Source organism: Ruditapes philippinarum, unplaced genomic scaffold, assembly GCF_026571515.1.
Source record: "Ruditapes philippinarum isolate M1 unplaced genomic scaffold, ASM2657151v2 ctg723_1_1_1_1, whole genome shotgun sequence".
In the NCBI taxonomy this organism is placed as follows: domain Eukaryota; kingdom Metazoa; phylum Mollusca; class Bivalvia; order Venerida; family Veneridae; genus Ruditapes; species Ruditapes philippinarum.
In genome coordinates, this window is record NW_026866929.1 from 556660 (window position 1) to 627274 (window position 70615).

General features: G+C 31.4%; 2 protein-coding genes and 1 long non-coding RNA gene across 4 annotated transcripts in view; 1 reads left to right on the forward strand and 2 right to left on the reverse strand.

Annotated features, from left to right (window-relative positions):
- Positions 1–10666, reverse strand: part of LOC132734236 (uncharacterized) — a 16025-nt gene extending 5359 nt beyond the window's left edge. The window contains exons 1-14 of the mRNA XM_060720940.1: positions 10642–10666; positions 9845–9992; positions 9280–9343; positions 8150–8255; positions 7586–7680; positions 5826–5952; positions 5240–5362; positions 4312–4430; positions 3651–3766; positions 2859–2980; positions 2303–2429; positions 1566–1702; positions 1106–1243; positions 146–331 (exon numbers count right to left, since the gene is read on the reverse strand). Coding sequence (XP_060576923.1) covers positions 146–331; positions 1106–1243; positions 1566–1702; positions 2303–2429; positions 2859–2980; positions 3651–3766; positions 4312–4430; positions 5240–5362; positions 5826–5952; positions 7586–7680; positions 8150–8255; positions 9280–9343; positions 9845–9992; positions 10642–10666 — 1633 coding nt within the window. The remainder of the gene's footprint in view (positions 1–145; positions 332–1105; positions 1244–1565; positions 1703–2302; positions 2430–2858; positions 2981–3650; positions 3767–4311; positions 4431–5239; positions 5363–5825; positions 5953–7585; positions 7681–8149; positions 8256–9279; positions 9344–9844; positions 9993–10641) is intronic.
- Positions 10667–11339: 673 nt separating this feature from the next.
- LOC132734252 (uncharacterized) lies at positions 11340–15072 on the reverse strand. The gene is made up of 3 exons (XR_009626288.1): positions 14924–15072; positions 12099–12296; positions 11340–11505 (listed from the first exon to the last, which is right to left on the reverse strand). It is a non-coding gene; the product is annotated as an uncharacterized LOC132734252 (long non-coding RNA).
- Positions 15073–18026: 2954 nt separating this feature from the next.
- LOC132734228 (endophilin-A3-like) lies at positions 18027–60610 on the forward strand. Of its 2 annotated transcripts, XM_060720931.1 has the most exons (11): positions 18027–18172; positions 20208–20276; positions 25475–25547; positions 28234–28377; positions 39277–39410; positions 39808–39874; positions 47798–47815; positions 52783–52883; positions 54371–54474; positions 55224–55360; positions 58880–60610. In XM_060720931.1, the coding sequence occupies exons 1-11, from the start codon at positions 18128–18130 to the stop codon at positions 59080–59082; spliced, it is 1095 nt and encodes a 364-aa protein (XP_060576914.1). In that variant the 5' UTR covers positions 18027–18127; the 3' UTR covers positions 59083–60610. The 2 variants fall into 2 exon arrangements, with proteins under 2 accessions (XP_060576914.1, XP_060576915.1); XM_060720932.1 differs by lacking the exon at positions 47798–47815.
- Positions 60611–70615: the final 10005 nt, after the last annotated feature.

Below are 70615 nucleotides of genomic sequence, written 5' to 3' on the forward strand. Positions count from 1 at the left end.
ATGACAGCATGCTTATAAGATGCAGAAACTCATAATTTCAAATATATATTCGAAGAAATATGTAAAATACAGTTCAATAAACATTTTAATGGCATTCAATTTTACGTTAATTGAATTTTAAAATGGGTATTCATTGAAAACGTACCATCGCATACATAGCCCAGGTAGGTCCAAGAACCCTGTGCAGTGCATGTTCTTTCACCCTTTCCGGTACCGTCCGCTTTGTTGCACTTATAAATCGCTTTATCCCCAGCTCTGAAGACGGTTTTGTTGGATACAAGCACTCCGTCTGTCACAGTCTTGTCCGGGGATGGGCATGTCACATTCGAAACTACAGGTATGAAACAAATATTAAAGGGTATAACAATCATCTATATCTAATGAAATGTTTTTGTAAAATTTAAAAACAGTAAAATTAAGTTGTTGTCATACTATTATGGCTATAATACTTTTTATATAGAATGTTTCTCTTGAATATTGTTTATGTAAAATAAAATGTACGGTATAAAATTATGTTGCTATTTTAAGTCGAGTTTTAACTGTGTAGCAATAATTTCGTGCATGTGTCATTCGCTCTTTAGCAAATATATATAAACATGCATTATTTCTTTCATAAAGTTATTTTTAAATTATTCTTTTTCAATATCCAAACAATGGTTTTGTAAACTACTCGAAGGAGATATATAGTCCGATTTAAGTTGAAGTCAATCGAGAGAAGTCAAAACAAAATAATTGAAAATTGAGAAACATTGTCTCTCGTGTATATTATTACCGAATAAGTCGGTATCTCTAATTTCGATGATCCGATGGAACATCATTTTATATATACTGAAAAACTGGTATCTTCCGAAAGCAATGAAACTAAAAGACCAATATGAACACTAACACGAGTACACTTTACTCTTGATTGCCATACTTCATTCTATTGTTTCAATGGATTTTGTCTTCATTCCATCCAATCAAAATCAAATAAACAACAGCAGGTTTTTGATCAATTTGATTAAAATCAGCTCTTAAATGTAAGAAAAAGTAGATCTGAACTTTAATCAGTTATGCAAATGTGTACAGAAATATTCAAACAATGAATAATATTAATGAAACAAACCTGCTGGGACCTCCTCTGTGACATTACACAGTCCACACGACGCTCTACATCCTCTCGTGGCCTCCGGGTCATTGGAACAGAACCGCTGGTCGTTCTCTAGCTGTATCTTACAATCGTCAAAGATATCATAACAATTCCCTGTCAAAGATAAGGATATAAAACAGGAGTATGTCTAATAAATATAAAACACACAGATCCAATAAAGTGTTTCAATTTGATATCATAATGCCCCTCTCTTAGCTAAAGAAGCTCCTTGTTTATTTGAAAGCAGGAATAGTTAAGCCAGCCCTTTGATAAATACGAAACATAATGTACTGAACAAGAAGGAACGCAAACTTTAAACTATCAGGTCACATCGTTTTATGTTTATAGATAGATGAAAAATTACAGAAAATTATTTGGAAGTATATTAAATCGTCTAGTTAAAATTATGACATTAAAGTGACATAGTTCATCTTACGTAAATGGCAGACGTCACAGTAAGACCTTGCACATGTGTCCGCGTTTATATAACACCAAGGTTCGGTGCCGTGACCAGGATTTCTACAGTAATTTCCCTCCAAATCCATCCATGTAACACTTAAAAACAAAAAAAAACTTTAAATAAGATAGAAAAATAAAGAATAAAGGTCAAAACACATATCAAAATAAATCAAATAAAGTAGAAATAATTATTACCAAATGTAAAATTAAAATTGATGAAAGTGGTAAAGAAAAAAGATTGTTCAGTTTTTGTCCGATGTTTCGTTCTTAAATAAATAAATATGTCGTCATATCATAGTTTTGAATATCGGAATAATACCGTTAACATTTAATAAATATAGATGATGTTTGTCTATATCATATTGTTGTCACATTTTTTGAGTATAACTCATTTTGAATATGCTTAGAATTAAGCCATGGATAGGCCTGTCACATACATCATTTATGCCGTAAATAGACAAACACTCGGCGAAAAAACTCATAATAATCATATTCTTCAATAACTGACGGTATTTATTCTATATCCTGAGATCTTAAGCTCACAGAAGTGATCAACAGATTCCATGAATTTATTAAACAAACCTTGTGCATTGAAATATAAATGTTTTGTTATTGTAAGAAAACAAGTAGCGAATTGTATTATCGTAAGGTATAACAGCCCTTCTCATGTCCCTTTATTTTTCCATATAGAGAACATTTACACGATTTACTTACTTAAATGTATTGAATGTACAGTTAGTCACCCTATCCCAGGGAATGCAAGTTTCAAAATTACGTGCATAATTCACTTTCCCCTGATAACTAGCATCTTTACCGCTGTCCGAATAACATAAATCGTCATCTGTGTAAAACATTTGTAAAGCTTATAACTACATATGTGTTTTAATTTCAAAAAAGAATAATATGTACAAAGTTCAAAACATAATTCGTATCACAACGCTCATTGATACATGATGTCATGAACCCTTAATGATGCAAATGTATATTTAATCAAACTTCAAACGAGATATAAGCAATTATAGTTTCAAAAACATTGCATGAACGTTGTTTGAACCTTATGCCATCTACTTTAAACTTATAATGTTATACTTGTATTTCATATCATCAAAGAAATACTTCATAAACGTAATTCATGTAGACTTGTAATCACCCATCCGTACTATTCGCAGTAAATTTTGAGTAAAACATGATAACAAAATTCATCAAAAAACACTAATGCCTAGATATTGACATGACAATATGCATTCACAATGAATATAGAGAAACAAACCTTTTATAAGGCGTAATCTGGCAGCAAATTTACCGTGACTCCCATCATTACTGCCGACCAGGGTAATAGATATGAATTCTTCGTGACTGACTATTGTTCTACTAAATTTATCGCCGCAGTATCTATAATTAGAAGAAATATCGCATGATTGTTATGCAGCATAGAAAGATGTGATTGAGGATGAATATCATTTTTATACTGGACAAAGATACAATTCTTACATCATAAATGTAGTGGTAATTAAGTATAATGACGGATTAACAGAAGAGCAATGAAACAGTGCACATATATTTTAAATTGATAAATATCTATTCATCAATATCGACTAAATGTAGAACTATTCTGGAAAATGGTATAAATGAAAAGGGCTTACACTCCATATGCAAATTATCATGGTTTAAAATAAGTAGACAGTCAGGCAAATGAAAGCAACTATTGATTCATATTTCAGAAACATATCACAATATTTGTTTTCTTATGAAAGAACAAAAATTATAAATATGAAAAATCACTTAAAGAATCAGCAATAAATCAATTAAAAGTATGTAATAATTAAATACATAAAATTATGTATGATTCAAAACTGAAGGAATGTATAAATTCATTTTCTAACTTTCAATAAATTTCTCTACATAAAGAAATAGTCTTTTAAGTACCCGCATAAAAGGAAAATAGTGTCAAATTTTAGAAATAATGATTAAAAACAAGGTTTTTGTTTCCCTGATCGATCTGTATACAATACTTTTATCTTTGAGTTAATTTCAAAAGGAATCTGATATTTTATAAACACACCTTACACCCGGTTGTCCTGGCATTACAAATCGTATCTCGACATATGTTGAACATGACGTGCTGTATGGTATATCAAAATGATCAAAATCTAATGCAATCCTGCTTTTAGCTGGACCCTGAAAATACCAGTTTACAATTTTGAGGGTTTTTTTCCTAATACAACAATATTGTGTAATTTTCAGCATTTTAAGTACGTGAATATTTGTTGTATCACTTTACTCTTCATTACGTTAATTACAAAAAAATAATGTCAAATTGCATCCATACGATATAAATATAATATCCGTTTTTCATTCATTTGTTACATTAAAAGAAATATTAAAATTCATTTGTTACACAAACTATATCAATTTTGATTCATTAATTGCACAAATAATGACAATTATGATGAACTGGTTACACAAACAATATCAATTTTGATAGATTCGTTTACAAAAACAATATAAATTTATATTCATTTGATGCACAAGTAATGGCGATGTTAGTACATTAGTTTTCTAATGGTTTTTCAAACAATATATCAATTTTGATTCATTCATCACACAAATGATTACAATTAAAAAATTTTGATAAACTTAAAAAATAATCATTCTTCATCTATTTGTTATTATGTACTACTTTTGAATCGGTCATTGGCAAATTATAGAAATTTTGAGAATACCTTAATGAACCAAAATGAAGCAGACGTTCCTCTGTAAACATCCGGGTATCCTGGTGACGTTATGTTAATACGACTATTAGAGTCTGAGAGGTATATAACACTTCCGGTGAGGCCATTTTCTAGAAACAAAATACTAAATTATAATATAATTAAATATGTATTGTGTTCATTTACCAATTTGTGATTAAATTTACGACAAGAAAACATAATAAATGTATGTTAAGGTACAAGTCAGACACTCGTACTCATGTTTTTATACCTAATTTAGATGTACTGATTTATAATAATTATCATTATCATATTTAACATACGAAGTGTAATTACTTTAACCTATAACCTCCTGAATTTGAGAGCTTTGAATATGATTAAGTCTATTCAAGGTTTAAGAAATTTCAGTAAATAGATTTTAATCTGCCAACAGTCAAGAACCTAAAAATACGAACACGCAGACTGGCCTGGATCTGTACTGGTTCATAATTCCCTTCGGTTTCAGCAGGGTAATGGTTCAGACAATATCTTTAAGTTCGACATATGTTTGAAAACACGCATATGTGATATATTACCAAGTTTGGCACACATTTGAAAACTTTTACCCGATATACTGTATGTGAATTATTACTAAGTTCGGCACATGTTTGAAAACATGCATATGTAAATTATTACTAAGTTCGGCACATGTTTGAAAACATGTATACGTGATATATTACCAAGTTCGGCACATATTGAAAAAATGTATATATTTGATATATTAACAAGTTCGGCACATATTTAAAAACATGTATATGTGATATATTACCAAGTTCGGCACATATTTAAAAACATGTATATGTGATATATTACCAAGTTCGGCACATATTTGAAAACATGTATATGTGATATATTATCAAGTTCGGCACATATTTGAAAGCATGTATATGTGATATATTACCAAGTTCGGCACAGTTTGTTTTGTAATCTAAACCGTCTGGACAGCGACATCTACATGTTCCGTTAACATAAGACAGGTAACCTCCATTGTCGCACGTGAAACTAAAGTCTGGACATTTATCCGCTGGAAAAAAATAAAGTAAATATATGGTAAAACGTTATCAATATATACTACGAGATTTCGGTAAATTTCATATATTCCATTTTATATATTTCTTATCGGAGTCTATGAACAATAATAAAAACAAGACTAGTCAACCAAACGAAATAAATAATACCGTAACTGTTAGAGACGAAAATCATTACTATTTTATAGCATCTATTATCAAGGACATCATTGATATAAATATCTAATTCTTATGTACTTTTATAACATCACAATTCAATATAACTTTATTTCTTTTCAGAAAGTGAATCATGTTGAATTCTGCTAATTTTAAAGGCGGTGATGTGGTGGGGTTGGGAGCGCACTATGCCTTGCCTACCCACTACCACCAATGTAAACGACTTTCATCATTTTTTCGTGTTCTGAAATCTTTTAAATTCTGATTTTTACTTTTTTATTTGGAATGTCCTGCTTCATGTACCTTTCATGTTATATAACTGTTGTGCCTCGTAAAACATATAGAAGACTGTGACATCTTTCTGTTGCACTAAATACTGGATCTCTGGGTCTAAAACAGTTATTGTGTCCTTCATATTCTTGCTAAATGCCTGAAATAAAGAATGAAGTGCAAATGTTGTGATATCAAAGCTTAAAAAGCCTTTTTAGACCTTTTAACGACGCGGTCCGTTAAGATAAGAAAAATCGACAGGAAATAAAAAAAATTTGGGAGCATGGGCAATGTGCGTACGACAAAAGAGCATCGCATAAAATTATATAAAATAGCTTTTAATTTAAGAAACGCAAAATGTTTCCTTATAGCTTTGTGGCCAAAATTTCCATACAAAGACATTGAAAAGATGTTTTCCCTTGATATTGAGATAATTGCTGTAAAAAAAGTGTGGAAATTAGCAAGAAAATAGGTCAACTTGATTGTTGTTGGAAACGTTCATATAAAAACTAAAGAGATTTTTATAACATATGAAATCGAGGTTAATTATCATTCTGAAAAAGGTCAAAATACGTGATAATGCATGTTCGTGAACATGTTTATAGGTTTCATTTTACCTGATTTTATCCTTTATCCGATATGGCTGCAATGCCAAACAGAAAATTCATAATATGAGCCGTGTCATGACAAAACCAACGTAATGGGTTTGCGACCAGCAGGGATCCAGACCAGTCTGCGCATCCGCGCAGTCTGATCAGGATCCATGCTGTTCGCTTACAAACTCTATTACAAGTAGAGAAACTGATAGCGAACAGCATGGATCCTGGTAAGACTGCGCGGATGCGCAGGCTGGTCTGGATCCATGCTGGTCGCAAACCCATTATGTTGGTTTTGTCGTGACGCGGCTCATATGTTTAAATAATTTACCAAAATCTTGAGAAGATTAAGAACATTTCATACAGATGGGTAGTGAAATAGCACACATTTTATCCTATTTATCGTGACACATATTAATACAGACCACACTATTTGTCACTTCAAAAAATTAGTTCCAAAGATTGATGAAAATGATTAAATGGCCTTTTGGTCGTGCGTTTCTGTAAATGATATGAAATATGACTTCTTATGTGCAATATAGGCGTTAGACAAGGGGAAAATTTATCTTCGCTGCTGTTCTCACTCCATTTAAATGATCTATATGATTTTCACAACTCTAGTAACTTTGTTAATGGTATAACCTGTAACTAACATGGTCATAATAACTCAATTCTTTTATATCTAAAACTTTTTGAGTTTTAATAATGCCACTAGAAAACCTTAATTCACATTTACCGGTTATTTATCAAAATAAACTTTTAAACTTATGGTTAATCTTTAAGATTGCATCAAATTGTTTTCTTTCGGGTTGTTTGTTGTTTTTGTTGTTTTTGCTCTACGCAGAATGCGTATGAGCGAAATACTACATCCGGTTCTCGGGTTAAAAGGTCTATTAAACTTTCGAGCAGTTGGAGCAGTTAAAGGGACACCACTGGGGATTTTTTTTTTTCATGTACTGGAAGATTTTTGTAACATTTGATGCAGGTCTGATCCAATAACTTGGGTGTAGATTTCTGATCATTCCATTTGGCCGGTTTTTTCGTTGATTTCTAACACAGCACATTGGAGAAGGAGTGGAGTTAGCATTGTATTTCAAAGCATTTTATCTATGCTAATTTGAATGTCAAGTTCATGTTATATTACAAGCACCGGAGTTTACTACATGATTCAATAAAAAGAAACTATAATCAACATACCCATGTGTTGTATCCCATCACTGAGCTCATGTCGTAATATCCGAAATTACGGACACCTTTTTCTTTTGTTATTTTCTCAAAGTTTGGCTCCATCCCTGGAAATGAGAGTCAATAGTTTAATTTAACTTATATCTACATGCAGACAGCATTACGTTTGTCGTTCGAAAATGTTGAATATTACCTGTTGTGCACACATGATAATTATTTGAAAATTGAAAAATGAGACAAATTTTAAAACGTGCATAAAATAAGAGATAAAAAATAGCTTTTCACCTCATTGTGCAAGAACATTAATAAAGAATAATATGAATATTTACATAATTGTTTGTAAATAGAGCTCACAGCCAATGAATAATAATATTATTAAATACGTATATTATTTGTATTAATCTAAATCTAATCGGACAGACTGAGGTTTTAGGTCGTACTTTGTTTTAAGCTGAAATGTTACTTTATAGTAACGGTTTCTAGGAGAACGTCCAGTAAAAATAAAAGATCAAACAAATTTTAGATAGTTCGGATATGTTGTTTTTATCGATGTAATAAATAACGTGACTATTTTACCATCCATAATGTTTTGATAGTTGACTCGAATATAATCATCGCGCAATGGGTTAGAAATCTCATGTATGAAGCCAATCGCATGTCCGAGTTCATGAATGCAGCGATCCTGGTGTGGAAAAAAACACAGCTGCATAACCATACATGTATATACAGTATTTTTCTTCAAAGAAAGGTATTTATCTACCTTAACACATTAACAATGTTGATAGTCTTAACATTATCACAAGTTACCTTGTTTCAGGCTGTTCATAGAGATTGCTGTAGGTTATTCTTGATATGTTCGTGATGTTGGCAGCCTAACATATTCGTGATACATTTGTTGGTTTTAAATGAACGAGGTCTAGTTCTTTGCCTTTTGATACTATAAAATTAGTAACTTGAAAATTGAGTACCGCTTAAGACGGGGCTGGGGGACGTGAGGAATGTTGCACTTTTTCATAATCCCTGGTATACAGACTCAATCAAACCGAGTCTGCAATTTTCATGTAATTTTGTTGTGATTAATGCTTCCAAAGGATCACGCTTTGTCCAGATTTTAGAAAGGGTTAAAATTAAACAAAACGACTATTAATATGGAAATGTTTATCATTTATTTCAAATTAACGGTTACAATCTCTGTGTAAAACAATGTTCATGCCTAGGTCAATTTCAATATAATTGGAATTCGAAAAGCTACACCAATACGTTCGAAAGCTGCGTTTTTATGCTTAAGCAAATACGATCTACGAAATCTTCGAAATTTTGGTTTTCCGTTTGATACCATCGTATCAACGCAGCCAACGCCGTTACGGTATTTGTTTCATTACGGCAACAATGTTACTTCCCCTCTGTATTAGCCTGAATATATTTGAGCCTCGTCATGACAAAACCAACATAGTGCGTTTGCGACAAGCATGGATCCAGACCAGCCTGCGCATCCGCGCAGTCTGATCAGGATCCATGCTGTTCGCTATCAGTTTCTCTACTTGTGATAGGGTTTGTAAGCGTCAACAGCATGGATCCTGATCAGACTGCGCGGATGCGCAGGCTGGTCTGGATCCATGCTGGTCGCAAATGCACTATGTTGGTTTTGTCATGACGCGGCTCATTTGGTTTAATACATTTTTTTACCTAAAATATAAAAAACTTACATATTTGCAGCAGGAAATTTTCTGTCCTTTTAGAACGACGTTATTACCGGAGTATGACCAACACCTGTAATATTGCCGTACAGAACATAGTAATGGTATTTTCTATTTTGGAGATAATTAGTATATACTAATAAATTGTACTATGAATATCTAGCGTATTCGGGTGAAAACACTAATTAAGTGTTGAGAAAAGGCTTTGTTTTCACGGATGTGCATTCTTGCCAGTATCGCATTCATTTGACTTCTTAATTTTAGAATTTCTAACAACGAAAGCTGTTTATTTCAACATGTTCTTAAATTTCTTGAAATTCAACAAGTTAAATAAGATTATAATATAACTAGCATTATAATTTAAACTGGTTTCATATAGTTTAAACTCATAACAAATAGTTTCCATCGTCAATCCTATGATCGACGGATATGTATATACATGTATTGTGTTTGTTGTCTTAAAGTTCTTTTTCTTGTAAATGAATCGTGTGGGAGAATAGAAATAGATTGTTTTTGTCCGTTATATAAATCGTTGAGAAAACAAAAATGAAGAGCAATGACTTAAAGTACTAACGCCGTGTTGTATTCCACAAATATCAGGTAGTTTGAGTGGCCAAGATCATAATGTTCAGCACTGTTGTTCCATGGCACAAACCGGAAGTGGGTCCAATACTCATAAAGTCCAAAGATTTCCTCTTTTATGTGCTTGCGGGTTGCTTCAGCTGAAATGAACGTGTTATGTCGAAAATTTTATTCTTTTTTCATAGTTTATAAAATGTAAGGTGTTTGGAAATGAAACAAACTTGATATCAATGTAGCATATTAAAATGGGGGTTCGAAAATTTTTTTATTGTGCTGAATTAAACATTGAGTGGTGTCGCTTTCAGAAATTATTTGGAAATAATTTGAAATCGTTGGGATTGTATTTCTAAACCCAAAAAGATCTGATTTTAGTTTTTCTCAGAATTTTTTTTATCAAAAATAAATTATAGAGATGTAATTTATTTTGAGGAAATTTTTTGGAAAATAAAATTTTTTTTCCCCAAATCAAAATTTTATTTAAAAAGAAAAAAAAGTTTTTTTATTTCGAATTTTTTTTAACAGTAACTTTGGTTATTTAACTTATAGACTTTGATTTTCCGTAAAAATGAGTCATAAAACAAAGGTATACAGACTTGGCCCATAATTTTTTGGGTCTTTACAAATCTTTTATTCAGCTTTGACTTTTTGGTTTTCTGAAAGAAAAAAAAATTGCTTTTTCTGAAACCCAAAACGATGTGCATACTTGTTTTGTGAAAAAAGATTTGCACTGTGTTGATTTAAAACTCAAAAAAGTTAAAGGGGATTTAGTAACGGACACCCATACATTACGAAGTGGGGCGGCTTTTTCACTCATGTTTTTTTTATCCCCCCATAAAGTAAAAATATTCCTCTTTTTTTTGTATATAAAATTTTTCAGACTGACTGTGTGCGTGCTGGCCCATTTTTTTCTGGTGGTAAAAGTTTCATCTTTAGCGGTTAAAAGGGTTTTTTTAGGTGAGGGACTTTAAAAAATTTTTCAGTTTAATTCCCAATTTAGTCATTAGTCTTGACCCAAAAATTTTGTAAAAATTTTTGATCACTCGTCATCCCTTTTTCCGAATAATTACTCTAATAATGAAAAAAGGGCCCAAAAGAAAAATGTTTCAAATTTACCCCGAAGTGCAAACTACATTGCAATTCTTTTCAAAAAAAATTCTTAAAAAATCTTAAAAGGGCTTCTGATTACATGATATATGTAAAAAAAAATCCCAAGTTGTTTTATATGCTTTTTAACTCATTGAGTTCCTTTGGTAAGGTAAGCTTCCCCAATGATTTTTTCTCTATATTTATTTTTTTTCATTTTTATGCATTTTGAAATTTTTTCTTTTAATTTAACACCAGTTAAAGTGACCCAGCAATAATCAGCAAAATATAATTCCGTATTTTAGAATTTCTATAAAAAAATGTGATAAATGGCACTATAATGCATAAGAAAGATCCCAAATTTATTTTTTTGAATTTCACCGTTACATGATAAGTTATTTTCGATTTTACGTCATCAGGAGGTGTGTTTAACTCTGGAGCAAGAGCCTCAGTTTGGTTTTCTACAGTAACTAGTTCTTCCTGCCATTGTCTCAAATCCACAATCCCATGATGCATTACTAATGACAATCTTTTAGGCCATCCATTGCCTTCTAATGGGGGACCTTCACTCTAAAGCGTTTATAAACAAACGGTCTTTTCAAAAACGGTACAATTTAAAATACTATATAGCCATTTGAAAAAAAAGCATAAAATTTCTAAGGTTAGAAATTAAAAATGGAATTCGAATTGCTGAATCGAATCTTTCGACGTATATTTCGAATTTGAAATATTTTGCAGCAAAAATATATAAAAGCTAATATTGTTAATGAACTTCTTTATTCATTGTGATTTTTGTACATTAAAAAAGCAAAGAGTATAAACTGCTTTATATCATTACATGCTATAAATTAATGTCATATCATTACGATGAATACAATGATTACTATAGAATTTAATATATATAAATACTTACATCCTTTTTAGAGAACATTATAAGGGATGGGTCACATTTTGAATTCGTTTGGCACACACTGTGCACAGTATTCAGACAATACTGAGTCAAAGGTTCTAGACTTTTAAAAATGCTTTGTAGAAATCTTTTATTATTACTAGATATATTAGTAAAATATTTGGTAAACGTTTTTGTACTTTACATTTGCATAATTATCGTATGGTAAGTTAACTTAGTTTGAAACATAAAGCTTACCTCGTGCATAACTTACCAGAACAAACACGTGTTGTAGAGATGTTAGAATACAACAAATTAGTTGCAATTTATTGTTTTTCATCACCATGGCAATAAGTCGACGAGAGTTGACGTCTCAATGCCTTGATCTTGTATAATAGGCCTGAATTTCCCCTGTCGTTTGGTAAGCCAATGCGAATACTCTCAAAATTTGTTGCTGTATAAGTTGTTCTCACTGCAGACGAGAATACTTCACGGTTAAATTCTTTAATCTTGGTAAAAATCCGAAAACTTCACTTCATTTTGTGTGTAATATTTATTTATTTATTCATTCTTTCAAATTCATTTTTTTTATTAATTCATTCATTCGTTCGTTCATATTTCTTCTTGTCTTCTGGTTCAGTCAACTAACATCATAGAATATTACGAGTTATGAAAAAAATGTTGAAATAATATTCCTATCACATTCATACTACTTTGATATCATTTACTTTAAATGCAATTTCTAATTGTAAACATACAATAGTTTCAATATAACACTTTTATTTATATAGCATATTTGAACAGGGTAACCTATTACCTAAGTATATTTTCTGTTGCTTCTCAAACAACACATTTGTGTGTTTGCAAAGTCAAGGTATTGTATCAACTGTTTATGACAATTAACCCTGTTGTATTTGAGGGATAAATATATGATACTCTTTCATTGTGTTTCAAGCGCTGTTCAGTTTTTGGAAGAAAAGAAAAACCTACATTCTTTTCCTGAATTTCTGAACTACAGCGGGCAACACATATTCAGAATGACTCAATTAATGATGCACAATAATAAAATTGAATTGTTATCCTTAACCATGAATTTATTTTGAAATTATACGTCTGGAATGGTAACTTATAACCTTGCAATAGCATAGTAGAACTTTTTGTAAGAAAGGAGAAAAAATACACAAATCGATGAGTAACGAACTAAAATTATAAATTGATTGTTTAGACATTAGACATTCTTTTTGTTTTCTAAATAGTCTAAATGTATGTTGCTATTTTATTCTATCCTCGTTCTGGCAATTTCATTGATATGAGAGCACATAATTAGTTCAGTGTATACCGTAGAAAATAATTAAAGCGCTTTAAATATAACGAATATTACTTAGAACAGACCATTTAAAGTGATATTCGTTTTCAACGTTACACATGTTACAAGATTAACATTGTTTCTGGCCAATTGGGCTATCATTACATTTATCCGTTTCAATACACAGTCATATCGCGCGAAAAGCTTGTTAAAAGAACAATATGCCCTGATAGAATAGTGAGATTGTTATCGTTACGATAGCATGTTATTACGACATTGTTTTGACGGCACGGACCCTTATCGTAATAAGACGCTGGCTTATCTATTTTATCTTAATGACTGGAATTTAGACATAGCTGACCTTATCTTCGGGCAATAGTAATTTGCAACAATTTAAGGAAAACAATAGAAAACCAATTGAGACGGTGTTAGATGTCACAGAAACATTTTGTTTGTAATTTTATAGTGACTGCGTTTGCGCAATATTAGAAACCTTTGAGAAAATAGCAAAACTGAACATGTACTTCGTTAAGTATTATAGCTAGAGACTATATGTGGTATACAACATACTCTTTGATGAATTTAAAGCCTGCATTCTTATTTAAAGTAAGGATTTATTTTACAATTGTAATATAAATCCGTGTTTAAAGCTGCTTGCCTCTTAATGAGCCGAAACATTTCAAAAAAATTTAGCATTAGAAACATGTACATGTACTAAGATTTGAAGAACAGTGAGAAGATTCAAGCTTGAAGTAAAAATTTACATTTTTGTGCAGATAATGACTGATTTTGCAGTATTTATCCGCGCATGTATGCAGTAAGGTATTTTCTGTACATTTTGTAATTTACGCGGATTGTAAGTGTCGATTGCAATGTGAAAATACTTTCTTCATTATTTCACTTCACATTATTTTATTTTTCATAAAGTCATGTTCACAATTTTCATGAAAATTAGCATGAATCTGGAAGCATGCATGCTATTCTAAAGGATCGAAATGGTTGAAACATTCGTATAAAACATGCATTCAACATCGTACAACATCTTTAACTCATTATATTTTATCAATGCTTCTCTCTCGGTTTTTAGTGTCATGTTAACAATATATTTACTTAATATGTTGTCCATCTAGCTATGAATAAGTTCAAAGCAAAATTCTAAGAGTTTTAGATACCAACACATATTCAAAATATAGCGCATTTTTGGTTTAGTATTTAAGTTAAACCAAACTAAAATTTAAGTAAGATGTGGGTATTGGGCGAGCGGACAAGAGAATCTTATTGGCGTAACTAGTTATAATGTAAAAAGTTGTCTAATGAAACCTAAATATAAAATATTTGCTTATATAAAATATGTGTTAGCTTAGCTTTATAAGACTGCCATTCAAATGAACATGTAATTTGCCACACAAAAAAATAAACTTATATTCGACGTTTGTACCTTGTCAAATTTCAATATTTTTTATTACTGTTTCTTAAAAGTTTAAATGTAAGTTTTTCTAAGTTTTAGGTTTCGATTTGAATGTTTCAATTTGATAGAAACAAAAGCTTAATAGCTACCTATATGAAAATATTTCTCATCTTCTTGTGCCTAAATTAGACAGTATTAAATTGTTTAGATATTCCTTTTTTACTTGTAACAGACAATTATCTTTAATTAAATTTCAAAGAATAAATCTATTTCAGTAAGAGGAATCAAATTAAGTAGAAGAAAATTAGAATTGCAAAATAATAATAATAATGACAAAAATAGATAAATTTAAAAAAAAAGATAAAAACTATTTAAACTGACTTACCTTAAATATCTTGTATGTGCAAATTAACTGGAGAACGGGAAAAACCCTACAACAATGACCCGTGCCGTTTGTTCTATATTTGAAAACAAATTTTAGATCAGAGATTTTTATCGTTTTGTTTTGACAGATTAAACTGATGTATCCTGTCTTATCAATAAAGTCAAATTATTGTCTTATGAAGCTATCAAAACATACGTCATAAAAGTGACGATGGTTTCAGTATTAACATAAAGTTACATTTTCCTATAACAATATTTTTAAAACGATATCAGTCTTTCTTTAAATAAAAAAAAGACAGAAAATAGACTTTTTAGTGAATTTTGAAAAAAATAAATAAATAAAGTCCGTTACTCTGTATGTTTTATAATTAATATATTTGTAAACTGTAATACTTTATTTAGCGGAGTTTTATCCAGTTCTGATATTTTTAATGACCACCACGCAGTGTTTATTAACTCGCTTTAAAATAAGACGGAGAAAAGTAGCCCGAATATTGCTATTTGATCTGCGGTAACGCTACATTATACAATTAAATACGGTAACGTAATGTTACGTAGGTTACAGCTGACCGAGGTAACTTGGCGGTTTTAACGGAGGTTACACTGGGAATTAACCTTGTATTTTTATTTGGACAATGATTTCAAACGGTTTAACATCGGACAGAACGTATCGAAAAAAGGTTAATAGGTCAATATTGTTTCAAAGAACACAAATTTCAGTATATAATGCATAAGCTTATTTTATTTTAAAGCACTAAGTGACCTTTAATAAAGAAAGTTCATTCGGTGCATAAGAAAGACATTTCGTTATAAGTGATCGTCTAAAATGATAGTATATTGCTTATATCTTTCTTAAATTATCTATCTAAAAGTTATTCTGTCATGTTTAAATTTTACCAAAATACATTATAGTCAGCAGCTCGTGCAATATTTTAAAAAATAATACATATACCTCCAAGTTTATGTCATCTTAATATATATATATTATATGTTAATACGATGTCAGGTTCCAAACAGGCAGACCTCTACAATAGCGGATGTTTTACATTTAACATTCATAGTTTCTATTTAAATATTGTAAATATTTTTCACTTTCTCTTAAACTGTAAAGATATTTTTGATTGTGATTTTTTCTGATTTTATTTATTTTGATTCATTTATTAATCCTAATGAGTGGCATTTTGTGTTTACGCTTGTTCTAGAAAAAATATTCAAAGTGGGATATAAAAAATTGTCGTTCATTTTATTTATTTATTTATTGATGTTGTTTTTGTTATTTTCTGTAAACTTCAGTCAACACGATTCCACCGTGGACAATTGTTCGCGTGAAAAACCGGAGCAGTTTTTCATGACTGTACATTTAAAGCATGTGTTATATGTATGTACATGTATTTTGAGTGTGAGGTGTTATGGTTATTAATTAAGAAGCAAACCAATCAAAATTTCGAAGTATTCTTGAAGCGAATCTTACAGTAGCACGTATACAGATATATTAACAAATCTTTTGAATAAATTATATATTTCATTTCTCAACCGTCTTAGTCTTTACTCTTCTCAAAAAATCGTCTTTTTTCAAGTGCATTCTGTTTTACGTAGTTTCTATTGATCGTATATGCGTCAGTGCGCATCGCGGTAGGTCTATACGAATGAACAAATGAAAAATAAGTTTGAATTCTGCGTAGATCGACAGTTTTTCCATTACGGTATCTATTGCCCTTTGTTTCCAATTCCCTTTTCAAATTATTTTCAGGAATATTTGTCAGTCATTTGCAGTATGGTTGTTATACGTAGGTACATGCTCCGGAAACACATATTTAGACAGAATTACTTCTCAATCTCTTATAAAATAAAGAACATAATGATTTTATGAAATTATTATTTTTTGTACATTTTGACGTCAAAGTCCGTCATTGAATCTGTTTTCAACTCAGCGGCCATTGCCACCAGCAAGTCAGCGGTTCGACCAAAGCAACGACTACTGATCAGATGTAATTTTAATGAAATGGAAAGCAGCACCTTCGCCGATTGAACTTTTTTCATGTCACCCCCTGAAACACAAGTGGACACTTCCCGAAAAAGGCGTAAGTCTGGTTATGTTTTAAAGAATATTACAGAAATACTAAAGAGATTCTCTGTTGTAGAAGTTACTAACTGACATAGGTTAGGGACCAATTAAGCGAGCCACTGTTACATTTTTTCGGACCTCTAAAACTTACCGCGTCACCGTGGGGAATGTCAACCAACATCTTTCATAACTTTTGTTGTTTTAACAATGTGATATCCATCCTCTCATTAAACTTTTATCTTTATGTTCTAATAAGATGGTACCTCATAGCATATATAAAGTGACCTCCGGAAACATTAAATGGACCTATATTATATAAAGTAAATGATGGGTGCTGGATAGTAATTTTGTTCATGATGATCATCGGGAGATTATTGTATGATAATTTGACCATTTTAGCGAGACACATATGCTTGTGTTCTAAACCTTATTTGGGGTTGAAAGCGTTCCTTAATTTTTAGACATTGACCATTTTTGAAAAACTTAGTGACCTAATGATATGAAATTTTAAAACAGGTTTTTAGGTAAGAACTTGTTTTAATGGTAGATCTATATGAATCTCACTAAAATATTGCAATACCATCATATGGAGTTCCATAGGACGATCCCTGGAAGGCAGTGAAACAACAAATTTATATGAAAATTTCAGATTCGGATTGATTGAGTCCGTCTGCAATATCTCCAACGTCCCCTAGCACCGGCTTGAGTGGTTTTATAGCGTCAACAATATCGTGCTGGAATCTACGATCCTGAAGAACCAGTAAAAATATACCAACATTGAAAATTACCTTAAGTAAGTTTACAGTAAAATGTCAAATTCTTATGAATACAATAAACGTCTTGAAAATCCTATATACAGAATGATCATTTGTGTTTTTTGTTGTTGTTGTTGTTGTTGTTTTTATTCTCTCGAGAAGTCAGCAAGATACATTTCTCTATATTACAAAAAATATTGTTCTTAAGCGTGCGCATACCACTTAACTTTTAGCGTCATTTTGCCTACATGTACGGATCAAGGGAGAGTACTTTGGGGAAAAGGGTTAATTAACTAAGACACCGTTTGCAGTGGGAGTACTTCCTGTTGAAACACAAACGTCAAAACGTTTTGAATAAATAATTTCACTACCAAAATAAGCAAAAATGTCACTTGCAGGATTTAAAAAGCAGCTGAACAAAGCTAACCAGGTAAAACAGAAACACTGTAGTCGAAAATTTCGCACGAACCGTATAACTAACCTCAAAATATGGCACAAAAAGTTGATAAGTCAATCAAATTGATAATAACACCTTAGTTTATGTTTTAATAGTTACGAAATACTTGTCAAAACATGAAATAACATTGAAGACATTTATCAAAATCATATTATTTATTATGATTTATCGTTGATGTGATAATTTAGATATATCCGAATACAATTAATTATGGTAAATTATCATAGTTATCATGTTATTATTTAAACTTTATCTTTTTAGTCAACATCACTAAAAGTGACTAATTGACCTTTTCAAATTTTAATACCGAGCTTAATAATGTTTTCTAACAGATTTAGGTAATTACATAAATTTCTATAATTATCATTTTACCAGTCAGAGTTTTTACGGTTAAAGGTGGAAAAACTTCGTATGTTAAAAATTATAAACGTTCCCTTACTTAGATACTACTTAAAATCTGAACTACCCTACCAGGCAACCTATTCCTTGAGAGCATGTTACCCTCACAACACAATTTTCTAAGGCCTTACATATATACTCAGTGATTTTTGACCCTGAAATAAGGCCTCTTCACAATGCCAAAAAAACATTAAATATTCACAAAAATGTGTAAAAAATTCACAATTGGCAGGATTGCTTATTAGTAATTTAGTACCAAACAAAATAATATACTGATAAATGACAATCTTGAGAATTTTGATTGATATACTTGAGGGAATAAAAAAAGAAAGCTTAAACTATTAGCATAATTATTAAATGTATGAATAAAGTGACTTCAGGTGATGATTTATTCTTGTTTATTTTTTCACAATTGGATAGATTATCGTGCTAAAAATTCACAATTTCAGGGGTATGGGTTGTTGCGAAAAAAAGTAAAAAAAATCACTGATACTCTACTAAGTATATTCACAGATATTCAGTATTAAGAGAGTAGCACTGCATATCTGTTGCATCCCAATTCAGATGGGAACAGTCCTCAATAACAGAAATGTCAATGTTTGCATAACTCTATCAACAGATCAAATATGTCTGATGTACCTATAATTTGACAGTTGTGTGCTCTGAAATAATATTTAAAGCCCGGGTAAAAAACGCACTCTCAAAATAAAAATCCTGTTAAAATTAAAATGGCAATTTTTTGACTCCCTGCTGAGATTGGAGAATGTTTTCTACTAATTTTTGGATGAGTTTATAATTTAATGAAATCTAGGGATAGCCTCTTTTTTCCTACTGAACAATGGCCATCAACAGTCTACTCTCTAATGTAAATTAAACCTTTGATGATAGAGACTGTCAATGTTTGTGATGACCATTCATAGGTGGGTCATATTTAATGAGACTGCGCACTTGATACTGGTTTACATTCGGGAAATTAATCTGTGTTGCAGCAAATATTGCTTATAAAATTATGAGACAGGAACAAATCAAAATTAGGTGACAGTCATGTTCTTAAAATGCATTACAAAATATATTCATAGCATATGGAAAATCTGGTTTCAAGCAGAACAAAAACGTATTGAGTTTAACAAGGAAAAGGTGTTTTATCCAAGGGATGTAACAGCCCTTTCTCTCATCCCAGGCAATTTTGGATATGTTTATGCAGTAAACGCAAACACTGAGTCTGTTTTAAAAGTCCTAAGAAAATGAAGAATGTGCATGCATTTTGATGAGTATTGCCTTCCACACTTTTTTAACCAAAAATTCAAGGTCTATGTGACCTTTGCTACAAATTATTTTATGAACAGAAGTAGATAATGGGCAGTTTAGAAAATTCAAAAGTGGAGAGTGACAGTTACTCTTGATAAAGCTTTGTTTGGCAAAGCTCAGTCTCTCTGGACTTATTTCTGCTTTGGAATTTTACATAATTATACTCGTTTTCAACATTTCCCTCATTCAACTTGCAAGTTTGAAAGTACTTGATAATGAACATTCTGTAAATAATGTATGTATACAGCTGTTGATTTAAATAAGTTTTTGCTTTTTCTTAGTCTTACTCCTTTTTTTTCAGTTCATGAGTGAGAAAATTGGTGGTGCTAAAGGAACTGAGCTTGATGATGAATTTTGTGAAATGGAACGGGTAAGTAACAAATCTGCGACATATGATGCTAGACACATCTAAAGAATGAATCAATGATTAATAAGAGACATGAGGTCCCTGATATTAGGTAGCCACAGCTAGGCACACACCTTGTATGTGTTAAATGCTATTAGTCTGATATTACTTTAATGTAGTGATTAATATTACAATTTATTTTAAGCTTGGTCAGATTATACACCTGTGTAGAGTGGTTGACCACACATTTTTTTAATAACAGAATTCTCATATGAATAAAAGAATCAGAGAAAGGTTGATAAAACATGTGTCTCACTTTGTCAAGAGTTTACACTTATAACAATAAATACAATATATTGCTGTTTTCATAGTGATCAAACTAATAATCAGAGATGTGTTGTGGCATTGTTACATATATACTCCTACCTATGTAGCAGTTGATAAGAGACTGTCCTTTTGCCGTTACATGACTCATAATCGGTGATATTGCCAGTAATTTCATTCATTGAACTTAAAGTTGGAAAGAAAAGAAATAGAATTATGTAGCTACTTGAGTGTATGCAAATATTATGATTCATGTACCGTTTTTCTTGCATAAAATTATGTAATACATGATTAATAATATTATTGTATGTATATTAAATAAATAGGTAAAATGTTTAAGAAATATAAAATTATAATGATTTAATTTTTTTCATATAAAAAATTATGTGAAACATATACATCATAATTAATGATTATATAAAGTAAGTAGGTTAAATGTTTAATACATATAAATTTTGATATTGATTTTAACTATTTATGTTATACATCTGACCTAATAATTCAAATATGTTTTTTAATAGTGAGAAAGTAGAAATAAAGGCCTAAATTTTTTTCTCTATTTAATATTAAAAATGAATATTGGAAAGCTCATAGACGTTTTATGTATTTGTTATAAACCACACATATTATATGTACATTGAAATAAGAACTATTTCTATATTTGAGCCGCGTCAAAACCAACATAGTGCGTTTGCTACCAGCATGGATCCAGACCAGCCTGCGCATCCGCACAGTCTGATCAGGATCCATGCTGTTCGCTATCAGTTTCTCTACTTGCTATAAGGTTTGTAAGCAAACAGCATGGATCCTGATCGTGTCACGGCTTATTTGTATGTAAAACCACACCATTGAAATAAGAAGCTTGAGAGGAATTTATTTAACTTATCATTCAAACATCAATCAATATGGGGATGCTATAAAGATGTTTTAATGCTGATTGATGAGCTTTTACCTGTGTAATGTGTTTACTCTATAATATAAAGTATTCATCATAATAATTAGCCAGATAAATTTCAGTAAACATTTATAAGTAATTAGTGAAAACATGTCCCCTTATTATTGTGTTTTAAAAATATTATACTGGATGGCAACAAAAAAGCCCCTTTGGTTTAGTCGGGGCCTCACGGGTGCGGGCCCTTTTTTTTTCAAATTTTGATTTTTCTGTGTATAATTTCCTTCCCATGACTCATTCGTATTATACAATGTATACACATAAAATAAATTTTATTCTTTCTCCTGTAGTACAATGTACCTTTCCATTGCCTTGAAATAAACATGATTGCAAATCCAATTTCTTGATTTGTTATGGCTTCATTAGAGGTACTGTGGAATTAAGGATATTTTGGGTTTTCTCAGCCAATCCTGTGAGGGGAACAAAAAACTACATTTTTTTAAACATTTTGAATTAACTAATTACTGCCCTAGTTTTTTCCAAATTCAGTTTTGAGTCCTTATAGACCTCACAATCTTATTAAAATATTATCGTGTTTTTCTCCGTAACTCTTTGCCTACCTCGGGAAAGGTAGTGTAACGTCAGTTACTGTATGGTTTAAATGAGATCGATGGACCTCATTGCAGCTTCTTTTACAAACATGCATGACACCTGAGTTTAGGATAATTAATTACGTATACTTGTCTAAATTGTCTAGCCTTATACTATTGAGTGATAACCGAATGAATGGCATAGGATGATATTCTGCCTAAGACTAAGGGAAGTTTTATAAAGATAACTTTTGAGACAGTTGATTCACCTAAATAAGATAAAAAAAAATTCGTGAAAGAAATATTGTAATTATGAAATATATTTTTCATTATAGTTTAAAAAGGTGAAATTTTAGAACATTCAAGTTCAAATAATAGATCAAGTTTTTTTAAGGCTAAACTACAATGTAATTATGTTGAGGTGTATTATAATAATGACTGTATATATCTATAAATAATGTTAAGTTCTTTCATGTTAACTTTATTGACTTTTAAAGCTCCATGTACTAACGTTCAGATCATACTAATTACTTTACGTACTATTAAGTTTTACCTTCTCTTTTGCAATGAAATTGTTTTCTGACAGCCAGTGGTTGTCAAGGTGAGGTAACAGAGTAACATTAATATGAAAAATATCATCAAAGTTGATATTTAAACCCTACATTATAAATGTTGATTTCAAAGTCAGAGTAGACGAGAACATATAGCACAGTATAATGGAGTAAACTTAAAACAATATTGTAATTCTTAAAAGCATATAATTATATTATCAAAAGTTGTACATCATAAGTTAAAACTGGAAATTAGAAAAAAAAAACTGTATTTATTATCTGGTTATGAAAATCATTGTACTTGGCCTAAGCAGTTTGGTTTCCCTTGGGTTAAAAATGAAATGAGCCGCGTCACGACAAAACCAACATAATGGGTTTGCGACTAGCATGGATCCAGACCAGCCTGCGCATCCGCGCAGTCTGATCAGGATCCATGCTGTTTGCTATCAGTTTCTCTACTTGTTATAGGGTTTGTAAGCGAACAGCATGGATCCTGATCAGACTGCGCGGATGCGCAGGCTGGTCTGGATCCATGCTGGTCGCAAACCCATTATGTTGGTTTTGTCGTGACGCGGCTCAAATTGGTTCAATCTTCAAGGGCTTGAATATGAAGCTCTGATTGACTGATGGAAAGGTCAATTAAAGGTGACCATCAGATACTTAAAGTTAGTACAAGTCAAGCGTGGTGGAGTGTCATTATAATCATAAATGTTGCTGATGATAATCAGATTGGGACAACCTACTTATATACAATATATTTACTCGGCTGTTTTGTTGGCAATCACTAACTACCATAGAGAACAGATCATATTCATATATAGAATTAATTTTGGATCATTACAGACTTGAAAGTAGATTAAATTGTATCTTAAAATTTCATCAAATTTGATAATACAGATTGTAGATACTTTCAATTGTTATGACAAACATGAAACCACAAGTTTTTATCAGAGTAGAATGATAAAGTAAACAGATGTAATCTATTTTCTGTTTTGATACAAAATTTATGACAATAGTTGTACATGTTTATTTTGATATGAAATAAGAATAAGGTATTATGAAAATATTTCAAACAATGAAAAGAGTTATCTTTTTTTTCCAACATTTAGGTGAGAGGTTATTATCTGAATCTCACATCATGCAAACTGGCTATTTATTACACATACTGGTGCCTGATTTGTTGATTTTTTTCACACCAAAACAGAACATACTAAGGGTGTAAAATAGTCGGAAATACTATTATTTTGATTCTCACAAGACATTTATTATACGCAGAGAATTATTTTTTGCTGTTGAATTTCATATCAAATTGGTTTTAATTTTCTGTACTCAACTGATGTTAAATATGAATGAACAAAAGAAATGATAAGAAAAGAGCTTTCTATTTTCATAGATATTGATTTTACATTTTCTTATTCTTCAAGGTAACAAAAATTTAAACTTACATATGAGTTTAGATCTTTAAGTGTTTGCACCATTGTAGGATAAACTTAACCCCCACCCATCCCTCAGCTTAAAAATGGTAAAAGGTTATTCTGCACCTTTTATGAATATTTTAGTTACCTGCTTAGGATGGCAGCATTTCGTTGGTATTAATGTAGTAATATTTGATCCTATAATGTATCATATTGATTAATATAGATAAAATTTAATATTTGTGGTATCATTACACACAATCTCCCTTCAGTGATTTTCCTGCTTATATAACAGACTCCGAAAAAGGGCCTCTTCCCAATTGAAATTTTCTTTAAAATCATGCAGTTTTCCCAAAAATCAGAACTTAAACCTGCTTTTTTGCTTCCCAAATTAGCAATTTTAGCAATAATTTTTCCCAAAATCAAGAGGCTAAGGCCTCTTCCCAATTAAGTGAGAAAAATCACTGCCCTTATGCATATATGGGCCCCACAGATTACCGAAAATGCCATCATACTTTTAAGATTCAACTTCACCAGTGTGGTTGTACAATTTCAAGTTGATTAAATGTATAAAAAGTAGCATGTGGCATATACATAAAGTCTCTGATTGGTGTTTATTGGGAGTTTCTTTTTGTATAGAGCCAAAGTTAGAATATAGTACAGATGTGTGTCTATGTATCTTTAAGTAGATATTTATTGGTTTCCATTCAGTAACAGTTACAACAGAACCACATCACTTAGACAGGGTACCGCAGGAAAGTTGATAGTTAAGGTTGTTGAAGACCCCTTTTTGTTTTTCAAAAATTGGTACATGTACATTTTTATTTACAATGTACATTTTATATCAGAGTTCTTGGTCATTTCATCTTTTTGTAAGTTAAATCTTTGATCAATAACTAGAATTCAACTTGACACAGTTCCTTTAACCATTGGTGCTCTTATATGACAAATGTTCAGCCAGGACAAAAGCTTGATATAATAATAAAGGCAGGTTATTATTGACGTGCTAACCTTTAACATGCTTCCCGGACCAGCCATTGTCACATCAGGCCCTTTACAGTATTTGTTGGGTTAAATAAACTTCCAATTTTTATCTTGATATTAGCCTCCAAATTGATAATAATTACATTGTTATTCCAAGTTGATTATGAAATTCAACAAGTAAAATAATGTTTTTCTCCTTTAAACAGGTCTGCCAGTAAATGAATATAATAATATCATGTTCTTAGTAGTGTTTTTGTTAAAAAAACAGTACATAATATGACTAACTCTTCCCTACCCTGAGAAATAGCCTACTTGTATAATCATGACTGAAGATTCCCATTTTATGCACTCATTTTCCAAAAGGTTGAGAAACAACATTGTAACTGTAAAAGTAATTTATATTTTTGTATAATTGACTTGAAGTGACAAGGTATATATATGTCATTATTATGATTATTTATTGTAGAAAATTGATGTGATGGGGAAGATGGTCGAGGATCTGATCACCAAAACTCATGAATTTTTACAGCCCAATCCTGGTAAAATATAATTTCTGTTGTTCTCTATTCCTTTATCTCCAGTTTTTCCAGAGAATAGTAGGGTTGTCCTGCTCACCCTGGCAATGCATTTGCATATACTTAATCAAAGAGGGTCAATTCTCTGTTCAATAGCTCAATGTCTTTTTGTGCCCCCACGTTAGTGGCGGGCATTTAGATTTACCCTTGTCCGTCCGTCCTTCCTTCCGTCCGTCTGTCCGTCCGTCCTTCCGTCCGTCCTTCCGTCCGTCCGTTCACTTTTGTGTCGCACGTAACTCAAAAAATATTTGACCTAGAGTCATGAAACTTTACAGGAATGTTGATCAGCATGTGTAGTTGTGCACCTGGGTATTTTTGTTTGGATATTTTTAGTATTTTCAGAGTTATTGCCCTTGACTTAGTAAAATTTTGCAATTTTCAACTTGTGTCGCATGTAACTCAAAAAGTATTTGACCTAGAGTCATGAAACTTAACAGGAATGTTGATCAGCATGTGTAGTTGTGCACCTGGGTATTTTCGTGTGGATATTTTTAGTATTTTTGGAGTTATTGCCCTTGACTTAGTAAAATTTTGCAATTTTCAACTTGTGTCGGATGTAACTCAAAAAGTATTTGACCTAGAGTCATGAAACTTTACAGGAATGTTGATCAGCATGTGTTGTTGTGCACCTGGGTATTTTCGTTTGGATATTTTTAGTATTTTCAGAGTTATTGCCCTTGACTTAGTAAAATTTTGCAATTTTCAACTTGTGTCGCATGTAACTCAAAAAGTATTTGACCTAGAGTCATGAAACTTTACAGGAATGTTGATAAGCATGTGTAGTTGTGCACCTGGGTATTTTCGTGTGGATATATTTAGTATTTTTGGAGTTATTGCCCTTGACTTAGTAAAATTTTGCAATTTTCAACTTGTGTTGCACGTAACTCAAAAAGTATTTGACCTAGAGTCATGAAACTTTACAGGAATGTTGATCAAGCATATGTAGTTGTGGCACCTGGGTATTTTTGTGTGGATATTTTTAGTATTTTTGGAGTTATTGCCCTTGACTTAGTAAATCTTGCAATTTTCAACATGTGTCGCACGTAACTCCAAAAAGTATTTGACTAGAGTCATGTAACTTTACAGGATTATTGATTCAGCATGTGCAGTTGTGCACCAGGTATTTTTGTCTGGATTTTATTTAGTATTTTTAGAGTTATTGCCTTCACTTAGAAAATTTTTGCAATTTTCAACTTGTGGTCGCAAGTTACTTCAAAAAGGATTGGACATAGTCATTAAACCTTATGGGCAGGTTGCTCAGCATATTTAGAGTTGCACCTGGGGTTTCGCTTGTGGATTTATCCAGTATTTGTAGAGTTATTTCCCTTGACTTAGTAAAAAGATTGACAGAACAGTGGCGCGGTGGGGGCACCCGTGTCCTATGGACACATTTCTAGTTGGAGAATAGTAGGGCCTTATATTTGCATATACTAAATCAAAGAGGGCCTTATATTAGCATATACTAAATCAAAGAGGGTTCTATTATTTGCATATAGTTCTCTGTTCAATAGCTCAAAGTCTATTGTACTCACTTGAATGTTATAACTGTATTTGTTTAATACTTAGTAGAAGGGAGTGGTTTTAAAGCAGTTGCTGTTACAAACAGAGCTGCATTACTGGTACTGGTACTGCAGTACGTACTGCAGCAATTTTGCAAGTACTGGTACTGATACTGAATTACTCTTATAAAATTTTGCTACTACTGGTACTGGTACTGCATTACTGTCTTAAAAAGTGGTACTGCTACTGCATTACTAGGCATTACTTTTGGTTTTGCTAAAAATAGCATCAATTTTTCTCATAAAATAAAGCTGTAAATTACATTATTTTAGTTTTGTGAAAAAGAAAGTTATCAAATCTATAGATAATTTGCTGCAATATTCCTTCAAATGTTAACATAGTACTCATCATAAAAAAGCACCAAAGACTTCAAGTAAAAATTAAATTGAGATAAACAGACTCAATAACTCTTTACCCTAAAATATCCTTATTAAAATCTTTTATTTCTTTGTATTTACTAGTAAAAGAGCAAAATAATCACTAATTAATTGCTTCTATTCTAAATAATCCTATTTCAAGTGATATTGTTAGCACCATAAAAAGTTGTTATTTACTTTGGTATAAATTGAACAGAGGTGTGAAGGTGTGAAAGGCAACAAAAGACTGTTGTGTTTTAAATGAAAGATGATTGCATTGTATTACAGTTGACTGGTTACTAAACAATAAGATATGACATTAATATATGTTATAAACATTATTTATAAAATGTATGTTAAATCATTAAAGTTGTAAAAATGTTATGTTAACTTTAAAATAAATTATGGATTTATTTCTTTGTTGAATAATATTTGCAATTATTTGTATGACACTGTGTATTTATTCGAACTTTGATGAATATATAAAAGTAATGGTACTGATACTTAATTACTTCACCAAAAAAAGTACTGGTACTGCAGTACCAAGCTAAAATCTAGTACTGGTACTGGTAATGGTACTGCATAATTTGCCAAGTACTGGTACTGGTACTTAAGTACTACACCCTTAGTACTGATGCAGCTCTGGTTACAAACAAGATCTTTATTATATCAGACCTGATAACATTTATTTCAAAGATGAAGATGAACATGTTTACCATGTCATTTATTTTCAGCTTCAAGGGCTAAGTTATCAGCCATGGGTTCGTTTCAAAAGATACGAGGGCAGGCAAAAAGCACTTTGTACCCACAACCAGAGGGCGTACTTGGGGAACATATGCAAAAACATGGACAAGATATGGGGGAAGATTCTTTGTTTGGTAAGGCATAAAAAATATGATTATGTTATGCTTAGTAGGTATCATTTCAACCCTGTGAAAAGTCAAAAGAAGTTAAGTCTTTATACAATGCAGTATAATAAGCAATTATTCCTCTTACATGTGAAAGAAAAGCATTTATGTATATAAAAAAGCCAAATATAGGTTTTTTCTCAACTGATAAAATTATTGAAAATTCCCAACAATAAAGAAAAATTTCAGCCTGACAAGGACTCAAACCCAGAACTCTCAGAATACCTTATTACGCCTCTACTGACAGAGCAATCAAGCCGCTTGCACATTCTGTGCCCTGATTAGTGGACAGTTCTAGACTGTGACATACTCCCTATTGTCCTCCAATTTCTTTTGGAATCAGAGAACAATGTGAATTGACTCTGAGCTTCTTACAGTCATGGCCTTCCTGTTGGGTTCCAAATATCATAGTGAGCAAAGTGTGCAGTCTGACATGGACTCGAACCCCCAGACCCTCGGAACACTACTGTTTCTTGACAGACTAATAAGTATCCGGTGGCTAACGCATTCTCTACCCTAATAAGAGAACAGTTTTATCATGACAGCTTTATATGTTAAACACTTGGTTTCTTTATTCTTTTCACTTGCTTACATTACACAATGACTTGTTAGGCAGCTAATATTGCTTCTATGAAATAACTCTTGCAAGATGAAGTGTTTTCTTGTTAGATTTAAGTGTCTGAAGTAGTTGTAGTTTTATATCATAATTAGTTACACTTGAACTATATGCACTTAAGTGACTTGTAGCACATTCTAAGAAGCTGTTTATTCAGATTCATTGAAGTTTTTTTGTAAATTAACACACGAGTTTAAACATGAGTAACATTTTACTGATAATTTGTCATCTTATAAAAACAAAATAGGTTTAGTTAAATGCATGATTTTTTTTTGTTGCTAAAAATAGAATTATAAAAAAGTGAAGTGATTGTTTAATAACATTTCTTAAACTCCTTGTATGAAGGAATTTTAAGTTTACAAGAATGATTGGTGTCAGAAAAATGCCTGTCAATTAAAATATTCTGGGAAAAAAATCCTTGTTAGAATAGGAGAAAAAATTTCATAATTTTCCTGCTTCCTTCCACAAATGTTGAGGAAAATTTTATTTTGTTCTCTGTTTAATGTTAAGAATGTAGACATCAATTCTCTACTTAAATGATTATAATTATAGCACTTACTATCTTTTCCTGATTTTGATTTGAATACAATTCCTAGGTAGTTAAAAGGATTTGAAGGTATGAGTCAGCTTACTGTATGTAGTATGGTTTGACTTCTCAGATATGTAAACTGCCTTGATCCTGTACGAAAAATCAGCATGGCTTTTATGAAAAACAGGACCGATTCAGGCCTGTTTTGAACCAGAATTGGCAAAATCAGGGTGAAATAGACATGGACCCTGAATTTTCAATAAATCTCACATGGGAATTCAAGTATTTTCTACCCTGACACCGTCTTCATTTTGGTAAAAGTCAGGGTGGAGGCAGGAATATTTTGCACTTTTGAAAATATTTTACTCAGATTTTAACTGACTTTGAAAAATATAAGCAAAATTACCCAGATATTTCAAAGTTAGAAAATGTTCAAGAACCAGTTTCAATACATTCTTTTAAAGTTCTTCATTTCCAGCCTGATTTTTCTGACTTAGAGTTATTAGAAATGAAATATTGCAATACACTAATAATACAGTTTAACATTGCTGTTGAGACAAAATTGAATTTTTAAAAATTCAGAAAAAATGTTTTATAATATTTATTCTAGACAGTATCTTTATGGTAAACTAACTCCATTTAACACAAAAATTATTTTCAATTTACTGATTTTTTTTTTTTAATTAATATGTGGATTATTTAAATCAGCATGAATTTATTGTTATCTATGAAATTTGATAAATAATTGTTTACTAGTAATTGATTTTGTATCTATATTTAACCTATGACAAACAATTTTTTTATTTAATGCATAAATTAGTCAGCTGAATAAGTTTATGTTCAAAGATTTTTAGTTTTTATCCACTATCTCACAATCTGCACAGAATCTCATAATGTCTAAGGTCAGCTTTCAGTTTATATAAACAAATAACCTTCAAGTGGAACTTTAAACAGTATTTCAAAAAATACTTTATGTTAAACTGGGGTATCTGGCAGATGAAAATAGAGAAGTTAAGCACAGATTGACCGACAGCAGTTTTAAAAATCCAGAGCAAATATCACACCCTGAAAATTGTTTCCAGCATGGTCATTTTTGCTTTAGAAAGATTAGAGGCTTAAGTTGTGAATTTGATTCAAAATAAATCATCTTACACTTAGATATTAATATATAAATGAGTTTTGATAAATTATATTAGATAAATGAGAGTTTTAAGAATTCAACTTCCCCTAGAGATACAGAAATTTCTTGGAAAATTTATTGTGAAACTTAAACATATATATGACATGGAGCATAATAGTGTTAAACTTCGTTACTCATTTTGAAAAAAAAAAATGGAGGGAAATTAGCAGCCAATCGTGACAGATAAATGGTAAGTTATAATTAAATTAACAGTTTCTTGATATTTTTTAATATTTCAATAATAATGAATTTTGTAGCCCCAGTATTTCTGAAAAAGATTTTTTAAATAAAATTTCAAGGAAACCTGTTTTAAAAATATTGGAGGGAAATTTAGAATTCATTCTTAATTTTTCTAAAATAAACTATACATTTTGATCATAATCCATTCTAGAAAAAAAAACACTGAAGTCTTAAAATGAATTAAAAATTATAACATGATTGCATATTTTGTTTTTTTTTTCTACATCCAAAAATTTAGGTTGAAGCCAAATATTTCAGTAACATGTGACAAGAGGATGAAGCAAGAATAAAATGGTGTAGTTGCAGAACAAAAAGAATACAATGGAAAAATATCACTGGTAATTTTATTTTCTTCATTTAATTCTATCAAAATTAGTTTCAGTTTTAATTATCAAAAAGTATTCATCCCTGCAAATATCATAGTATTAATGATTTCATAAAGTCAGTACATATATGTCTATAATGCTGGAGCTTCTTTAAATAATTTCATCAATCATTTGTTCTTTTGATGTTTTAATTGCAATTAATGCAATATACCTTTAAAACTACACTGTATGGTCATATTTCTCTATATTGAGGTGTAACATTTTCTTATAGATTAATGTATTATAAATTGAAAGTTGTCTATAGCATATTCCTACACTGCTTTCATATATTTATTTATTTATTTATTTTATATGTTTACAGATTGTGTAGCAGTGGAATTATGTAATACAGCTGGCAGATATCTAGTGGAAATATCAAATAAGAATGATTTTTGAAATGTATTTAATTGTATGAAAATCAAATACAGATAAGTGAAACAAAATTCTGAATTAATTATTATTTTGTCAAATATTATGGATGAAAATTTATAAGCAAATAGCCACCACTGAATTGTGAAGATGATCAATTCAGCATAATGTTCATCAAATTAATTTGTCTGTTTGTTATGAGCTATGTTTTATCACCTATTATTCTAAAATACATAATGCTGACATTATATGATGCAATTTATTTAAGAATATTTTCTTGGGCTGGTTCTAAAATGATCAGGAATCTAGGTGGATTTTTATTTTAATTTCAGGGTGGGATTTGCAAAATTTTAGGGCTGGATAATAACAGGAGGAAAAAAGTCTGGCCTGACTTTTTAAACAGAAATCAGGGTGAATTATGGCTCATTTAAATATTTCAAATTTATCCCACCCTGAAATTGCTCTCAATTTAACTAGAAGTAAATCTATTTTTAGAAATCTGTGTGAGTGAAAATTCTGCCCTGGATTTCCATTTCTGGGTGGTATTTTTTCTGGCTCATTTAAATATTTCGTTGAATCCACCCTGAAAACACTATATATTGTATACTAAAAAATCTAAAAATAGATTTCTGTCTTCTCTATAGTCAACTGAATAGCTTAAAAAAACAAACTGGCTGGAAATAAATGTCTTATCCCATGTCAAATCAGGGTGTAGTCAGGGTAGGCATTTTCGTACAGGAATTCTAAACTGATGGTATAGTAAAATCATTTGTGTCAAGTTGAGTGGAAGTTGTAGCTTATAAGCTTGTCTATTATGATGGCTGACCTGTGTCATTGTTGTGGTGCAAAAATCTGTAATGGAGCTCATTTAATTCAAACATTTTAAAAGTTATCAAGGTGAATCTTGTACTGCTAATGTCTCTCTTGACACGGCGCAGTTGTTAGAAGACAAGTGACATAATTCTGAAAGCTATATTTTTATGCCACCGCAGCATCTGCGATGCGGTGGCATATAGCGATTCACCTGTGTGTGTGTGTGTTTGTTTGTGTGTGTGTGTGTTATATAGATTATATAGTGAACTTAAAAAATCTTCTTGTGAAAAACCACTAGTCCAATTTCAACCAAACTTGGCTGGATTGATCCTTGGGTGAAGGCCTTCCAAAGTTGTTCAAAGAATTTCATTCCATGCAGAATTCTGGTTGCCATGGCAACCAAAAGGAATTATAAGAATAAATTTAAAAAATCTTCTTGTAAAGACCCATAAGGCCTAGAGCTTAGATATTTTGCATAAGGCATTGTCTGGTAGACCTCTACAAAGATTGTTCAAATTATAGCCCTGGGGTCCAAATCGGCCCCGCCCCGGGGGTCATTGATTTTCACTATATGTACATATAGTAAAAACTTAAAATACCTTCTTGTCTGAAGGTACAAGGCTTAGAGGTTTGATATTTGGTATGTGTTATTATCTATAGGTACTCTACCAAAGTTGTTCAAAGTTTGCCTCTAGTGTCAAAATTAGCCCCACCCCGGGGTCATAGGTTTTTCATATATGTATATAGTAAAAACTTTAAAAAAATCATCTTCTCTAAATTCACAAAGGCCAGAGGTTAGATACTTTGCATGAAACATTGTGTAGTGAACCTTTAGCAAGATTTTACAAATTATAGCCCTGGGATCAAAATTGGCCCCGCCCTGGGGGTCATTGATTTTCAATATGTATATATAGTAAAAAATAAAAAAAATCATATTGTCTGAAGGTACACGGCTTAGAGGTTTGATATTTGGTATGACGTGTTATTATCTAAAGGTACTCTACTGAAGTTGTTCAAATTTTGCCTCTTGTGTCAAAATTAGCCCTGCCCCGGGGGTCATAGGTTTTCCTCATATGTATATAGTAAAAACTTAAAAAATCATTTCTCTAAATTGACAAAGGCTAGAGTTAGATATTTTGCATGAAACATTGTGTAGTGAACCTCTAGCAAGATTGAACAAATTATAGCCTTGGGTCAAAATTGGCCCCACCCCTGGGGGTCATTGATTTTCACTATGTGCATATAGTAAAAAATCTTATTGTCTGAAGGTACAAAGCTTAGAGCTTTGATATTTGGTATATGATATCATCTATAGGTACTCTACCAAAGTTGTTCAAATTTTGCCTCTAGTGTCAAAACTAGCCCTGCCCCGGGGTCATAGGTTTTCCTTACATGTATATAGTAAAAACTTAAAAAAATCATCTTCTCTAATTGACAAAGGCTAGAGGTGAGACATTTTGCAGTAAACATTGTGTAGTGAACCTATAGCAATATTATTGTCCCCCGCCTTTTCGAAGAAAAAAGGGGGATATAGTAAAAGGCTCCGTCCGTCTGTGTCCGTCCGTCACACTTTCGTGTCCGGTCCATAACTTTGTCATTTATTGAAGGAATCTGAAAAAACTTGGCACAAATGTTTGTTATAATAAGACGATGTGTCATGTGCAAAAACCAGACCCCTATCTCCAAGGTCAAGGTCACACTTGCTCATTCAAGGTCAACATTGTCTATTTGATGGTATATGTCGTGTCCAGTCCATAACTTTCTTATCTTTGAAGGGATTTTGTAAATACTAGCCACAATTGTTCACAATAATGAGACGATGTGTCATGCGCAACAACCGGTCACCTACCTCCAAGGTCAAGGTCACACTTGGAGGTCAAAGATTAACATAGTCTATTACAGGGTATATTTTGTGTCCGGTCCATAACTTTTTCATTTATCAAAGGAATCTGAAATAACTTGGCACAAATGTTTGTTATAATTAGTCGATGTGTCATGCCCAACAACCAGACCCCTACCTCCAGGGTCAAGGTCGCACTTGTGCATTCAAGGTCAACATTGTCTATTTGATGGTATACGTTGTGTCCGGTCCATAACTTTCTTATCCTTGAAGGGATTTTGTAAATACTTGCCACAATTGTTCACTATAATGAGACGATGTGTCATGTGCAACAACCGGTCACCTACCTCCAAGGTCAAGGTCACACTTGGAGGTCAAAGATTAACAGAGTCTATTACAGGGTATATTTTGTGTCCAGTCCATAACTTTTTTTATAGATCAAAGGATTTTGTAAATACTTGCCACAAATAGTCACTATAATAAGACAATGTGTCGTGCGCAACATCTGCATCCCTACCTCCCAAGTTCAAGGTCACACTTAGAGGTCAAAAGATAACGTATTCTGTTATAGGGTATATTTTGTACTTCTTCAGGATTTTGAAATAACTAGGCACAAATAGTCACAATAATAAGACAATATGTCAGGTACAACACCTGCACCACTACCTCCAAGGTCAAGGTCACACTTAGAGGTCAAAGGTTAACAGAGTCTGTTATATGGTTTATTTTGTGTCCCGTCTTATAACTTCTTCATAGATCAAGGGATTTTGAAAATACTTACAAATAATCACAATAATAAGATGATATGTCAGGCGCAAAACATGGGTCCCTACCTCCAAGGTCACACTTAGAGGTCAAAGATTGACATAGTCTGTTATAGGGTATATTTTGTGTCCGATCTATAACTTCTACATAGTTCAAGGGATTTTGAAAATACTTGACACAAATAGTAATATCAATTAGATGATATGTCATGCACAACACCTGCACCCCTACCTCCAAGGTCAAAGTCACCATTTGAGGTCAAAGGTTAACATGATAGAATTTTACATTCCGTGTTTCATTTTACTAGTATTTCTTTAATAAATTCATTGTTGCATTTGTAGATCTAGCATTGATCATAATTTTGGAATGAAAGTCCTGACATCCATACCTCAATCTTTTGAAATAGCACAATTTTATGCTTCATATAAAACTTCCCCGAGGCGGGGGACGTTGGTAACTCTGTTACAAATTCTTGTTCAAATTAAAGCCCTGGGGATCATTGATTTTCAGTCACTATGTCATAAAGTAAAAAATTAAAAATCTTATTGTCTGAAGGTACTAATCTTATAATAACAGATAGATAAGTGATCTATGCATTATGGCAATCTGTATAGAAACAAAAAAAATGTGTTCCTACATTACTATTTAGTGTTGTATTTATGCGGTGGCATGGCATTTTTTACAAATGCAATCTTGTTGTAGTTATGCCCCTTTTTAGCTTCGAATTTTTGTCAAAAGTGGTTGCTTCAACAGATGAGCGTGAACATTGCACACTGTGCTCTTGTTTTTTACAGTTCTGTTTTGTCAGTTATAAAATATAGTGCTATATCTCGGCCAGGGGTGTTATTGGGGGCTATGGTGATTTGAAGGAGTGAGTATTTCTGTTTCTATATTTTGATATGATCATTGAAAAGATTAAGAGGTTAAAAGAAATGTCCACAAAGTAATTGTTGCGAAAAAAATGTTTATGCCTGTTAAGAATATTACACACTACATGTTTGCATTTATAATGAAATCTTACACTGTACATGATTTTAAGAAGGCAATTAATTAAACTGTCACGGTGTAATATTTGAAACCATTATTAAAATCTTACATGAATTGTGACTTGATGTAAACTTAAACATAAGTAGGAAAGTGTTATAAATATGATCCTGTGATAAGCTTTAAAATCTGATATCTTTCTGAAAAAAAAACGTAGATACAGATCCATTACAATTGTTTAATTACGCACATATACTGTAAGTGAACAAGTAAACATATTAGAAAATAGATAGAAGTGTTTTAGTAACATGATAATTACAAAGACACAGTATTCATATAATTTATACATGTGTATGTATCACAGGAGTCATTAACTAGTGGTCAACATATCTGCCTCACAACCCCGTACATTAATTGGGCTCACAGCTGGTTTTGCTAAGTTAATTAACAGGAAGCAATATTAAACAGATAAGGAAAACATTTTGGATACTACAGTAGAGTTATACAGAAAAGTACAGTAACATAATGTCAAAATATTGACCTCTAGATCACACTGGTTATTCACTTCTCTGTTATTTAACAGATACAATTGATTTTCCTTTTGAGGCATTTTTTCTTGGTTTAACGTACATGTATAACACATGCTGGATTTCATAACTGGACCTGTCCAGCTTCTAGATTTTGGAACTGTCCATTATCATTTTTAGAGGATATATATCAAGATGAAAATTTGAAGTTGTTCAACTAACAATAAAGTCAGAGTGTGGGGAAGTGCAGTATGGCTGATTTCTCTGTACTGGTGGCTTTGAAAAGTTAAAAGAATTTACAATTTGTTGTTGTTTAAGTACATGGTACACCAGGACATTGTATTCTTAATATATTCCCAGAATGACACTAAAATGTGTTTTCAATATGATTGTGTTCAATGTTTGAATTAAAGTGGGTTTTTTTTTATTCAAAATCAGGAAAGAAACAATCCAATGTTTCATAATGTATTGTAAATCCTTGTATTATGTCCTGAATTTATAATGAGATGTCCTAGCTAGAAATAAGTTGTAGTGAAGATGTTTAGTAATTTCTCTGTTTATAATGTTTCCATGATCAGTTAGCTTTAACGATTGCACACTTATCTGAATAAGTTATAGGGAGGCTGTTACATATAGATACTTAACGTTGGTTTATTGATGTCTGTACTTATTTCTCCGGGATATTCTCTAGTGGATACAGTAATCAGACTTTTGTTTGGTAGATATGTCCCCCAATGGTACACTAGAATTGTTTCCTTTCTCTGTTGTTTTATGTATTGAATGAAAATATATCAAGGGAGAGAATCAGTATTAATTTCCAGGGAGACAATCAGTCAAAAATATCAAGGTTGACAATTAGTAAAAATAAAAAACACAGGAGATAATCAGTAAAAAAATGATTCAATTAAAAAGGTTATGGGAGAGAATCTGTAAAAATATCAAGGGAGGTAATTAGTTATAAAAAAGACAGGAGATAATCAGAAAAAAATGATTCAATTAAAAACTTATGGTTGAGAATCTGTGAAAATATCAAGGGAGAGAATCAGTAAAAAAAATCAAGGGAGAGAATCGTTAAAAAGAAAAAATGTCTGCTTAGATTTATCAATGTGTTGTTGAAATTCTTCACTCTAATGATGACAGACTGTTCCAAACTCAATCCAGACATATTCACTCATTGAAGAATGACTGAGAAAACTCAGTATTTATTTTAAAGGATTGTTTCATGTCCCTGTCTATTGTTAATAGACATTTAAAGGTAGATTTCTGGTATGGAAAATTTTGTTATTAAATCTTTATATAGAAATGTTGAAAATAAAACTATCCTTTGAAAGCTGGTGGTAATTAAACTGTTTTGCTGGGAAAAAACCCCCAACTGTTTATTTGTTTTTCATGTTCAGATATTATAAGTTGGTTCATCCATGAACCATCCTAGAAGAATGAATAGGTACTGAGCCTATGTGTTGCATATGTTAATATAGGCAAGCAGGAATGGTTCTGTTAATTGAGGGGTACAATATACCTGTTTGATTTTAAATTTACCTTTATATTTCTTCCAAGGCTTAAACCTTCAGGTAAAGAATTAGAAGCTGTATGCTTTATCACTTTGGGTATATGTCTTAATCACTTGTAGTTGATAATGGTCAATTTTGTTGTCAAATGAATGAGGATGTTTAACATTTATTTCCTGTTAGAGTTAAACTTCCTGAAGTTGTTGAAAAACAATGTTTCGATATTAACTCTACTTTTAATTTGATTGAAATTTGGTTTTACAGTCAAACCTGTTTTCAAAGACCCATAATTCATTTAATAATAACACTTGTAGGCTTGTTTATTAAGTTATGAACTTTTGAAAAACTGTTTGTTCAATATGAGTCATACATGTATCAGTGATATAATAAGATATCAAACTTGAGATACAAATTTATAAATGATGCCAAATTATCAAGTTGTTTTATGGTGGTGCCTTTTGAAGTTTACCCTTCAGATCATGAATTTAGTCAGCCACTTTGAATTCACCAGAGCCCGGTAATGTGATAGATCCCTATTCTGACCTTTTATTTGAATTACAATAGAATTAAACCCAAACATTCACATGTGCTCTTTTGTTATTAAATATGTTGTGGTGAAATTATATCCACTATTTTAATAATTAGAATTAGATAAGTTAGAGATCAATGCATTGTTCCTGGGCAGGCTGTAAGGCAGTTTACTGGTACTGGTTGCTTTCACTTTCACAAGGAACTGATATATATGTACATGAATATTTATATCAAATCATATAGCTCTGTATATACAACTGATGTAAGGTTTTAAGTGGTGATATTTAAACTTTTTTCAAAATGTTTGTATAAAAGTAATGCCTTTACCTAGCCTTTAGTCTGCTAGTGACAACAGATTCTACACATGTGATCAGTGCAGACCAAGATCAACCAACACATCTGTGCCATCTAATCATGGTCTGCACAGTGTTTGTTGTTAAGTCAGTTCATATTTAGAAATTTTCCAATAAAAAGATATCACTTCAAGGTTTATAATAAACTTGTAGTTGTAGACAATATAATTATTATACATATATAGTTTCAGATTCTTACTGTTTTCTTATTAGGTTAATTATATGATTTAATTGTTTTGATGATTTCAGGCCAGAGTTTGGTAGATGCTGGGGAATCGTTTAAAAGATTAGCTGAAGTAAAATATTCATTAGAAGAAAATGTTAAACAGAACTTTCTAGAACCTTGGACACATCTTCAAACTAAAGATTTAAAAGAAGTCAATGTAAGTAACAGTAAAGAGTTTAGGGAACTTCACTAAACTCATGTCAATGTAGTGATATTAGAAATCAGTCTTGCTAGCTAGTATAAAGAAGTTTGTTTAAAATAATTATAATCACCCAGGATTAAGTTATTTAAAGTAAGCAAGTAAAGTCAAATCGAGTCAAGTCTGTATTTAATGAGGCTACACAATCTTCCATGTGGGCCTCAAAATATAATTTACAAATATTACATCATGGTTATACAGTGAAATTTTCAAAATCACAGTAAAATACTCTCATATGGACTATGATAGTTACATTCTATGCACAATTTCTGTACAATGTAGTAAGTATCAAAGTTAATAAGCTGTTATTGAAAAATAATTGGGGAAATGAAAATGTTTTCTTGTTTTATTTCAGCATCATAGGAAAAAGTTATCTGGTAGAAGATTAGACTTTGACTGTAAACGCAGGAAAAAGGAGAAAGGTATGTTGTTACTATGGTAACAGTGATTATATTGTCTTTCTGAATAATGTAGATGAACTGCTCTTTTTTTTGAAGTGTTGGTTGTAGAAAACTGTATTTTTTCCTAATAATTTATTCAATGACTAAGTTTTTTTATGTCTCTATTTTTTCTGTTTGACTGCCTTAAAGCAAAATCATTAATGATATGCAGAAAGATTTGAAGCAAAAGCCAACTAAACTTAACTTGAATCCTGAAATAAACAAAAGTTTTCTCTTTGGCCTGCCTGATAAGCTCACAGGAAAAAAGTTTCTTCATTGCTTTATGGGTCTCAGATTGGCCAACAAAGTTAACTTTACATATTCTATATATATTTTAATTAAAATTGAATGAAAGTACTTTGTTTGATATAAGGAATACACTTGCTACATCCCTATTTTCACCTAATCTTTGGTATTACTAAGTGTATTTAAATGTACTTTTAAAGCATACATGCTAAGAACGTAATTTCTTGGTTATAAAAAGCCCTAGAATAGGTTCCACTCAATCATTTACCACTGTAAAGTAAGACTTTGAAAATTAATTTCATTATCACTGAGACAAATAATTCTAGAGTGGTATTTTAGTACATATTATTAGTTAGTACATGTATATAACTGACATTATATCTCAAGATTAAGGGATAAGGCCAGTGCAACTGATTTTAAGATTTCTTATTAATTTGTCCAAAATATTCTAAGTATTCTTTCATGGTTCATATAATATATATTGTTAAAAGTCCTGATGGTCCAAGATTTTTTTCTGGACATAGTATTGAGATAATTCTTACCAATGCTGTGTCAAAATCACTCTTAAATACATTATTTTATTTAAAAAGACATCTTTTAATGTAGAATATAATGTATTGATGGAAAACCATCAGAATTGTAGTGAATTTATTCCAAGATGATATATCTTAAATTATCATGCGATGGCCTTAGTCTTTTTAGTGATAGAAATTGTTAAAAATCTGTTTTTAGAATATCATAGTGTTACCCAGTCTTAAATTCCTTTAATAGCACACATTTGAATTACTTATCTGCATATGCCACATTAACCATACCTCCACAAAACTTTTCCTGTATCCACAGAAAATTTGACATTTTGAAAATACACTGAGTAATAACAATACGAATTGTGATTGATATATGTTGTAAATGGAAGGGTTATTTCTACATTTATAACATTATACATGAGCTGTATGATTTCATAAAGACTTATATTAACCATGTCTAGGTGAGCACTAAAACAATAAAGGGAGTTTTATAACATTTGTTTAGAAAGAAATTTTAAATGATGACTACAAATTTAAAATAGTCCTATTATTATTATATATAAAGCCAGAATTCTCTAATAAAGATTGGTCACTTGTAATTCAACCACTTGATGTAGGTCATTAATAGATATACTAAAACCTGACCAACTTTCTTTCATAGGTTTCACATTCTTTATCTTTTAGTAGTAAGTGACAAAATAAATTTACATTTTGCTCTAATTCCTTTCAATCTTATTATTTTTGCATGAAGGATACATAACTTGGGTTGCCAAGGAAATTTCTGTGAATATGCATCAGAATTTACCTGTAATACATTGGTCAATCCTTAACATTTTCCCCTTAACAATTGTTGGTCAATCATCATTATAACAGTCAAGCTTTTAAATATTAAGCCAATACAGCTCAACTTTACTTTGAAAGAAAAAACAACAAAAAAAAACATATTGAAGACATTAAAAGCATCTTTTGCAACAGTCATCATAGGTTAACAATTATTGAAATATAACATTGAATTCCCAGGTTAAAGATGATTCTTTTCAAAAAATGTATTCTGAAATATCAATGATGCACAGAGTAAGAATTCTGTCTTTAGTCTTATTTAACATATTTGCTATGTTTAAATATAAAGGAACAAGGTCACCTGAAACAACATCAATAAGATATAAATTACATAAATATATTTAGCCAATTACAAGCATGAAATAGACATTAGGGAGATGATAGTGTTTTGGTTACACTGGCTAGCATATTACTAGACTGGCATTCCAGAGACCCAGATTCGATTCCAGATTTTGCCAGACCCATTTTTGCGAATGTTATGTGTATAATTTATTATGTCATATTGAAGTCATTTCCTTGTACTAGAAAAAAATGTCACGAAAGAAAATATATGTGCCGCGTCACGACAAAACCAACATGGTGCGTTTGCGACCAGCATGGATCCAGACCAGCCTGCGCATCCATGCAGTCTGATCAGGATCCACGCTGTTCGCTATCAGTTTCTCTACTTGTAATAGAGTTGGTAAGCGAACAGCATAGATCCTGATCAGACTGCGCGGATGCGCAGGCTGGTCTGGGTCCATGCTGGTCGCAAACCCACTGTGTTGGTTTTGTCATGACACGGCTCATATGTGGGTTTGATACAAATTATACTAATGTGACATTTCGTTTTATCTTCAGGAGGTAGGTGTTCGGTCTATCTGTTTGTTGATCAGTGTGTCATCTAACCAACATATCTACACTTTAAGTATAGTTTTATCCACTCTGCATGCTTTACAAACTGTTTGAGGGCTCACCAGTAAACTAAAAATATTTCATATCATATGATGAGCTCTTAACCTGCTTATTTAATGTATAATTGGATTTGCCCAACTTTGAAATCCCTTGAACTTTGAATGGACTGTTTCAAATTCAAAGCTGGACAGATCCATTATAGAAATATAGCAGGTAAAGGGTTCGATCATGATTTAGAAATAACATAATTGTAGGTTGTGTCTCCTAAACACTGGATAGCCCTCAAATTTGCAGTTTTCATTAATTGCTATAAGCTAAACTATGGTTAATTTTACAGTATTGTTTGTGTTGAAAAATGTTTGTTTCTTTACTATACTGTGCCCATTTTCTTTCAATAAAGTATTGATCAAATGACTATCTGAATTATGACTAGGAAAGTTAACTGTTACTGTATGTTTAAAAGAACAACATTCTATTAATCCTACCTATGGATTATTATTGGCCTACTGAAAAGATTGTTTTAATTTTAAGGTATAATAAAATCTGTCTCTTGAGTTATAAAATTCAAGGAACACCATAAACAGGAAAACCTGAAGTTATTTCTGTATTTTGAGATTTTCTTTATGGTATTTTATCAATGAAAGCAAAACAAAATGATATGAACAAGAAAGCAACATCAAAGCAAACATAACATACATGTTTTCTGTACACTAAAATAACCAGTGAATTCAATTATGCAAAATAAATACCTTATTTGCTGACATTATTTCACATATATATTTTTTTAGTTTGACAATTCAAATAGAAGGGAGAGCTTTTGTACTCACTCAGATGTGGGTGTCATACTTTGATTAAGATTTTGCTTGTAAGTTGGTATCTCTTAACACAATGTAGGCAATGGGTTCTACATTATCCAGGCTTTTGTTTTACTATTTTACTATCAAGCACTGAGAATAGTCAAGCATTATTAACTGTTCTACTGACAGCTCTAATTTTTAAACTACATGTATATTTAATTTACTACCACAGAAAGCATCACTACAATGTCTGTTAATATTTTAGCAATTGTGCCTGCTGTGCATTTTGAATTGATATAAATTCATATTGACCTCTTTGGTCTTCTTTAAAGTAGCCATTATATTAACAACCCCAGTATTGAGTTTGCAACATTTTTGATTTTGCCATGTTCAAGCATCAACCATTGCAATTTTGTCACATATTAGGCTCAACCAAACCATTGAGTTTACCACTGAAACAATTTTAGTTTTGTCATGTGCTAATTGGCTTATCAGTAAATTACTTTCCTCAAATTGTGAATGGATATATATAAAACCATCTCGACTTTACATGGCTTATTAGACCTGTTACCAAGTGTCTCTTACTATATCTTTCTATTTTTTCTTCATGCTTTCTACAGAAGGTAAAGTACATAACTGTATAACAGTCACAAATCATAACAACAGTGCTTTTATGTGTTCACTTTATTTCAATTTATTTTCAGTTCTCAGAGTCATGCCCCTTTTAGGCTAAGTGCATGCATTCCTAAGTTATCTTCCCCTTGTATAGGTTAATGGTAATTCAGTATTGTTAATTTAAGGCTCACTGGGTTATCTGAATTTTTGCTCCCCAACTTGCAAGATGGGCCATTTCTTGTCAACACAGATTTTAATTTTCAATATAAAAAATATGTCACAATAAAGAATTATAATTATATATGGACTACAAAACATGCCCACTTTATGTTTTTTAAATATGAAAACTGGGTGGTGTAATAAGCAAGACAATACTGATACATACAGCATATTATTATCCTCCAGGAATGAAACTTTTGAGTATAAAACATGCAATATACAGGACTTGCAATAATGTTCTGGGCCAAATGTTAATACTTACAATGGCAGATTGTTTATGCATTTTTATATGCCCGAAAGAATTTCGGGCATATTATGTTATACCCCCTGGCGTCCGTCCGTCCGTCTGTCTATCCGTCCGTCCGTCTGTCCGTCCGTCCGTTAGCAATTTGGTTTCCGGAGCATATCTTAAGTTCCATTTGGCCCACAACATTCAAACTTCATAGGATGATTGTCCATATTGGGTAGAAGACCCCTATTGATTTTGGGGTCACGAGGTCAAAGGTCAAGGTCACTATGACCTTAAAACTGAAAACAGTTTCCGGAGCATAACTTAAGTTCCATTTGGCCCACAGTGTTCAAACTTCATAGGATGATTGTCCATATTGGGTAGAAGACCCCTATTGATTTTGGGGTCACAAGGTCAAAGGTCAAGGTCACTATGACCTTAAAACTGAAAACAGTTTCCGGAGCATAACTTAAGGTCCATTTGGCCGACAGTGTTCAAACTTCATAGGATGATTGTCCATATTGGGTAGAAGATCCCTAATGATTTTGGGGTCACAAGGTCAAAGGTCAAGGTCACTATGACCTTAAAACTGAAAACAGTTTCCGGAGCATAACTTAAGTTCCATTTGGCCGACAGTGTTCAAACTTCATAGGATGATTGTCTACATTCAGTAGAAGACCCCTATGGATTTTGGGGTCACAAGGTCAAAGGTCAAAGTCACTATTACTTTAAAACTGAAAACAGTTTCCAGAGCATAACTTAAGGTCTATTTGTCCCACAATATTTAATCTTCAGAGGATGATTGTCCATATTGGGTAGAACACCCCTATTGATTTTGGGGTCACATTATCAAAGGTCAAGGTCACTATTACTTTAAAACTGAAAAAAGTTTCCAGAACATAACTTAATTTCTATTTGGCCCATTATTAGTGTTGAAACTTCATAGGATGATTGCCCATATTGGGAACAACACCCCTATTGATTTTGGGGTCACACGGTCAAAGTTCAAGGTAGCTATTACCTCAAAACTAAAAACAGTTTCCAGAGCATAACTGAAGTTCCATTTGGCCCACAATATTCAAACTTTATATAAGGATTGCTATTTGAAGGAGGTAATACTTTATTTAATTTATGTAATGTCTTACAAATGCTTCATCCTTAGTAAAGGAAAAAAAAACACTTTCGGGCATATAATGCTCCGCCTAGCGGTGCTCTTGTTATATATGAAAAACACATACAAGAAAATCAGAAAAAGTGCTTCACCATAGACTCTTCTCTTATATCTTCATTTGTAAGGAGATAACTTTTACATGTATTTTGTATAGGGTAAAACTGTGTTTTTGTGGAAGATTGTTGTTATAATTATATAGTTTACTGTTCATGCATGGTGTCAGGTGTTTAAGTAAACAGTAATTTGTTGCATGTATGTGTACCTGGTATTGTTATATCCATAGAAACATGACATTCATTATGACAACTAAAGTAAACTTATTGTACTGCACCTTTATTGGAATACATGTACCGGTACATGTCAGGAGAATCTGTTATGGAAATTTTCCATGATGTCAGATTAAGGATTGAATGTTGTTTTGTAGATTTTTTATCAATGACATTCAAAAAACTTGTAGTCATGTTATGATATTTAAAGATCAAAGCTAATTGACAAAGTAAACATGTTTTTCAGGTATTGTCCGTCACATACAATCCTTTCTTTTACCAACTGTGATTATGCGTTCTTAGGTATCTGGCCTTTAATACAAACATGTTTATTTTTATACTTGTTTGTTTACAATGGTGATAATTAAACATATATTTGGGAATGAAAAATCATCAAGGTATCCGTTTATATTTTAAAAAAGGGAAATTCTGTCAAGCTCTAATATTGTGATTTAACTATTTTCAAAAATAGTACAAAATTTTTGGTTGGTTAGTGAAACAGTTTTGAGATTGCCATAATCTTGACATTGAGTTTCTTCTGAAAGTAAGAGGCAATTGCTGTTGGTAAAAATGTGTTTGAATGTATGTGTCTTCCGACTGACACTGCTTATTAAAAAATCTTTGCAAGACTTTTTCTTCTTTTCTGTACTTTAACATCTTTTATGTATTTATTGTGTACAGTCATGGGTTTGTTATAGTATTATAGTAGAAATATTATAAGTAGTGATTTCAATAATACAATCTTGGTTTTAGTCACAATTTGAAAGCCATGATATAATGGATGGTAAATCGTGGCATGCTTTTTGTGGGTAAATATCTTTGGTGGAAGTATTGTACAGGTAAGGGGTGTTACTCTAAATGATCTAAATTAACTTACAAACTGCAACACGTAAATTATCATAGTACTTAACTACATATACATGTAGTATATTGCTGTACAAAATATAGACACAGACGTCAATTCCAGGAGATTGCCATTATTATTTTTTCTCTGTAATTTGTTTGACAATGTCAATTTAATTGTCTGTACAGTAAGGTATATTTGCCATTTTAAGGAATTGCCAAGGGAAACAACTCTGCAGAAAATTTCATGGACAGTGTTGAACACTGCTATAATAATTGTATGCATGTTTATGTCATATCCTATATGGACAGTGATAAAATATATGTTTTATTCAAATAACAAGATGTAATTTTCAGGTCATAGAAATTTTGTAATACAACCCTTAAAATAATAGGTTTGCATCAGTTTTAAGAAATATAAAATGTACAATGTAGAACCAGAGTTCATTCCTCCTACACAAAGGGAGAGAATAAGTTGTTAGGATTTATTTCCATGTAAAAAGAGATTGTATTAGAGTCAACTCCCTTTACCTGTATTGATTAAAAGCCCTTATCCTGCTGATGACAACAGATTCTACACAATTGCAACCAGTGCAGACCAAGATCAGTCGGCACATGCATGCTGTTGTCTGCACTGGTTGCTATTATATATTTTAGTGCTCGCCATTATTTTTAAGCCAATCACCGACGAAGATTGTTCAAATTTTCAGGTTTCAAATCTTAATAGAACAGATTTTATATAAACTGGACGTTTTATATTATAAAACGCAAGTGGGCGGAGCACTAAGCCGGTTAGAGTGCATATTGGATGTTCTTCGTAAATAAGAAAGCTACAGTCGCTTCGCAAGCTCCGCTCCTTTTTAGCTTTCTTATTTACAAAGAACACCCAATATGCACTCTAACCTATATTAAAATTTTCCATAATATAAAATGGTTTAGTCCATACTGAAAGATGGCATCAGGGTTGGCAAAATCAATTGTCCGTATTGCCCAGGTTGTCCCACAGTCTTTACTGGAAAATGTAAATTTTCAATAATAAACCTACAAATATCATAATGACAAGATAAGAAATGATTCCGATAAATTATGGATAAATTAAAGGACAAGACAAAATCAGATTTTGCCAGCCCTTAGAATGGACAAGTCCATTTAAGATATAAAGCAGGGTAGGGGTTCATTTGACCAATAGATTTACCCACAGTATATTATAAATAAATCGTATATTCAAACACATTGTTTGTTACTGTTTTGCTCACAGAGGGTGCTCGTGCAGGAGGTAATATAACTCAACAACATTATCATCTACGTCTATGTACAACTCATTAATGCATACACGTATACTTTCTTTATATGGGCATGATAAACTTCTACAGTATCAATCAAAACCTTTTTATTTCAGTATTAATTAGATTGACTGGATTTATTTTATCATCTTATTTATAATTTTTGCAAAATGGTAAAGGAAAAGAATGTCATTTTGATTACAAAGGAAGCTTGCTCACATTTTCTTTGTTTTTACAAAAGTGCTAATTTTATTATCAAAAATAGGAAAATTATTGATGAATATTTTGCAAGTTGTCTCAAATGGGGTCGTTTTGTTGTTATTGTTGTTGTTGTTTTTTTTGTAAAAAGTCAGTCCTTGTTTATCAACACAGAGAAAACTTATTATTGAAAGACCTCTAAGGTATTAGTCATTTCCCTTCATTTTTACATGTTCAAATTCTACAAGTTATTTTGAGATACTGGTACACAACAGCTACTGAAAATAATGTTTAATAATTGTCTTATAGTCTGATTTTATTGACCTGTCAATTATGAATACATTACAGGACTCATTTAAATATTCGATCCCACTTCGGTTTGGTTGTGTAGTTTACGAGAATTAATGTGGAGTATATTAGTCATGGATTGTAAGTCACGCCAGCTTAATGTGAACGTTTTCGTTAATTCACAATAGGACAGTCGGTAAAGAGAATGCCTGATAATTGAGAGGTCTGTGGTTCGATCCTTACTGTTGCCATTTTTTTAGTACTCTTTCTTTATATTTGCGGTATATTTTAATGGAACAGATTTGTAGTGTGTTTTACGGCATTGAAAAGACATTTATTGATAATTTTAAAAATGAATTCTTAAAAACATGTTATTTACAAAGAGTATATACATATCAAAATTAAGTAAAACATAATAAAAAACGAACAACATAAAATAATCATAATTATATAGATTCAATAATGTTGAAAGTATTAATAAGAAGGAAAAAAACATGGACCAACGCAACCTCGAACTTAAAACACGTGTGGCACTTAGATTATAAACCATGCTTTACCCTATTGCGCTATAACGCTGAGTACACTTAGTTTAGAGATACAAATTAAATTAAATTTCATCGTACAGCGTACATCTCACGGAACTTACCGAACATCTACCGAAGATTAATATACTGTGTGCATCGACCGTGTAATCAGTATGTAATTGACAGGTTAATAAAACCAAACAATACTAGCCAATTGTTTTATGGGTAAAAGCTAGAAAGTGGCCATATTACTTTAAATATGTCAGTATAGGCCTTTAATTTAAACCCATTTTATAAGCAAGGAGTACATTATTTGCCATGCTATAATTTGAGGGATTTGTGCTCATATTGTCAAAGGATTTGTTAAGACATTATCACTTTTCTTGTGTAAGTGCATAATACAAACTTAGCCAGGCCAAGATTCAATCCAGTTTTCTTAACATTAAAGCTGCTTTAATATGTTGACATGTGTTGCCTGTTCAAATGTGTTAAACAGTGCTAGTGCTCATCAAGGCCCAGTCAGGCAGATGTAATTGTGGGCTTACATTTAAATGTGAGGCAACGAATGTGCCAACAAAAACAACCAATTTGGCCAAGGTCAAGGGGGGTTATTGAAATCTATAGGTTGAAAAAACAACTGATTTTTACAGTATTTCAACCTATGATATGGATCATCAATCTGTTAATAATGAAAAAAATGGAAATTAATTGCTATTGACACAGGCATGCTTGTATCAAATTGAAGAATTTTTGAGACACCAAATAGAATGAACCTCATAAATTCACATTTAGAGGTTAATAATTAGTTCCTCCAACATCTTTCATGCCCATTTCAAAAATCATTTTATATATAAGTTTGTCATAAAAAAAAAACCTTGCCTTTATCAAACAGTTTAATGACTTTTTCATCTCAATAAACTTGATGTCATTAGGATAAAAAAAATTATTAAATGATGGGTAGCATTCAGCATTTTTTTTTTTTTTTTTTTTTTTTTGTTATAATTGATTATATTCATTGAAAATTACATAAATATTTTCACTGTAATGCAACTTTTACCATTATTGAAGTTTTTATAAATTATAGGGTTTTTGTGGCAGGGAAGAGTTTGTTAACTTTATAGGGTACATAATAATAACTTTTGATTTAAGTCAAATATTATTATATTATACAAAAAAAATCTTGTATTATATAGAGACTGGATGTAGACAATAATGTTGTTATTGTATGATCACCATACAAAATACAGAGATTATTTAGCACGCCTTATACTTACTTGCCATGTTTGTGTTTTGGTTTTGGGGCATACTTATATAATCAAGTTGAATAGATAATACTTTTGCTATTTATTTGGAATTTGTTAAAAATTCTCAGACAGCTTGAATGACAGAATTTTTGGTATTTTTATATCAAAAGTTAGGAAATACATGCACAATATAAGGAACAGCAATGTATTCTTTTTGTATCAACTCAGCTGTGAGTTCACTTAGTCTTTTAACCCTTAACCTGCTGGTTACTAAGCAACAGATTTCTACCCATGTCCCCCAGAGCAGTCTAAAATCAGCTAGCACATTTGTGCCATCTAGTCATTTTAAGTCTCGCACTGTTTGCTATTCAGTGAGTAGGTATTTTGAAATTTTCTCTCTGAAATTGATGAATTTGTTTGTCCAGATCATAAGATAAGCAAGTCTGTTTAAAATATTTAGAGGTGTAGAGTTAAAGCTCTTAATTACTCTATTCAAGTATAAACTTAAGTTACAGTAATTTTTTTAATTCTTTTTTTTTTGCACTTAGAAATGATTAATTACACCAAAAAGATACTTTTCTCTATGAACATTTTTTTTTCTATGAAGATTTTTTTCTATAGATTTTAATTTTCAACCTTAGTTGGCTTTTGCCACCAGTATAGAGGCAGACCAGTCTGAACATATGTGTTGCTCTATGCTGTTGGTCGATCAATTTTTGTATTTTGATATTTATAATAATGTTACAATGGAATGTTCCAATTCAGTTCAAAGCAGGACTGATTCATTTCACAAATTAACCAGGTTAAGGGTTAAGTGTTGAATGTTTTCTTACGCTTTTAATGTGATAGCTATAGATGTCAGCATAAATTAGCTGTCAATTGTTATAATATATCAATGTAATTGCCTTTATAGATAAAAGTCTTTATCATTTTTCTAAGTTTTATAAAGCTAAATGTATATGTATATATTATGTGAATTATAAATTTTGTCAAAGGAATTGCATGCAAATTGCTGTGTTTATAATAAATCACAGCAAGGGCTATATTTTGTTTGTTATACAGCATGATATAGCAGGGTTTTTTATTTCTCTTGAAAAATAACATATACCGTAATTCTAAAAGATTAATCTAGATATCACATGACAACGAGCATAATGGTAAGGGGCTGTTACTCTTCCATATAATGTGGATACTTAGTTATTGCCCCTTTTATGTCAAGATTTGATCCAAATGGATAAATATAACCAGAAGAAATAGCAAGATAATGTGTGTTGTAATAATTTAATAATTTGATTTTAAGAATTGTGTAGTGCTTCACTGCTTAACTGCTTAAAATAATAACATTTGATAAATTCAATGTATAAAAAGGGGATATGGTTGTGTAACTGTCAACCTCTGGATTACAGCTGAGAAACAAGAATTTAATCAAGGATAGTTTTAATATATACATCAATGTTTATTGGAAAATAGCTCTTTATCTTTTATTTAAAAAACAAAACAAATGAAAATTATGAGTGAAATTGAAAAAATGAAACCAAATTGAAAAAATGAAGCCAAAATAATGTTCTTTGTTTTGCATGAATGCATGAAACTTGTTGGTAGTTTATAAAAGATGTTATGAAAATGCACTCTATAGATTAAAATATGATTTTTGATGTAAATACATATTATAGTAATGTATTTTCTGCTTCAACCATAACATTTCATTATTCTTAAAGGTAAAACTAGAATTTAGACAGTTTAAAGTTCTACAGTGTCAAGATTAATGTTCAAAATATATATTATGTTTTAGTTTTATATCCAGTTATGCATTTTGCTTTTGACTGTCAATTGCTAATTGAAAAAAAATGCATTTTATAACCTAAATGATACACATGTCAACACAAATTGCCAGTTCTTCACATTGTCTTCAAGAAATTTCACTCTCATATAAAATTATGTATATAATAAATATGAATTCTGATATCATTTAAAAAAACATGTGATATTAATTTGTATCTGACATTGTATAATATGAGCCGCGTCACAACAAAACCAACATAGTGAGTTTGCAACCAGCATGGATCCAGACCAGCCTGCGCATCCGCGCATTCTGATCAGGATCCATGCTGTTTGCTATCAGTTTCACTACTTGTTATAGGGTTTTTAAGCGAACAGTATGGATCCAAATCAGACTGCGCGGATGTGCAGGCTGGTCTGGATCCATGCTGATCGCAAACCCATTATGTTGGTTTTGTCATGACGCGGCTCATATGACATTATGATGTTGTGTATGTAAGATATCAATTCTGATTTTCATTAATCATATCATAATTATGCTATCAATTTTATGATATATTGCGTATGTATGATATCAATTCTGATATTGTACATATGATATAAATATTTTGATATTCTCTATATATGATATCAATTCAAATAATAAATGAAAACATAATAATTATTATGATGTCAATGCTTATCACATATTGCAAAAATGATATTGTCTAAATTTGAAGCATTGATATTTTGTTTGTATGGCATGGATAGAAAACAATGGAAACAAAGTTATAAATAAATAGAAAAGAACAACCAAAAAAAAACTACAAAATGTTTGCATATTTTATTTCTTGTTCATGATTGGTTAGTTAAACTTATTGAGATATTATGTTATTGATGAAAAATGCTGACACTGAGAAATATAATCTTGTTTTTTCTTTAACCCAGGTTCGACAATCACCGATGAAGATTTACGACTGGCTGAAGAAAAGTTTGAGGAATCGAAACAGCTTGCCGAGACTGCAATGTATAATCTGCTTGAAAATGATGTATGGCTTTCTATTATATGCTTGTCAATAGGTTCACTACAATATAACATATTGTATGCAGATCAGACAGGATTTTCTAGTGTTTGAACTGGTCCAAGAAAATATCTTTTATATGATTATGCTTTAGAATGATACTCCACTGTCATCATTGAAGTTTGATTTTTTCGTATGCTACTGTTAGAAAATATTTCTTAATGAAAATATTTGTATGTTTTTTTTTGCTTTTCAAACTATAAACTGTGATGTGAAAAGAAAATATATATTACATGTATGTAATAACACTGGCTGCTGTAACAGAAAAGAATATTACCCTGCTCTAGTGTAACTGTTTTCTGTAAAACAGTTACACTTGAGTCAGCTATTCTGGTCTGTCACTACTGCTAGTTTAATAATCTAACTATATTACATTTGTATATTAATATATTCCATAATATTTAACCCCAATTCATATAAGCTCCAGTCTAAAAGGCTTTTTAGGGTTTACGTCACGAGTGCGCAAAAAGCTTGTAGGCACCACTGTAAGATGTGTAGACCCTACAGTTTTACAATAACACGATATTCTTTCAAAAGATAAATATATACCCTATCATAGCCATCAGTATTTCTGTAAATGTATAGTTTGTCTGACCTGAAAAACTTATATGGACCTGAGACTATTGTTCTCTGAAAAACTCTACATAGACCTCAACATAAGTCTGTAATTGTATAAAAATGATATTCATATATTTTCACTATTGCAGAACTTAATTTTAACATAGAAGACTAGCATATGAATTAAATCATAAGAGCCGTGTCATGACAAAACCAACATAATGGGTTTGCGACCAGCATGGATCCAGACCAGCCTGCGCATCCACACAGTCTGATCAGGATCCATGCTGTTCGCTATCAGTTTCTCTTTTTGTAATAGAGTTTGTAAGCAAACAGCATGGATCCTGATCAGACTGCGCGGATGCGCATGCTGGTCGCAAACCCATTATGTTGGTTTTGTCATTACGCGGCTCATAAATTAATGGAAGTTTCAGCAGAAATAAGTAACTTGCAATCACTAGTTAAAATCTACATAATTACTGTATTCACTAAGTATTCACATAACTAAATATTATGCTTTTCTTGTTACAATATTACACATACTGTGTAGAATTATATTCAAATATTAACATTATGATATCTTAAAATTTGTTTAAGAAAGCTCATGATGTTGCATGGCAAAAGTGAATAAGAATTACATAAATGATAAAACCATAAAAAAGCATGAAATAAATAGAAAGTTTGTTTGTACTGCATGAGGATCAAATTACATCTCATTAACTATATGTATCATATTTATCTACTTAAATCTAAGTTAATGATAAAAAGGCATGTAAATATACACACACAGTACGAGTGCAACAGATTAAAAAAACTTATGTTGTATAAAATTATTTAAAGTATGTATAAGTTACAACCCCCTGTGTTTTATGGATGATTATGTTTGTGTTATACAGGTAGAGCAAATAGCACAATTACAGTCATTTATTGAGGCCCAGACTGAGTACCATCGTCAGGCTCTTGACATCTTACAGGACCTCGGTGAAACCATTGAATCAAGGTAATAATAACTGCTTTATTATTGTCATCATGTTACACTAGTAGAGCTATTGAACATATATGAGCCGCGTCACGACAAAACCAACATAGTGGGTTTGCGACCAGCATGGATCCAGACCAGCCTGCGCATCCGCGCAGTCTGATCAGGATCCATGCTGTTCACTGTCAGTTTCTCTACTTGTTATAGAGTTTGTAAGCGAACAGCATGGATCCTGATCAGACTGTGCGGATGCGCAGGCTGGTCTGGATCCATGCTGGTCGCAAACCCATTATGTTGGTTTTGTCATGACGCGGCTCATATATGTTTTAGTAGGGAAACAAGAAATAGACCATTTTCTGCTTTGTGATGATAAAATTGTGCACTTGGTATCTTACCTTAAAGGAACTCCACTGAGGTTCAAGAACGTAAAAAAAAGAGAAAAATTTGAATTATAAAGCATAGATCAGCAGGGCACTTAAAACAGAAAGATATGTAAAAGATAATTAAGATATACACAGAAATTAACTGAAAATAGTATTTCTGTGCTATTAGTCCAGTTTTGGGTGATTTTTCATAGTTACAATAACTATACTGGAAAAACAGAGTGAGCAAATGATCTGAAACTCTGCACACAAGTTATTTATATGGATCTTGACCGACACCAAATAAAACGTTTATTTGGAAAGAATTATTTCCAGTCCCGTCATGTCAAAAAAACCTCAGTGGAGTCCCTTTAATGTTATATTAAATGTTCTTTCACTCTCTTGTAGACGCAATGAGGCTGCTAATCGACCAAAATCTGACCATATTCCCAAACGTGTGGGTTCATTCAAGAGAAGCCCCTCCCCTTATGACGACAGTGACAGTGGTAGTTACAACTTCAATAGTGCACCGGCTTATGCTACCAGTAAGTTTATTATCTCCCCTTATTTCAATATTTTTACCTTCCTTTATTTTGAAGTGTTTGTTTCTTCTGTGATACCTTTATAACTTACCATGATTTGTTGAATTTTAACTTACTAATAAACATACTCTGCTTATGGGCTGAAGGATTGACTTTTGAAAGCTTATATTTCTTTGTACCTGGTTAACAAAATTACTAATATTTATTGTTATCTTTTTTGATGGGGTTTAACATTAGCTTTATTTTGTTTTTATCTTAAGGAGTACATTATATATCTTGCATTTTGATTGTGCCTTTTAAATGTATGAATATATAGATTTCTATGGAACTTACTTGAGGTTTAATTTGATAATAGTCTATTCCAGTAAACATACTAAGTCTTGTATAAATATTTTACCGCCATAGGCCTTTGTTATGTTCTGTGCTCCCAACAAACAAACTTGCACTTTCAGTTTAAGGTATAAAGTTTCATTAAAACAATGAATAAGGAATTTTGCTGCAAAGTGATTAAGGTCATTGCCTTAACTGTAATGGGTTAGAATCAAAACAGAATACAAAGTGTATTGATACTGCTACAGACTGTAGTATGTAGATGATCTGTGATGGCACTCTGTTAAGGGCAGTTGCATGAAAAATTGTTATTTCAGTACTTGGCTAAGTTCTTTTAAGCTAGCTTTTTAAAAGAAGCATGCTGGTGTGTTAAATGAAGCAAGTAAAGCTCCATCTTACTTGAATGTGTAACTTAGACAGTGGGAGGGGGGGGGGGACAAAAGAAATGAATTAAGAATAATTAAAATCAATCACCATCAACAAAAATCTTTAGAACTGTTTGTTTCCTTTTTATTCACCTAACAGTTGATGAAACAAGTATGTATTTATGTATAACAGCATGGTTAATCTAGAGTCAAATATTATAATTTATTATTATGTAGTTATTGAATGTTCTGCTATGAGTAAAATAACACACACATACACATTGTATAAAATGCATGGCTGCATATTATATTCTGTACATTAAGTTTAAGATCATGCTTATTTTAGATTAAACTTTGTGTTGGAGATTATGTCAATCTAAGTTTAATTAAGTTTTAGCCTGAATTTAAATGTTTGCTACATATAGTTTAAGGTTATGTTAACATATCCTAGGCTTTTGCGTTTAGATTTAGGTAAAGTCTGTTTATTTTAGTTTGCATTTAGCTTTAAATAAATCTGTCTTTGTTTTTGTATGTTGTGTTTAAGGCTATCTGTATCTTAGAATGAATGTTCCAGAAACTGTTTGAATTTAGTATTTAGATTGAGCTTTGTGTCTTGTTAGTTCACTGAGTCACATAGTGCCCAAGATTTAAATATCAAGATTGGTCATTTATCCTGAGTGTCTTGATTCTGGTGTCCAACCTATGATTTACGGTGTCCTTAGTCAAGTTTGTTAGAACTCTAGAGGTCAAAGTTTGATAAGGTCTAATACATGTATAGGTTATCTTGGGTAAGCTAATAGGGAATCTTTTGTTCACCGTCTTAAGGTTATGATTGTGATCAAGTGTTGTTGAAACTTGGTCAATGAATTTGTTTTATTAAAATAAAGAATTTGTTGAAGTAAGTTAAAGGAGGTCAAATATCCTAAATATGTAAAATTTGATATTCTTACGTAGATCAAGTTTAGCACATGAAAAATCTGTTTTGGATAACAAAGAAAAATACTTAGTACTAAATTTAATAGTGAATTTTTGTGTAATTCTTAGCACGATTTGAGTGAAAAGTGTTTGCAACGCTTTTCATTTTTGGGTCATTTTGTACAACAAAAATGATTATTCTGGAAAAACAGGACCAACAAATGATCTTAAAATTTGCTCACAAGTTTTTGGTCCAAACCTACATCAAATGTTATACAAATCTCTGGAAAATATTTCCAAACCCATTATGTCATAAAAAACCTCTGTGGATTCTCTTTTAAAACTTTGGTAAGGGATACAATGTTATATAGTGAGTTTGAGGTTATATGTCTGTTCACCTTTGTAATAAGCTTGAGATTATGTCCGTAAAACATTGAATGTAATGTTTTAATGTAAATTATAATAAGCAATGTATTATATGTACATATTGCTTTTGTTAAAGGAGAGGACTACTATGAGCTATTGTAGCTCTCGGTTCAATTCCTTTTTTGCTTAAATTGTAAATTATTAACATGTATATATTACCTTGAAAAAAAATATGCTTAAATCAAAAACATTGAATGTATTAAGTGAGAGGTTAAATGCATATATCAAAGTGCATGTTGGTCATTTATTGATTTACTCATTCTTTCAGTATAGCATTGATTACTGGTATATGATATATACTTTAGAGCACATATGCTTGTGATAACAGTATCAAAATTAATATGTTCAGTTGATTTATTTCCTGGTATTAGCATTATCATGTGCATGTATGTAAACTTTCTATTGTGTCAGGGTAAAGTATTTTTAGACCTGATATGCATGCATGTATCTCTATTATTGTGTCAAGGAGGTGTAAGGTTAGTGTAAGTCTACAGTTTAGTGCCCCTGTAATGTTGTATACTTTCTATGGTGTAAAGGCAGTGTATGTCTAAAGTGCAGGTATGTATACTTTCTGTAGTGTAAGGATAGTGTTAGTTTGTAGTGCCCCTATGTTGTATACTTTCTATAGTGAAATGGCAGTGTAAGTCTGTAGTGCTCTTATGATGTATACTTTCTATAGTGTAAGAATAGTGTAAGTCTACAGTGATACTTCCTAAAGTGTAAGTGTAGTATAATACTATTTTGCCATATTACCAATAACACGGTTATTAAGACTTAAATTACTTTTCTTTGAATATTTTATGCATTATGTTTTTTTCAGTAGATATCTTTTAAACCTTTTTATATGGCTGAAGTTTTTCATTGCACATCCACTTGCTATTGTTATGAAATAACTATTGTTATGAAATAATGTTTACTTGACTGTAACAACAGTGATAATTTAACCTTTATAAATCTTTTCTACAATATATAAAATTGTTGCCTGTTTGAGCACGTGACTTTAAAGGACATTATATGATAATTGAACTCCAAGTTTGTATTAATTACATGTATCACATGACAAGGTTTTCAAAGTTTTCAGTGTTTTATAATAGTTACATAAATTAGTTACATAAATATGCTACATGTGATTCATTTCAATGGTTCAATGTCATACTTAATATCATTTCTGAAACTCGTTTTGTTTTTGTTTTTTGTTGTTGTTTTTTTTTTGTTTTTTGTTTTTTTTTGTTTTTCAGAATTTTAAAGGGAATGAGTCAGTCTCCTTATTAAAGTCTTGACTATACAAACTGAAAAGAAACTTGTTTCCAAGGTTGTCTTCTCATCAAAATCATTCACTTACAGAAAACAGTTTCAGTCTTTTCAGCCAATAAATGTGTCTAACACAGAACACTAATTTAGCATACATTTTGAAAGGGCCAGTATTGATAATGACAAACAATTCACATATGATATAATTACTTGTAATATTATTTATATTTTGTAGATTCCCGACCAGCAAAGAAGGACCCATGTGCAGAAGCTTTGTATGATTTTGAACCTGAAAATGAAGGAGAACTTGGCTTCCAAGAAGGCGACATTATAACTCTAATTACACAAATTGATGATAATTGGTTTGAAGGCAAAGTGAATGGAGTCACTGGATATTTTCCAATAAACTATGTCAAAGTTGTTGTTCCTTTACCATAATCATACATTTGATAATTGTTTAGATTTTCAATTTCGGACTATGAGTTCTTTATACTGCCAATTTATTGTGGAATTTTGCCCTTCATGAAATGTTATGATCCCCAACTCCTTACCCCCCAACTCCCGCCCCTACATCCCCCAATATAGATATGATTTCTTTGTCCATACAAGATTTATGTTGGCATAGATTCTTTATATATTTTCTGTAATTTGTTCATGTGTAAGGTGTAAAGTACTTAATAATGTTATATAATTACCTTATTGTAAATTGTTGTTGTTGTTGTTGTTGTAGTAATACTCCATGTATCGTGATATAATATGTTGCACTTTTTGTACCCACATTTCTCACCTGTTAGAAAACCCTATTTTGGCTAGCATTATATCATGCAGTCCAAAATTCCACAGTATGTTTTGGCTTGTAGATAAATATAGAAGAAAAGACATGACTATTATTAAGGTAGTTTATATACATGTATATAAAATGTAGTTGAACCATCATTTTTTTCAAATGGTATATTCCATGGTATAATTTTGTTTAAATGTAACCAGTAACATATGTTAGACTCTATTAAACATGACAAGATGTATGCTTCTCTATTTGAATTTATAAACATTCCACTTAGGGGGAGATAATCCTGTCAGATTTTTATTCTTTAATAAGCTCAAAAAGTTCTACTGAAAGCATTTAGTATTATTATAAAATACTTTTCTTTACCATTTGTCATTTAACTGATTAATATCTAAAGTACTATTAAAGTGTCATTAAAATTGTTCAACAATCTTATCAGTCTTGTATTAGCATATGACAGCTTGTGCAGGTACAAGAAAGCTAAAACTAAGACATTCTCTAAGTTTGTGATCATTTAATCTCATTACTTAAATTAATAATGTAAAATTTCCATCCGGACATTTTGTTTTTATATTTGTATTTATGCATGTATGTGCATTGATATAATTAGGAACGTATGTCCTCCATATCATACCCCCTTTTCAATGGTCATGATTTAACATGTTGATAGATAGTAAATTTTTCATTTCATATCTTGTCATTTCCCATTGTATCATTTTGATTAAACTCCCTATTTGAATGATTGTGGTTTTCACAATAAGTGTCAATGAATCTCAATATTGACAGGGTTTTTGAAAAACTGCTGTCTTTATGCAACAAGCTGGCTCAATTTGAGACAAAGTTAGGTGACAGATGACAGGAGATACAGTTAGGTAACTTAGCTTTAAAATCATGGTAGATAAAGTTATGTGAAAGATGACAGACGATACAGTTAGGTTTGAAATTCTGGAAGATAACGTTTGGAGACAGATGACAGACGATACAGTTAGGTTTAAAATTATGTTAGATAAAGTTAGGTGACAGGTGAAAAAGTTAGAATTAGGTAAAAAATAGTGGAAGATAAAGTTTGGTGACAGATGACAGAAAATACAGTTAGGAAGATAAAGTTTGGTGACAGATGACAGAAAATACATTTAGGAAGATAAAGTTTGATGACAGATGACAGAAAATACAGTTAGGTTTAAATCTACGTAAGATTTAGTTTGGTGACAGATGACAGAAAATACAGTTAGGTTTGAATTTACGTAAGATAAAGTTTGGTGACAGATGACAGAAAATACAGTTAGGTTTAAATATACGTATGATAAAGTTTGGTGACAGATGACAGAAAATACAGTTAGGAAGATTTAGTTTGGTGACAGATGACAGAAAATACATTTAGGAAGATAAAGTTTGATGACAGATGACAGAAAATACAGTTAGGTTTAAATCTACGTAAGATTTAGTTTGGTGACAGATGACAGAAAATACAGTTAGGTTTAAATCTACGTAAGATTTAGTTTGGTGACAGATGACAGAAAATACAGTTAGGTTTAAATCTACGTATGATAAAGTTTGGTGACAGATTACAGAAAATACAGTTAGGAAGATAATGTTTGGTGACAGATGATAAGAGTATATTATTCTTATTTCTTTGGTTCCAACCATAATAATTGTGTTGTATAGAAGAATTGATTTTATTTTCACATTCTAGAAACAAATAATGTCACTTTTAGATAAAAATCAATGAAGGATTTCTTATCTTAACATTTCATATACTGACTTTATGCAATGAGCTTGTCATGCATGGAATTGATGCAAAGCTGAATATTTAGTGTTTTGAGATAATAAATATGTGTTTGCTGACATTGGCTGTGCCCATTGTGGTATAGAATTTATTTGAGAAAATATTTGCCTCAATGATTCAGAAATTATACTCCGACAGTGCAGTCTATAACACCAGCATAGAGCAATTTGTCTAGACATCAGAATAAAAAGTCACTCTATAAGCTCATCTGCTAAATGTATTAATTAATTCAATATGTAATTAAAAAAGCTAATTGACATGTCTAAAGCGAAAAACTAAATGATTTTTTTAAAGTGACAAGATCAAGGTGGAGTTTAAGATAAAATAGTACAGAAGTAACAATAGTGATGCGGTCTTGTTGTCAGTGTTGCAATATGTAAATAAAAAGTAGTTCTTCTGTCTTCCTAGGATGATACTTGTGAAATTAGTTCATATCTATGGGCATGAACCTTGTTTTGTTTGTCAACTACCTATTGTTAATTATATTGTATTTTGTATAATATTTGTTGGAGGCTTTTCAATTTAATATCTGTGAATCATTTGATTTCTGATTGCTAATTTAACTAGGACTAGATAATCATTTTCCTGTATATTTACAAATATATATTACAATTACAAAATGTAATAAAACACCATGGCAAAAAATTCTTAAAATGCTACCGAAGGAGGTGGGGAGTATGGGTGGTTGTGGGCATGTATTTGAAAAAAAAATGTGCAGGGTTTGTAATTTTATCATTTTAGATGCATATTTGAGTTTTGATACATGCAATATCAAAATTATTCATGTTAAAATTGTTCTGATATACTGGGTAAATAGATATTTGGTCAGGGTGAGATGTTCTGGTATTAATACACACCAGTAATGATTATTTCTTATGGTATGAACAATTTTCCTAAGAGCCCCTTTAGCTTCCAATACTTGTATGCCAGAGATAGGTACTTTGCCTTTCTTATTTTTGAAGATTTTCTAAGTTACATACCTAATTGTTTGTCATTTCTTATGTTTATTTTTTATGTAAAATTTTGTTACTGTGTATATTTTGAAAGATAAGATTGGGAGCTTTATGATAATGCATGTATACATACTAGTGTGCTTTGTTTTTGTATATATGTTTATTTTTCTTCTTCTTAGTTTCTGAATGCTTGCGAAGTGTGTTTTGATGTAATCAGATTATTTGTTTTCAAATGGAATTGACCATATTTTGTGACAGTCAATATGATACCATTGGTAGAAATGCAAACTTTTTTTTTAATCATATATAAATGGAGGGGAACAAATGTTTTTGTCTAAAATGAAGCATTTTATTCCAGTAATGGAATTTTTATCAAGATATTCAAACGATTTTTACAAAGACTCACCCTCATGGTCAAGTGGTAAAGATCCCTTACTTAATTCACTTACTCATGGCTGTCATATTAAATATTTCTTCTAGGGTGACAATGCTTCTCAGATAAAATATGAAACAGATCTATTCTTGTGCTAGAATTAACTTACAAGTGTGCATGTGGGGTATTGTACTCCAGTAGGAAAAAACGAATAGTTACCTTTTGTTTATTTCTACATTACTTTCAGACACCCAAATCTTACATCATTTATGTCACATGTTTCATAAGTGCTGGCCATTTTTGATTCATGCAAACTACACCATATCTTTCATGTATCTATGCATTGTGTTATATTATGTCCTTATTCAAGTTTGACTAGAAATTTGATAACAGTAATGAACTCTCTCCACATTTTCTTAGGGTTTCTTAATATTGATTAAAATTGACAAAAAGTTCACTGATTATGACTTTGGTCAACAGAAAGAAATATTTGATATGAATTTTTATAAATTTATACTGTTTTTTTTGTGCAGGTTTGAAACATCATTCCAAATTCTTGTTTAACCACCTCCCCCACCCACTCCAGTCCCCAACCAAACTTTCCCTTTCCAATAAAAAAAAAAAATAAAAAAGAATAATGATGATATGTAATTAAAAACTTATAAATGTTAGAATTCTTTGAAAAGATCTGCTTAATCGTTTTATTTTTGATGACGATTACAATTTTATTGTTATTTGTTTTGCTGAATTACTTTTTTTTGTTGTGTTGAACCCTTTAAGTAACCATTTCATAGCTCTTTAATTGTTGCTAAAATAAGATCACTTGCTCCAAAAGAAATTTAAGTCACTGATTGTTAAGGAGGATGTATCATTTGTAATCTATATTTAAAGATATTCTATGTTTGGAAATATTGATAACTTCCTCACAGTCTCTTTCTTAAATATAAAATAATAAATCTTGTTTTGACTTCAGACATAGCAGATATTTTATGTTTAAAACTCTACACACTAGAGTTGGTCACAATATGAATAAAAAGTGTCATTAAAGAAAATGGCAGTGTTTTCTGTTGTTTTCTTTAAGAAAGGACCAACTTCGAAATAGGAAAATGCAGCTTCCCATACATAGTGTGTACATTCTTTTATTCAAACTAGACATATTCAGTAAGAAATTCATAGTTACATTAATTTTCTGCAATGAAATATTTTTCTCAAGGTTTTAGGAATAGAATTTATTTAAAAAAAGCCCCAACTGTAACAAATGAAGACACTCATTCTTTATAAAGAGATTGTTGATGAAAACTTTTCCCTGTCTAATAACAGTTCTATGGGGGAATTTGATACAAAATGGTAAAAATCAGTCTACCAACAGTTTTTTTAGAGTGTGGTTTGACTGCAAATATGTGCTGGTCCACCTGACTTCATTCTGTTGCCATTGGCAACATATAATCACTGCTTTAATTAAATAGATTTAATCAGGAGAAACATAATTATGCATAAATTGTTTTGAAATTGAATCAAATGTACATGTTGTTCTTTTTGTACATTCTCATGCATTTTGATGTAAAGATTATTTTGTGTAGAAATTATTGTTGTTGTTGTTGTCCCATTTTGAGTTTTTTCTTGGTAATTCTTCTTTAAGGCCACTGCCAAAATATTCAACAAATTTGTGATTTCTTTTGTTGTTTTATAATTGGCAGAAATTATTGTTACATATTGCAAATGATAAATAAACCAAAGTTGATAGAAACTCCAAAGTTGTAGATACGATTTGTGGACTGAAACATTAACATTCTGTAAATATGCTCATACAAATTGAATACTATCTATTATTTGCTATATATACAATCTTTTTTTGCTTGGGAAAAACTGGAATTCATATATGTATTTATATATATTTGTGTAATATATATATTCACACTAAATATATTAGTAATTAGAATTTTTTCCAATTATTCTTTAAAATGTATTAATTTAAAGATACTGTAAATCATGATGTCTATGTTGTACCTTGTGACACAGAATAGGTCTTCTCCACAGTTACATTGTAATTAATCTTATCTTTTCCTCTTATATTGGTAAATCAAATAATTTACCCATTTATAACTGACCCATTAAATTAGTCACCTATAAGACACAAAGTCTTCAAGATCTATAGACAGTGTCTTGATTTTAGCTGTAAAAATGTAATAAATAATGGCTTGGAACAGTTGGTTTAAACTTCGGGTGAATATTTGAGCCGCGTCACGACAAAACCAACGTAATGGCTTTGCGACCAGCATGGATTCAGACCAGCCTGCGCACCTGATCAGGATCTATGCTGTTCGCTATCAGTTTCTCTACTTGTAATAGGGTTTGTAAGCGAACAGCATGGATCCTGATCAGACTGCGCGGATGTGCAGGCTGGTCTTAATCCATGCTGGTCACGAACCCATTATGTTGGTTTTGTCGTGACGCGGCTCATTTATCTGCATTGAATAGTCATTGAAAGCTGTACTGACTTACACATAAACTGTTTTTACTTGATTACTTTTGTCAAATTTCTCATTGATGACAAATTGTGGTTATTTTTACAGTTTAAAACAATTTAGAGAGATGGTAAAATGGCTTTATAGTGCAATAAGGTATGCTTAGTTGTACTTGTATTTTGCTATTGTGATTTATCACATATCTGTGCTGTTTTCACAATTCAGTTAGAATTGCATTGCACAACCATGCATATATTTTGAAGTGACCTCATTTACGTTATACAAAGTGTAAAGACAAGCTAAATGTAAGGGTTACACTATTAGTAAATCAATCTAAAAATGATTATACTTTTTTAAATTATGTATGTGATTAATAAAATATTGTATTTGTGTAGGTTCATTACTAAATTTATTGAACTTGTAGAATAAAACACATGTAATATTATGCTTGCTAGAGGCTCTAAAAATAAGATTTTATTCAACTTGATCAATAAATTCTGTATTGAACTTAAACTCATTCAATATCCTCAATGTATTGATATGCTGAAAGAAATTCAACTCAGCATACCCTTTTACATTGAAATCTGAAACATAAGTTATAGAAACTTTAACAGACATGTTAATTCATTTCAAAGTAAAATTTAAATCTATGTGGTGATAATGATAATAAAAGGTGTTCGTTTTGATAATAAAAGGTGTTTGTTTTATACCTAATTCTATGATGTAATCAACATCTTAAGATGATGGGGTTTCAGTTGTTAAAGTTATCTACAGTTCACTTTGTTGTACTGAAGTTTCAACTTTCATATTTTAAACAGGGTGAATTTAATGTCAGTTTTGTCTCTTTAAAACAAAACAAACAAAAAAACAATGAAATTAAGAATATAGTTATTGGAAGATTTTTTTGTTTAATTGCATGAAAGTATGATTATGATCAAACCATTTATATGTTAATGTATTTATTTCAGTTTGTACAAAACAAGACAGAAGCAATGAATAATAATCATTTAAACTAATTTCTGTTTGTTTTTCCTTATTTTTTTTTATAATTGTAGTGTAGAATTAATTTTTTTGAAACCACAACATTGTGTATAGAATACAAAATATACACTTTAGAGAGTGTAGATTTTAACTAGGGGTTGTAGTGCAGAATTTCCTCTAGTAACATAATTTTGTTAGAAATGAGTTTTACTCCTTAGAAAACTGTTGTGTAGAATAATTCTGTAAGAAACTGTGTGAATGTGAACATTTACTCATCAGAAACTTGTGTGTAGATCAAGATTATCTAAATGTAGAATTATGTAGAATGATTATTTAAAAGCTATTGTAGAATTACTCTTCAGAAACTTGTGTAGAATTATTCCTCAGAAAATGTAGTGTAGAATAATTTATTTAAAACTAGTATAAAAGTATTCCTTGGTAGTTATATTGTAAAGTTATTTCTTTTCAGCTGTTTTGTAGAAGAATTTTCTCAAAAGTTGTATTGTAAAGTAATTGCCATGAAACTATAGTGTAGAATTATTCCACAGAAACTGTAGTGTAGAATTATTCCTCAGAAACTGTAGTGTAGAATTATTTCTCAGAAACTGTAGTTTAGGATTATTTCTCAGAAACTGTAGTGTAGAATTATTTCTCAGAAACTGTAGTGTAGAATTATTCCTCAGAAACTGTAGTGTAGAATTGTTTCTCAGAAACTGTAGTGTAGAATTATTTCTCAGAAACTGTAGTGTAGAATTATTCCTCAGAAACTGTAGTGTAGAATTGTTTCTCAGAAACTGTAGTGTAGAATTATTTCTCAGAAACTGTAGTGTAGAATTATTCCTCAGAACTGTAGTGTAGAATTGTTTCTCAGAAACTAGTGTAGAATTATTTCTCAGAAACTGTTGTGTAGAATTATTCCTCAGAAATTCCTCAGAAACTGTAGTGTAGAATTATTTTTCAGAAGATGCAGTGTAGAATTCCATACCGATTATCTATACATTGTATTCATAACCCATTGAAGCATTTATCGCGGAAACATCGCATACATTCTTTATATGTGATTCCCTTTCAAACGTTTGAAGTGTTCTTTACAAAAATGTCCTTTAAATGTGAATACATTGTGAATACATCTGCATTGTTCCACATAAATTATTTTGGTTGACTCTCCATTGGTGAACAGATTTGATTCATAGTCGGGGCTCTGGTATCAGTCTATTTCTATCACTGTGGTATCAGTCTAATTTAAGAATCACCTTGATTTGCTTATGACGGGTCAAATATGAAATTATATTCAAATTTTGAACCAGAAAATAGTGTTTTCTTAGAAACCCTTTTATGACAATGCTCTTCCTGCGATGTGTTTGCCTGTCCAGTGTCCCTTCTCTTTGGTGGTGGCTTTTGTTTGTAACATTTTTTGACATTTTTCATAGAAAGATACCGGTACAGTGATAAACATTCAAGCAAATATCAGTCCAGGTCATGCTCAAAACATTATCACAACAAATTTCTGAGGTGCGTTCTATTTATTAGCAAGTTCTTTAAGACCGTATTTATGAAGATCCGTGGGTATTTGTGCGCATTTAGATATCAGGCAAGGAAACGACAATATGTATCAAAGCAAATCGAGATTTAACGAAATGAACAGGAATATATGTGAAGAGGAATGGACTAGAGATTGCAAGAAAAAAGCAGACTACACTTGCGTGAATTTACCCAGATCTTCAACGTGTACAACATTTTATGACAGCGATATTTTCTCCCAAAAAACTTCAAAAACTCTTCAATCAGTACGTCTGTCGATCGGTGATCTGATTCATCGCGCAGAAAACCGCACGGAAAATTGTACAAAGTCAATTCCATTGACAGAAAAGGACAATTTTGGAAAGAGAAGAGTACAGTCGTCGTCGTCAACAGGTTTTGTAAAGGGCATGAACAGCTATTTCGATACATACTATGACAGAATGCATAGGAAACCCTCCATTAACCCATATGACAGAATGCATAAGAAATCCTTTTTGGACCCATTTGAAGATATTGACAACTTTTCAACATCGCTCGATGAACATAAAACAAGGGTGGATACTAGCAATAAAAGACAGTCTCTGAAAAAGGAAAATGAAAATAAAAATCACAAAACGGGAATACAAACCATGCTGATAAGCAATGGTGTGTCGCAACAAGGATCCATGCAAGTGGATAGAGCTAGTCTAGAAACAGCGAGGGTAAAGTTTGCGGTGCGATTAGAATATATGACGCTTAGCAAAAAGCTTAAGGTGGATGTAAAAAGGCTCGGGAGATTTTCCGATGAGGCTGGAGGTGCGAAGTCGAAAAATCTCGTTGCAAAGATGAGTATATTACCCAGCAAAGTGCAGAGGCAACAGGTTCAAGTGTGTAATGGTGAAAAATCAGCATCGAACAAGTACAGTCGGTATTTCCGGGGCATATCAAACCAGGATCTCACACAGGCTCATATAGGAGTTGGAATTTACAAAAAGATAGGGTTTTTCGGTCGGCTTAGGGTTATACATGAATGGAAAATATCCATGAAAGATGTTGATCTTAGCAAGCCCGTGACGGCCTGGAGAGAAGTGGACTGCAACATATAATAATCATTTCTGCTGTCCAAGATGATGATCAGAACTTAAAATGTTGCATGTGTGGACATTATATGATTTATGGTAGTTTCTCTCTGTTTACTATGTTCTAATAACGTTTATATTACACAACAAAACCTGATATGAAAAGAAGTGACGGATTAAAGGTTATTCTAAAAACTATATACAAATTATTTGATCAGTAAAAAAATATCTGCTATGTATGATCTCTGCTAATAATTCTGAAAATTGAGATAAACCATTGTCTCGTGTCTCATACAGCGTTTAAAATAAACAGTTGAGCTACTGATTAAGCCTGTTCTAGCGTGAAAGTTCGACGCCAAATCCTCATGGCATTGTACAGCACTTCGACGATTCCGAAGAGTTTGAAAATGTTACGTCACGGAGAACACTTTGAAATTTGAAATGTATAATAATTTGAGTTAATAATTATATTCTTGTTTGTCAGTGACCTATTGTATCTATCATGTACATATTGCTTTGTGCTGCATTATTATTATATTACATATTACATTACATATCAATTTACATATTCATGTTTAGAAGAAAATATCATAACGTTCATGTCACACATGCGATATCTGATTGTGCTAGATGATAAAGTTAGTTAGTTATTAAGCATTTCATAAATGTTTTGTATATAGTTTTGTTATATTAACATCTGTCTTATACATTTTATTGTGATTAAGGAAGTTGACTGTGACTGCATTTCATAAAAACTTTGAATTAAAATTCATTATATTAATGATTAAAAACGTTAAACATATGTTACTGTGTTTTAACTTATTTGATTCATAACCCTCCCGGTTGTTAGTCCATTTAGTAAGGCCATCATTAAAGTTGCACGCATCCATATGAACCAAAATATTTCAAGAAAATCAATATTGAGAAAAATGTACTTAAATTTTAGGAAAGGTAAAAACATTTAAGTTCCAAGTTATACACTACATGTTATGTGCGGTTTAAGACTGATTTTTTCAGTATTTTATCATCATATTTCTACTGCGTTACTAACGCAGTAAGGGCTGTTTTTGCATATGTTGACCACATTTTGGTAATTTTCTTGGAATGTAAGTGCCGATTGCAATATGTAAATTGCTTTATTTGTTCACCTCACAATATACATGTATGTAGTTTACTTCTAAATACATTTCCAAAATGTTCATGAAAATTAACATGAATATGGAGGCGTGCTGCCAGGAAACCGAAGGATTACAAACCTGGTGCTCTCCCTTTTGTGCTTAGTTACAGACTGTATATCTTTCCTCAAAACCCTGACACTATATCACAATAAAAACATACAAAAATGAGCGCAATTTAGATTAATTCACTCAATTAAGACATGTTCCAACATTATCTGCTATTTGTAATCTTACTTTGAACCTATTTTTACTATTATTTGTAGTGAGTTTTTATTTGTTTGGGTCGTCAGACCAAACAAATAATGGTAGCGAAATTTCAGACCCTGATGTTCTTATTTGCAAATGCTGAAAGTAGTCCAAACTCCTCGAAGCGGTTACTTCCCTTTATATGTACATTAACGCCGAAAAATTAAGGGGAGATCACTGCGTAAAGATTGTCAAATGACAGGCGCATTAATTTTCGTAACGAAAAAATAGTTCCCGATTGGTCGAAGATTCATAAATACATTTATTGTGTACTTCCTATAGATATACATGCTTATATTCAGCTCCATGATTATTACTTCAACGTTAAACAACAGGTTTACCGTGAAAAAAATATATCGAAATTAATAAGGGTTACAAACTCTATTGAATTAGCCAAATAAACATTGAATTGAATAACAGTGTTACAATTAGTCTTATAGCCAATTTACTATAGTTATAACACTGGAAACAGAATTTGGTGACACTTTACAAACAAATTGGTTAATAATCTCACAACCTTCACCTTTCTGACATTCTGAGACCCAAACCAATTCAGCGCCTTCTGTGCTTTGGTTTTAATTGTTATAATTCTTGTTTCTTGGAGAAAAAAGTCTAAGAGGATG

Bases quoted from the DNA above. Each gene is read 5' to 3' on its own strand.
- LOC132734228 (XM_060720931.1), top strand. From the start codon at position 18,128: ATGTCACTTGCAGGATTTAAAAAGCAGCTGAACAAAGCTAACCAG. The intron at 39,411-39,807 runs GTAAGTAACAGT...GTTTTATTTCAG, and splicing joins AAGATTTAAAAGAAGTCAAT to CATCATAGGAAAAAGTTATC. The intron at 54,475-55,223 runs GTAATAATAACT...ACTCTCTTGTAG, and splicing joins GGTGAAACCATTGAATCAAG to ACGCAATGAGGCTGCTAATC.